This window comes from Calliphora vicina, chromosome 1 (assembly GCF_958450345.1).
Source record: "Calliphora vicina chromosome 1, idCalVici1.1, whole genome shotgun sequence".
NCBI classification, from domain to species: domain Eukaryota; kingdom Metazoa; phylum Arthropoda; class Insecta; order Diptera; family Calliphoridae; genus Calliphora; species Calliphora vicina.
This window is the reverse complement of record NC_088780.1, coordinates 88,288,516-88,360,604: the sequence shown is the minus strand read 5'-3', so window position 1 is coordinate 88,360,604 and position 72,089 is coordinate 88,288,516. Positions and strand designations below refer to the sequence as shown.

Below are 72,089 nucleotides of genomic sequence, written 5' to 3'. Positions count from 1 at the left end.
TTGTAGTTCTTCTAACCTGAAGGCATCTTGCTACAAACATACATTTACGATTATAATAATGAATTACGAATATCAAAAGTTTAAAGTTCAATCAAAAAATAAAAAACTTTGAAAAATTGATTTATTGCCACCTATTTTGGTAGATTTGTTTGTAAGTAAGCAAAACAAAAAAAAAACTGTATTAAATAATAGTATGTAATTGAAAGGAAACAATTCATTTTATTGTAGATTTTTTGGGGGTATATTTTTTGTTACTTTATTTTGTCTAACATAATTTTTCGTTTGTAATGGATTTTCATTTGCATTTTCATTGATTTACGAGTATTATTTGTATTGTTACTTATTTACTACAATTTATATTAAATTAAATCTAAACTAAATCAAATCAAATCGAGCAAAATAAAATAAATGGTATCAACTTAATTATTGACTTTATTAGGTAAACAAATAAATTTAAACAATTTGATATAATTTGTTTGTTTTTATTATTATTTATGTAGTTATGTAAATTATTACTATTTTATGTCTATTTAAATATTTGTGTCAGCATGAGTGTTTGCATTTGTTTAAATATAGATTTCATACAATATTTACAATTTGTTTGTTTAATAAAAGGAATTACAATTAAATGTTAACTAAATGCTTTCATAATAAACAAATTCAATTAAACTAAATTAAAATATATACTAGACTATAAAGTGTGATTAGAATAAATTATTTTTGTTCATTTTATCTTTAATGTTTGCAATGAAGCTGTCGAGTTGAAATACAAAAAATGTTATTTATTTATTTGTTTGGCCGAATGATTTATTTACTTACAATTTAAATTTTTAACACCGCCTTTCATTTGTATTCGAAAAATGTATTGAATTAGTTGGCTCAATTAACTTTAGACTATGAGTCGGTTATGTAAGGAAAGGAACAAACATAATTTATGGGCATTTTTGTTTAAATATTTCTTTTACTAGACTGAAAAGTGTGAGAAAGTGATAGGAAACGAGTGGGAATGGAAATAATATTTAAATGATTTGATAAAATTTCATACAATTGATTACATTACAGCAGGACATTGGTGGTAAATTATCAGTAGTATTGATATTTCAGAAGGTTGTCAATAGTGTCAGTACTATTTTACTACCTTTCAATATCCTGTAACTATGAGTATATATGAGACAGTCAGGACGTGTCGCAGAGTGCTTTGTTTAACCCTCTAATGATTAAGGATGCCTTAATGCACTCTTCGCAAAATGCCAATAAATGCAAAAATAACTGATATTTCATTTCAAAAACTTTGAAAGCTTTTTAAAATAATTTAAGTTCGTTTTTTAACAACTGTTACATGAGTTTTTGAAATGCAAAATCAGTTATATTTGCCTTTATTGGCATTTTTGCGATGAGTGCCTTCGGTATGCTTCAGCATTAGAGGGTTAAAGGCAAAAATAAGAGAATGTCACATATGTTAATGAAATTGATATTTTTTAAATTGCAACTAACTAAATAACACATCCGTGTAACAAAAATATTTTTCCAAATATCTCTTTTAGTCGTCACTAATGAAATTGATGTCACTAATGAAAAATTGTTGTCCAATTTTATTCTGCTCAGCTTTAAATAACATACATTTTTTTATTGCAATCCCGAAATTCCAAAAGTTTGTTGGAATATTACTAAAATATATGTTTAACACTAAAGGAGCCCCAAATATTATCTTGAAGAAAATATAATCATTAGTTGTCCTTTCGGATGAAACTATTAAATTTTAGCTTTTCAATAAATCTGTGGTCGTTTTGCGAAAATTGAAATAACACCAAAAAGAGAAAGTACATTTCATTTACTATCACTCTGTCAGATCGAAATTTTTATATACATATCGAGCCATAACCGCCAAAAAGATGTAAGTGCCATGATTATCAATTTTCGTTTTTTGATAAACATCGATAGTTCTCGATCATTCGCATCATCTCACAAAATACCATTGCTGTATAATGTAACGTTATGATTTTACAGCAAAAACAATTTAGACGTATGTACAATTTGTTGTTTTTTCTACATATTTTGTGAACATGAAGTGGCGCTTACGTCTTTATTAGTTTTAACAAATTAATTAATATTAGTGTTTTAAGGTTAAAAACGTTAATTTGAATTTTCGTACATGAATATAATTTGAACAAAATAAAAAAAATTAAACATTAAGTTGTGTTTTTAATTAAATTGGAAGGGTGTAACTGTCAGCGAAAAGGACGTAAGCAACATAAATACCCGTTATCTTGGAAATATATGAAATAAAATAAATGCAATGTATAGTTAAGAAGTAACAGTGCATGCATATTAAATTTTACGGTAATACTTAGACTTCAACCAAGGATATTTAAAAAAAACCTTCCCCTGTAAAATTTGATTTTTGGCACTTACGTCTTTTTTGCTGTTATGACTCGATATTTTCTCATTTTAAAGTTATTTTTATATAAAAACTTGCTAACTCCATGCATTTTTTCCAAAAAAAAACAAGAAAACTAAGCGAAATAGAACAAATAGAACAAATTCGGGTCACAAGTTATTTGGTTCCAAATTTTTAACCTAAACAAATAAAATAAACTCGGCTTTTTTGATATGTATATAAGAATAAAAGAGAAAAATATTTTTGAAAAAGCTGGGTAAATTAAAAAAAAATTTGTAAACTAACACCTATGAAATATGTTTAAAAATTTAAATGTGTTTTTCTCGTGTTTTCAAAAAATGGAGTTACCTAGTTTATCCAAACGACCACAGAAATATCGAAGTATTTATGAAATTTTCTATTTGATGATGTGGTTTTTTTTAAAATAAGAATATCTTTTATTTCTAAAAACTAAGAAACATTGTATCTTTTTTTTGTATTATGCCATTTCATATTTTTTCTTCTTTGTTATAGCTTTCAATATTTTTTACTGAAAGCCAAAAAATACAAAAGTTTAATTTAAGATTGCAAAAAAAGCATTTGCATTGATTTTGATTTTGATTTTGCTTTCTTTTTTTCTAAGCCACATCTTTTATTTATTATGATAACAAATCCGTCCGTTTTGTTCAGAACTTAAAAAAAAATCTGGCACCATTTAACGAAATAAATGAAAATCTGGGCTTACAAAAAAACACGAGTGCTTTTAAGGGTTAATTTCCATTTTTGTGCTGTTATTATAAATACTAGACTTCATGTTTCATCAAAATCGGCCCAAAAATATGTAACATTTCGCATTCCATTAGAAATTCCAAATATTAAAAAATTTTACCTTTGACCTTCACGATTGAAGGTTAAACGTTTTCCACTTTTAGTAAAACTATCAGAGTACATTTAGAATTATCTGGACTATAATATTCTGAATATTGAGCACATTCGCCAAAATATTTTTTAAATCGCATGTACGGGAAAACTATACGAGATATTTTCATAATTTTTTCATATTGTTACGAAATTGTACTTGAATTCAAATATAACGATTTTAAGGGCTGATTTAAAAGTAGCATAATGCTTTCAAATAACAGTGCTGTAATAGCAAACTGTAACATATCTGTGGGCATTATTAAATAAAAGCTTTCAGTTGATTTGATCATAAGTTGGCAACGCTGCATTCGAATTCGAATATTCAGTTAAAGAACATTGTAGAAAGTACACCACAGATGGCGTATGTATTAGTAAGATCTAGAATATTCGAATTTTGAGAGTTAGGGTACAATCTAGAGTGCAGATGGCAGTATTATAAATAGTGGCAAAGGTTGCAGTCGTGAGTCAGTTTATCAGAGACGCTATTTGAATAAACATCAACTGAGTGCCTTAAAGTGTGCTGTATTTTTCAAGTGAATTCGTGTACATTATAAATTGTGTCTGTATTTTTGAGAATTTATAAACGTGTATAAAAAAAAAAATTGAGTGACTATTTAACTCTGTTGTTGTACATTTTAAATAAATAAAGAGTTGTTACAATTTTCAAACTACTAAATGGCTTTTATTTGCAATCAAAAGTATCCGGTTTATTTAAAGGAATTAAACCAAACGTTTTTAAAAGGTTAAAACGTAACAATATTTTTAATCCCTATAATAATTCTCAATAAATCCCAATGTGATGATCAAAAAATTCTGAAATTTGTTTAACAAAATTTGTAAATGGATATATTTTAAGTAAAAATGAGCTTTTATTTTAATATTTTTCAAAATATGCTAATATTGTTCCTACATTTCTTGTTCTATTTGCAATGGCAAAATTTAAAAAAAAAAACTGAAAAAAAATTGCATTTTTTCCCCTTGTAAATGCATCTCAAATGCCGTACCGCAAGCCCTCTGATTTGCCTAAAATTTTTTCAGGATGATTGTTTTTACCAATGTTCACCAAAATGGGGGGGGCGGTGTTGAGACTGTCCAAAATCCAACTTTTGTTTGTTAAGAGCCATCCTAATATACATACATATTATAAACTCTTTGGCCCAACCGGACAATATAAGTGTTATACCCTCTTTACATATGTCATAGTAGTGTGGCCCCGTTTGTGTGAATGAAAAATAAGGTGCCGATGATCCCAACTAAAATGAAAGTTAATTTTGTCAAAATTGCACAAAATGTTTGTCCTTGATTGAGTATTTGATGAGCTGGATCAAAATAAGGTTTTTACGATTTATTTCATTTTTCACAACGGAAGCATATGAAATATTGGTGTTTGGAACACCAGATACGGAAGAAAATAGGTTTCGAAAAATTAAAATAAAATTCGAACTAGATTGAATTTCGAAAAACGGAAAAACCTGCTTCGGTGATAATATATAAGGGTTAATACTAATAACTTTGAATAATTATATGTAAAAAATTTTTTCAGAAATTTACAAAAATTCTAATATTTTTGGACTTGCACGATAATATTACATTAAAAGCACGTTTCAAAAACCTATCACATGATTCCAATATTTCATATGTTTCCTTTGCGAGAAATATGAAAAGAATCTCACAATGCTTAAAAAAGGGCCTTTTTATCGTTGGATCCAGCTCGCCAAATAAATATTGACAGTAGGACAACAATTTTGAGAAACGATATCTTTGTATGAGTTAAACTTTTATTTTAGTTGGGATCATAAGCAATTTTTTTCGAGGCCACCCTTATGTCACGGACCTATTGCTTTTACAACAATTGACACAAATTTCGCTCAAGGTTGTTCTTTAACAGCTATTTTCAATATTTTTGATGTGGGTGTTTGTTGTTTATATTTGCAAATTCCTTCAGACATAAATTTCGTATTATCTTTCAGATAAAATATTAATTTATTACAATTTGCACTTTTAGTCTTGTGTGTGCAGTCGATTAAATTTGACAAGTGTTAAATTTATATTAAAAAATGTATATTCATTAAATTGAATACAAACAAATGTTTTTTAAACAACATGATTTTTTTTTATAATTTTGTTATATTTCTGATGATTTTATATCAAACAACAAATTGATTAATTATACAAATTAATTATTCATAAAAGAATTGAATTTATGTTGATTTCATGTTTATCTTATTTAATCACTCAATCATATATTCATTCATTATGCATTTTGTAAATATGAAGTCAAACATATGTATTTTTTTCATACAGTGGGTAAACAAAGTATGTATTTCAATAAGCATTCATTGCAAAAATACTTAAATTATTTACCAAGGTTTGTCATCGATTTTAAACGGTTCAAAAGAATAGGTAAAATTTACAACAATGTATAAAATATCGTTTACAAATTGTCACGATGACAATGTGACAAAACGAAAGGAACATTCTATATATTTGTATCAATTATAACAGTTAGGTGCAATAGCCCATTATTTTAATAAGCGATGTCTTTACATTAGGAGAAATCTTGATAATTGTTTTAAATGCTCTAATTCCGTGACATGTGAATGTAAAAAAGACATATTACTTAATTCGTCCAATTGTGCTTAAAAATTTACAGTTTATCAAAGAATTTGAAGCTAATTTTGTAAAAATATAAAATTAAAAGATAAATAAATTGATCCAATTATAAATCTGTAATATAATATTCAAGACAACAAATTTTGTTTTATAAAACTTTTATAAATTTAAAAATTGATAATGGGTTAGAATGAGATCAATTATAAATGTGTTTCTAACAAATGAGTAAAGAAATAAAACTAAAAAACTTCAGTACCAGTTCACGTGTTTAAAGGAAGAATCTATTTGGACATACATATTATTAAAACACATATAGTATTGAATGAAAAGTTTAATGTTTTCGGAAATACCACTATTGAAGCTTTTAATATAGTATCGGGAAAAATTTACCGCAAATGCCATGACATATTTTCGTATAAAATATCCGGAAAAAATTGGAAATTTTTGTATAGGTTTCATTATAAAGTGGCAGTATATTTTCTGAAAATAACATAGAAATGCTTAGTTTGAATAAGAACAATTTAATAAGCTAGAGACTCGGCTTAATAAATATTAAAATTGTATATCCTTGAAGGATTATTAACGAGCCTTATATTAAAATTTATAGAAAGTTCTCGACCGATCTTGGACTTACATTGGTGCAAATTTCATCGCGATCGGAAGACATTGATTTCAAAAGCTGGTTTACTTGTCATGAAATCCCCCATATAAATATTCACATGATCCTTTCTGATATCTTCGGAATCAGAATATATTGACAATTGAATAGAATGAGGCTCTCAAATAGGTATGTTTCATATATGTATATTAGAGTTCGTTTGTGACCAGGTCACTTCATTTGTTTTTCGGGTATCATAATTTTTCTGAAAGTTTTTGCATAAATAAATTTTTTTTTTTTAAATTGTCAGTCCCTGTGGTGGTTCAACGCACCTAAAGACTCCGATGTTGAGCACATTTTCCTGTAGAGCAAAAACGGTTGAATATATTGCAAATACGATTTCACCAGTCGATTCTGCGTCAATGTGTCGATTTGCTTGCGATTCTGTGACAGGATTGACACTAAATCTATTTTCTAGATTCTCACGTATTCAAAATTTATTTAATTTCCACAGTTATTACCATGGAGGCTTTAGATTATCAGATACTTTGCAAAACAATATTTTTTTTAAGTTTGAAACTAATTTTGATGTTAACTTTAAAAAATATTTTCTGATGAGCTAAATTTAATTTAAAAGTGTTAATGGAAATATCGGTTATTGGAAAGAAATACCAAAAATAAATATTGTTGTTTATTGATAGAGTCAGTGGCATTTTCAGTATCAGTGATCACAAGAAACCATCAAAATGATCAGAATAACTTGAAACTCTAGTCATATTGCAGTAACGGAATCCAACATTTACCTATATATTTCATAAATAAATGGCAAAATCCACAAAGGAACAATCCAAGGTTCTTATATTTTTTGTCCAGCATGCTCTCCAGATGAAAAGCCAATAAATCTTTGTGATATATTCGCAAGTATTTGAATCAAAATTCATTAAAAAGTTTATTTTCTTAATTAATTTTAATTAAACACTAATTACACTCTGCTACAAAATGACACTTTTTGTCAGAACTTGAAAAGCGACCTAATGGAGGTTGTAGGCCTAAACCCGTTTTCAAAGATTTTGAAACACCCTAAAAATTTTGATTTATTTTGAACAAAACAATTTTAGTTTTTTAATTTTAGTCATAGTACTATAGTACTCACACATTTTTAGACCGATTTGAATATTTTAAACAATTATGAATTAAACTGCGATAGAATGTATATTCCAAAAAATGTGTTTTTATAAAAAGGTTCGTTTTTTAATAGTAATTTTTTTTTAAAATTTAACAATAGTTATTTTATTTTCTTTCTATGTAAACCTATTTTTTTGCACAGTGTTTAAAAACAATTTTATATTGATAAAAACGAGACATTACTTGCAAAATTTGTTAAACTCGAAAAAGTTTCAAAAAATTACCTTGTAAATTAAAAATTGTACAAAAATTTGTTTTATGGTAGAAAATACTAAAAAAAAAGGTGTTAATGAAAATTTGAATAACTTTTACAATTTTCAACCAATTTGAAAAAGTTAAACCATGTTTTTGTTAAGAACTAAATTTTCTTTATAAATTGTTCTAAATTTTTTTAAGTTTTCACATCAAAATAAACAATGAAAAGGGACTAAAATCAAAAAAGTTAATGAATTTAGTTTTTTTAGATATTCTTAACAAATATACTTACAAATGTATTAAAAAATGCACGTCGCACAGTGGTATGAGAAAAAAAAGATGGAAATAAATCTGTAACTCTAAAGCCTTAGTCCAATTTGAATGAAATTTCACATGCACAAAGAGGAAGTGTTGTAGAGTTTAAGTTTTGAATTTGGACTTCATGACCCCACCACGAGCGTTATATACATCTGTTGTTAATCCTATAAAAAAAAGTAGAGAAAATCGGGAAATATTTGGAACCGCGGTCATCAAAAAACTGGAGTAGAGTGGGTAAAAATGTTGAAAATTTAATTTTCAAATGCGAATATATCCTAAGCTATAAAAGATAATTGATAGCTACGAGGTTTTATGTAGTGCTCGATGAGAAGATTCTATATATGTGTGAAAGTTTTTTGAAATTGGAACACAAACGAAGAAATATGATCATTTTTAAAATTGAACATACCCGAGGTGTCCTACTTTAGGGACCCCTGGTCGTTTTCCAAGTTTTTTCTCACTGTAGCACCGTGTTATTATCGAGTATTTTATTAAATTAAAATATAAGGTAAGTGAAAAATGCATTAAAAGTGAGTTTTTTATATTATACAATTTTGACACAAATATCGATGAAGAGTGAATGCAATGCTGAATGAGTCTACCAAAGATACTTTCAAGATTACATCAAAGATTATTGAGTAATTGTTCCTATAATGATGAAACCAATGTAGTTAAATAAAAGATTTTAAAACTATATTTCGAAAATACAACACGTGTAAGCTAAGTCAAAAAGTCACAAAATATGCATATAAATCTTATAGTCCATAAAACAGCAATCAACATTTTTAAAATAAATTTTAAAAATCACAATAAATTTTAATTTTGGTTTGAAACATTTTAGGTAGTGTATGTATGATTTGCTATCCATAAATTTTTTCTTTACTGACAAAAGCTTCATATGTAGTACTTTCCTAATTACTCTTCTACATAATAGATGGAGATTGTTAGCTCATTAGTGGCAATTTATCATCATGATCATCGCTTTGTAATAAATTTTCAATATTTTGATGTACCTATATATAACTTGATAATAAGATCAAGCATCACAATTGTTTGAACAATACTTGCAACACCTAAAACTAATAGAGAACTTTAGATACTCCGAACATTATTTTAAATCGCAAAGAATTCAGCAATTTGTTAATTTTTGTAAAGAAAGGATTTGTTTATTTCTCAAAACAGACTCTTGACCTACTGTTTGTAATAATTGTATATGGTGTAATTATTTTGTTTTTCTCTCTATCTCTCTCTCTTTAGTTTATAAATAAACTTAACTAAGTAAACTTTAAGCATTGTTTTATTTATTGTTGTTTTTTTAATATTTGCTTTGTTGTTGTTTTAAAATTATAGTTACAATGGTTTTAGTTAAGTTTACTAAAGTTACATAAATACTACACACTTAAATACATACATACAGTTACTACTTATACATAGATACATACATACATATATATACTTATTATATACATTCATTGATACCTACATAGATACATACAGCTAACATATAATAAGCTACAATTACGAGTATTGTTTTTTTTCTTTTTTTTTGCTTTAAAACAGAGATTTTTTAATTTTGTTGTTGATTCTCTTATTAAATTAGTTTTTTTTTTGAGTTTGCTGCTATTTACTTCTACTATTTCTACAACTACTCTTGTGTATTTATGTAGATTAAATTTAGTTTATTGTAGAAATACTCTTAAATATTTATGGCAAGTAGTTTTCATGCGCAAGAATCTCTGCGGTATTTTTTGTTTGAAACAACAAAAATTCAAGAAACCAAAAAAAATATAATAAAATAATAATAGACGCTGCATACAACAGTAGTGCTCAAAATTACAGAACATTTCGTAATTGTGGAATTTGATTTTAAAAAAAAAAATAATTGTAACATCCCAGCAGTTCTAGAGACAGTGATTTTACCCATCATTTAGGGTGAGAAACCAGTTACTTCAATAGCTACGTGACCCTTTTTGCTAACAATGAGACTGTCTAATAGCTGGTCCAAAGTAGTCAACGCATTGGATTCACATACTGGTTAAATAGCGGCAGTTACCTTACTAGTAGCCAAACTGGTTACTTGATCAGCTACATAACTAATTATTTTAACTTGTACGGGTGCTAATTGACCTTAAATAGTCAGCTAAAAAGACATACCATAGACAGTCTAATATAGGATTGCTTGTAAACAAACCTTCCTCCGACAACTCTCCAATGGATTGTTTTCTAAAGTGCTGTACAAAATAAACGTTTAAAGTGACTTCACTATAGGTTACTAAGAGACACTAAAGTGACTAATGACTTCATGCTAAGTTACATGGGATATCAGTATACTTAAGAAAAAATGAAAATAACCTGTATGAGTATTACATCAAAACTATTTTTATGAAACCAGTTTGTACGAATTACTCCCAAAACCTTTAAAGTGACTACACTCCAGATTACTTAGAGACACTTGGTGGCAATTGTATTCACGCTAGATTACTTGGGATGTATAAAGTAACCAATTGCCTTCTTTCTGCACTACAAAGAGCACATACGTGGCAAATGACCAAAATATATAAATTGGAGTCAGCCAAGTGATAAGAAATTTGTGACAATTACTGTCTTAAAGGGATACATTGACTACTTCCTTAACTGCTGGAATTGTATTAAATTAACAGTCATGATTCTTGTTAGCTAAAGTGAATTTGCTGAATACCCTATATGTTTAGTCTTTTATAATCTAAAATATTTAAATATAATAGACTAAATTGTGATCTGTTAAATAAATAAATAAGAATTTGTTTTCATCTGTTGTAAGAGACTATTTGACAAATATAGATTTGATCATCATCATAGAGATTTATAATCACTCTAATTTAAACACAATTGAAACTGAAACTTGAATGTGATTTTCAGGGCATAAATCAATTGATGAACAACTACACGCAGCGTTTAACTCATATGAGAACTCAGTTAAAGTAAGATAAAGTCTTGATCCAATGATAATGAATGACTATAAATAAAATGAAATTGTAATTGATTTAATTTAATTTTACACTTCCTGTTTGACCCAGGTAAAAACTCAAATAGTGATTCACAGACTATTTTCCATATGAAGTCTTGATTCTAACAATAACTTATAATGACTATAAGTTAAACAAAGTTGTAATTCGTTTTATGAAATTGAAAGCTGGAACTTGATTATAGATCTTCTGTAGTGTTCTCTACTGTAGACCAGTACGAGAAAGCCATTTACATAAACTTATACACGATCGTTTGCCATAACTTCAAAATCAGATATATTTAGGAATATATTTATAATTGTACATACGATGAATATTGTGTAGTAAAGAAACTTAGAGTAAAAATAATTGCAAATCCCTTACATTTCAAAAGAGTTCCACATTACCTAAATATTCCATAATTTTGACCACAACTGCATGGTATTTTTTTCACATACGAGTAGAAATATTATACACTAATGTAAATAAATTAAAAATAACGACAAAAAAAATAAACATTTTACAACAATAACTATAACTATTATAATAAATTAAATTACATATACTTACTACGAACAGAAAACATTAAGACTAAAACTGCATTTAGGCTAAAAGGAATGAATGGATACTAACTAACGAACTAACTATTACATCGAACGATTAATAGTATGTACTTATAGATACCTAAGTATTTATAAACTCAAAAACACACATAAATACGAGTACAATAATAACGTCTTGTCCAAACTTTGCGACCACCCAAAAGCCAACATTTAAGTTGAGAAGAAATGTTTTAGTTTGTCTAATTTTAATTCAGATTATGAATCGCTTTAAGTATTCTTTACTTTCCTGCATCATTGTTTATGTCCTCCAAAAATAAGATATTGTGAATGCATTCTTTAATCCCAAGTAAAACTGAATAATTTCGGTATCTGTAAATCTTGTTCTAATTTTAGTCATCTTCAAAGTAAACACAATATTTACATTTTTTTACTGGAGGTATTTCAATATCCATAAAATTTTTCATTCACATACTCTATGGAACGATTTGTTGAATTCAGTTTTCAGCTGTACAAAATTATAAAAACTCACGATTTTTTTTTACGTTTTTGAAAACCCTCAAAAAAACAAAAAAGTATATAATTTGAAATGACACTATATCGCATAATGGATTTGAATTATGTTATTGTAGACTTACGACGATTTCAAAAATAAATCATATTGATTAAAAGTGCATCTTAAAGCAATTGCATTTCTTAATTGCAGTTTTCGGTCAATATGCCTCCTCAAATTTTTGATATATCCTGGAATTGACGATATATAATAAAACATATCCGGATCTATTTTTTAAATTGAGTTGTTTATTAACGAACTAGTTCAATTGATAAATTCAGGCAAATTAACAGTGCGAAGTTTACTGTATATAAAAATAAAGATTAAAAGTATTAAAAATCGCTTTAAATTAGTATTCCAGTTGTTTGGATTTTTAATAAATAACCTCAAGCCAATAACACTACTCGACAACCAAAGAAGGATCCCTCTTGCAAAACATATTTTTTTTATATAAATCGTACGAATAATTTTCGGGACTTTTTCCACTTTTAAAATCAACGAAAGTTGAGCTCCTTATTTAGTACCACTTTTTAGTTTAATATCACTCTGCTACAAAATAACACTTTTTGTCAGAACTTGAAAAGCAACCTAATGGAGCATGTAGGCCTAGGTGAGGACATACTAAAACCGTCATCAAAAATTTTGAAACACCCTCAGAATTTTGAATTATTTTTGAAAAACTTCATACATTTTTTAATGGACTAAATTAAGAAAAACATGAAATTTTATCAAAATAGACCACGCCCAACGCTCACTGCCCATACAATGCAAATATATTTTATCGCATAAACGTCCACCGCCCATGAAACTCATACATAGATAAGAATTTTTTGGATATTTCGTTTATTATTCGACAAAAAATTTTAAGTTTTCATCCTGTTCCGAAAACTTCCGAGTAGTAATTTTATTTTAATCGAAGCAAGACGAGCCCACCTTTCAATTTATTAAAACAGCTTGGGGGAAAAAGGGCTACATTATTTTTTTCCATGGAAAATCCAAAATATAATAATTTATAGAGGCTTATAGATTTGGGCATAACGGTTAACGGTTTATGATATCCCCATAATTTTGATACTTTTCAAATATTTCAAATATGTTAAAGATGAATAGTATTGTCAGAAAAATTATACATATGGGGCATTTCATGTCAAGTGAACCAACTTTTGAAATCGATGTCTTCCGATCGGGATGAAATTTGCACCAAGGTTAGCTCTATTGGATAGTAACTCAGACACAATTTTTCAACAACATCGGTCGAGAACTCTCTGAGTTATAGGGGGTAAAATTTTGACAATTTGGTCAAACAGGGGTTTTTTCTTATCCATGTAACTTATTACCTATTGTTCTTAGCAAAATGTGTCCCAAATAGTATAGATAGCTATTTCTTCGATCTTTCGAAAAAAAATATTTAAAAAAAAAAATACAAAATTTTTAATATTTTTTTTCCGAAATCAAAAACTTTTTTGACTTTTTTTTAAAATACGTCATTTTTTTTTTTTTTTCTTAAAATAAAGTTTAGATATTTTCCTTGAACACCTACTTGGTCGCTTAGTGGGATGCGAGTGGGATATCTATCAAAATAAATATTTTGTAACTCAAAACATAAAATTTTTGACTTTTTTTGCAAAATCAAAAACTTTGTTGACTTTTTTTTTTCAAAATGGACCCTTTTTTAATCTGCGAGTGGGATATCTATGCGAGTGGGATATCTATCAAAATAAATATTTTGTAACAATTTTTTAATTTTTTTTTGCAAAATCGAAATTTTTTTCCAATATGGGACTTTTTTTTAAAAATTTTTTTTTGCTCAAAAGAAAGCTTAGGTCTTTTCCTTTAAGACCTATTTTGTCACTTAGGAAGATGTGAGTAGGATATCTATTAAAATAAAAATGTTGTAACTCAAGACATTCAATTATTGACTTTTTTTTTGCAAATTCGAATTTTTTTTCAAAAAGGGCCCTTTTTTAAAAATTTTTTTTTAGTCAAAAGAAAGCTTAGGTCCATTCCTTTAAGATATTTTAGGTCCCTTAGTGGGATACGAGTGGGATATCTATCAAAATAAATATTTTGTAACTCAAGATATACAATTTTTGATTTTTTGGCAAAATCAAAAACTTTTTTGACTTTTTTTTAAAATGGGCCCCTTTTGTAATTTTTTTTTTTGCTATAAAGAAAGCTTAGGCCTATTCCTTTAAGATGGTTTTGATCGCTTAGTGGGATGCGAGTGGGATATATATCAAAATAAATGTTTTGTAACTCAAGACATACAATTTTTGTGTTAAAACATTTATTTTGATAGATATCCCACTCGCATCCCACTAAGGGACTAAAAATATCTTAAAGGAATGGACCTAGGCTTTCTTTTGAGCAAAAAAAAAAATTAAAAAAGGGCCCATATTGGAAAAAAATTTTGATTTTGCAAAAAAAAATTAAAAAATTTTATGTCTTGCGTTACAAAATATTTATTTTGATAGATATCCCACTCCCATCCCACTAAGGGACTAAAAATATCTTAAAGGAATGGACCTAAGCTTTCTTTTGACTACAAAAAAAATTTTAAAAAAAGGGCCCATTTGGAAAAAAAATCGTATTTGCAAAAAAAAAAGTCAAAAATTTTAAGTCTTGAGTTAAAAAATATTTATTTTGATAGATATCCCACTCGCATCCCACTAAGCGACCAAAAGGGTCTTCAAGGATAATATCTAAGCTTTTGTTTGACCTAAAAAAAAAGATTAAAAAAGGGTCCATTTTGAAAAAAAAAAGTCAACAAAGTTTTTGATTTTACAAAAAAAGTCAAAAATTTTATGTTTTGAGTTACAAAATATTTATTTTGATAGATATCCCACTCGCATCCCACTAAGCGACCAAGTAGGTGTTCAAGGAAAATATCTAAACTTTATTTTAAGAAAAAAAAAAAAAAAAAAAAAAAAAATTACGTATTTTAAAAAAAAGTCAAAAAAGTTTTTGATTTCGGAAAAAAAATATTAAAAATTTTTTATTTTTTTTTTTTAATATTTTTTTTCGAAAGATCGAAGAAATAGCTATCTATACTATTTGGGACACATTTTGCTAAGAACAATAGGTAATAAGTTACATGGATAAGAAAAAACCCCTGTTTGACCAAATTGTCAAAATTTTACCCCCTATAACTCAGAGAGTTCTCGACCGATGTTGTTGAAAAATTGTGTCTGAGTTACTATCCAATAGAGCTAACCTTGGTGCAAATTTCATCCCGATCAGAAGACATCGATTTCAAAAGTTGGTTCACTTGACATGAAATGCCCCATATATAAACCACTGAATTTCTTGAAAATATAAGTAAATTTTTGCTTAACACCCTTGCATGGACTTTACTTAAATTTTTGAAAAAAAAAATAAAAATTTTCTTAAAACTATAAGCGCGCATTTCATCTTTGAACATTTCTCTATAGAACTGAATCATTTGATTTTTGATATTGAATTGTCGAAAAATAGGGTTTTTGATACCAAAATCCCTCTGAGCGAACGGTTTCTATTTTCGCGACTTTTATCTATTTTTTGTAATTTGATTACAACAACATATTTTAAAGCCAAAAATTTCTCAAAGATGAGAAATTTAAAAAAAATTTAAAACTGGAGATTCCATAAATTCAATTTGCGTGAATTACAAGTTGCATAAGTCTTCGGTTTACCGAATTATAAAGCCAGAAAATTTATTAAAAAAGTTGGCTCGTACAACAGAAAGTGGCCCTCGCAACATTGCACCTTAAATAAAACAGAGTACCTAAGAATAGAAAAAATGCTTAGTGGTTTGTATAACAAAGGGTAAAAAATGTTCCAATATCATTTTACGATCAAAAGCCAGTCATTTGTATTCCAAAATTTATCAACCCAATTCAGATTTCAATTCCAGTGAAGGATGGTTGAAGAAATTTAAACGTCGACATTGAATTAGATTGATTGATTAGATATTATTGATCCATTTGTGGAAAAGTTTAAGGATTACGTTGATGAGCATGGGTTGGCTATTCACCAAATCTAAAATTCCGACGAATCCGGTTTATATTATAGTATGCTTCTAAATCACACTCTTCACATGTAATGAGAAAACGGCTCCCGGAAGAAAAATATGTTAAAAGCGAATGCTGACAAAAACAAACTGGATTCAAGAAGAATTTCATGTGTAAAGTAATGAAGAGCAAATGGAATTATCAGATATGGAATCGGAAGATTTTACGACAGTGGTAATAAAGAAAATAAAATCAAAGTGAATTACGTGTTTGGGCTGTTATTTAAAAAAAAAATAATGTGCCAAAAGAGCAACTCAAAATCTCCAATTTCTTTAAAAATGTTTAAAATGTAAAATCAACTCTAATTTTAAAAATTTCATAAAATTTTGGTTTATAGCGAAAATTCAGTTTAATTAGTAGCGAAAATCGAGATTTAACCTGACCTCCAAACCGATATGATATTTAAGATTTGTGTTGAGCGTAGCAACATCATAGAATGAACAACAGAAAGAAGTAGTTCATTTATGGGTTCTGAACAAAAATTACTCTTAGTAAAAATAAATATTATGATTAACTATGATAAGGTCCTTATTGGGAAGCACAGACCAAAATCCGTAATTTTAGTATTAGACTTGCATCAAGTAACCAAATTGTTCAGAAACAATTATTATTCTACATTAAATTAGGCTTGGTAAAGCTGAGTAAAATCCTACACCATCGCGTGATGTCACTCATGCCGAGTCCTCAACATAAGTAGAACGAAAACGGCAATTTAGGAGCAAACAATAAAATTTTCCCTTTGGGGCCACGTATTGCACAAGACATTTATATTATATATGTATGTGTGTATAAAGGTAAAATAAAAATAAAATTACTACATAAATTAAAAACTACTTTTTCTTTTAAAATAGTAAGACTTGAATCACATACGTTTTATTGATTGGTTTTGTTGGTTGTTTGTTGCATTTCGTTTCTTTTTTTTCATTTCAAACAAATTGAACTTTTTTTCTAAAAACTATACTCTTAAATCTAAACAAAGTAACTATTAAACTAACTGATCTTTTAAAATATCAAAACTATATTTTATCTTGTTTACTACTTTAAAGTGTTTTTTGTTTGTTTGTTTTTGTATTAGGAATCATCACAAATAGTTAATACCATCATCTTAAACATCTACTGACCATACCATACAATTGCTTGTAAACTCTACCTTCCTCCAACTTATTTCAGTTTTAAAAATGTCAACAACGCCTTTTGTATAAGGCTACGATTGATGGTCGAATCGGCTGTGTAACGCACACCTCGCAAGTTGCCATCGTTGTGATCTACAACACCATATTCGCCTACAATGAATCCATCATCGGTTTCTTCTTCGACGCGATATTTGCGATAGTTGTGACCCTCAACAATATAGGCCACTTTGGAGTCATCACCATCACCACCACCTCCACCATTGTTGCCATCGTCATCATTTTCATTGGCTGGGGAACCAGTATCATCATAATCATTATTCTTAGCGGCATCATCATCTGTACTGTCGTCTTCACCACCACCACCATCGCCATTGTGACTTGCTTCGTCATACTGACTGTAGTCTGGAGCAGTGTGATGTCTGTTTTTGTTAGTATTTGCATTGGCATTTGCGTTGGTGTTGTACGACGTCTGACTCAATTGATGTCCACCATCGTGAACCTCTGGATTGTTGACGTTCGTGCCAAAGTGTATGCGAGTTCGTTGTCTGTTCGGCTTGAAACCATGATGCTGCTGTGTATGTATGGGTGATGTTGTTGGCTGTGCCAAGCTGTTTCTACCACCGCTATGGGCTCGCCCATTTGTCATTACACTTACAGACTCTTCTATTTCGTAATTTTGCTCTGGGGTCGGCGTGAAAAGCTCTTCAATGTGACTGCGTTCAGTGGTAAATGCCTCAACACCGCCACTCGTATCATCATTATCATCATCATGAGAAGCTGCAGCAGCAGCTGATGATGTATGGGAAATTTCAGCCACACATTTGACTAGATCTGCAGAAAAGAAATAAATAACAAACGAAATATAAATTAGAAAACAGGAAAATGTTGGCAAAATTAAAAATATATATATGTACAGTGTATATCTATCTACTGTAAATGAAACGTGATAAAAGTGCTGAAAAAGACTGTCAGCGAAATGCAATGAAAAGTTTGTAAGTTTAATTAAATGTGACAGCCCAATAATGTCATCATTGTTAATGTGTTGATGAACACAAAAATATAGTGGAATAGAGGAAACATCTCAAAAAATATTTTGTGATATGAACACCGTACATAGTTATTAGTTGATGCACCTGCAGCGAAATCTATTTATATGAACTTTTAAGAGGATAATTGCAAAGGGTATTCCAACAGAACAACAAATGATTTATGATATTCGTATGATGCAAAGTACTCGATCTTTTTTTACTTAATGCTCTAAAGAGAACAATTTTTTAACTTTTATTTATAGAACTATTTACGTATAGAATCTGCTTTTACTTTCTAGGACTTGCAATAAATTATTAAATCACATAACTAATGCATGGAACACATTGAAGACAGCAGGCTATCAACTGCAATCTGTCAAAATTAGAATACACACGTTTATATGAAGACGATTCTTTTGACGACAGCACAGCTACACGACCACACGATTGCTTTTGCCGCTGTAGCCGAATTAAACTAATTTCTGTTTCTGTCAACTACAAAGCAGAAATAGTGTTGCTAATATAATAAAAAATGTAAATCAAATGAGTGCTTAAAAAAAATATTTTTTTTTTACTTAATTAAGAGAAGTTTTTGATAACCATATTGATGTAAATTAATAACAGGTACATAATTAATTATAACCATATATATATGTTTACTCAAAATAATTGTTTAAATCTTAATTACTTTGGAATTTTGTACGGTTATTTTTTATTAAAGTGGCACCACTGAATTATAAATCAGCTGTTTACTTTGTAGCTGTCGTCTTTAAAATAATTCAGTAGCTGCCACACGACTACAACTCCAGCCAGCAGAATTTGTGTTCGTGCAGTCGTGTAGCCTGCTGTCTTCAATGTGTTCAATGCATAAGACCAAAGTATACCAAGTAGACCGACTCTCTATTTTTTAATATTACTCTCTCACATATACGGCATCCGTGTAAATTCAACACCCTTGTGAGAGAATTAAACACATCAAAAGTCTCGAAATTTTAACTATAAATTGTCGAATAAATATAGTTTAATGCACTTAAATTCATTAACACACATTATTTTATATTTTTTTTCAATACATTTATCTCTTTAGGGTATAAAAACTGTTTGCCCTCAAATAAGATGGATCAAAATAGCAAGGAAAATCAGCTCTACGAAGCCTTGCGGATTTTGGGTTTTTGTAAATAATCTTGCAAGCGGATTTGGGTAGTATTTTAAAAATGGTACATTTAGTCCCAAAGGATTTTATCATTTCTTATATACCATGGTACTCCTTTAATGGTCCTAAGATTTTTAGAATGGTATCACTGTATAAGATCACTAATGGTATTGTTCATCGTTAGTCACAATTGGATTCCATATGTCCAAATTGCTTTTAATGCTGGATGACTTTGCAGTCAAAGCTAAATTCAGATTGCTCGTTGATTAGATTAAGTCTGATATGAAGCATTTTGACTTCTATAGGGCGACGTCAAGTAAGGAGTCAATTCAAGTGTATGTCAAGATATGTGGCCTTATAAGACTGTGTGATGTTCACGTTGATAAGTGGGACATGAGGACAGTGTAAATGTAACGTGTTGACTTTTGGTTGGACTTTGGTTTCAGAAGCAGAATGCGACAAATAAGTTTCTCTCGGTGGATACACCACTTCATGACCAAACTACAAAAACGTATTATAGCCACATCAAGCCCGAAGCAATTAAAACATCTCCACCAATTCTGGTAGAGATAAAAAAGTACTCTCTCAAATACTAATTCAGCTGTCATTGAAGCTATTGCTTCAATTGCCTATTCTAGATCTTGATGCACTTGAAGTGGGCGTAGTAGCATGTTTCATTCTAGGAGCGGAAGATTAAAACAGTGACTAAGTTATTCAGCGAACTTCTCAAGCTGCCGTATAAAGCTACGAGACACTATGTACAATACTTAAAATTGATCCGTTGTTTATATACATCAACGAATATCTTCTTAGGACTCAATTTAGATTATCCCAGAATGATAAATTGACAGATGATAAATTCAATATTAGTAGATTCGGACACTCAACTGATACATAACGGCTCAAGCATTCTGTCAAGAGATTATTTGGTTCACGATTTAATGAATAAAACTACGTAGTATGGTATTTCAAGCAGTAATTATAAACATTCTCACAAATAGGGTGTCACCTATATTCGCTGATTACACTAGTTTACAAATCAAACATTTTTGTTTGCTCATGGAATGAAACTTATATTTTTGAGAAGAGCTAGGGACGCTAGCTAATTGACCATTTTTTTGCAGATAAACGTTAATAAATCGCTATTAAATACAAAAATCTAAAGTAAACCCTATTTTAAAATGTCTTCCAGAAAGTGTAAAATAAACGCAGACCATTTTTGTTTTATTTGCGGAAAAATTATTCAGTTAAATCGAGGTTTTCCTATAACACAAACACTGCAAAATGTTTATTTACATTATTTTGGATTCCCCGTGTCAAATCAGGATAAAAAACGTGGGTCCCTCATTCGATTTGCACAATTGTAGTGAATATATTCCAAGAAGGGATAAAAGAAGGGATATTTGTGGGTCCTCAAATAAGAAAAATTTTGGGTGATACCAAATTTGAGTGTCTATTAACCGATGTTGAAAAAGCAGCATTGAATTTTATTACACTTATTGTTAAAGAATTTTTGGTGAATCAGAAATGTACATTTTTATATCTTTTGTTTTTAATAAATATCTCAAAAGTTTGACGTCCTGGATTTTTTTTAATATTTTTTCCGAAGTTAGAAGACCTAAATACACAAATCTCCATATGTTTCAATTCATGAGCAAAAATCTTGTAAACCAGTGTTATAAAATTTAAGCAGTTCTCCCTACCACAAATTTGTGGTTATCCAAATAGCAACAAAAATTAACAAGTACTAGTGTACCGGATCAGTATTTTTCCATTTATACAAACTCAGTTCAAGTGGAATCCCACCAAAATAATGCAACTAGCAACAAGAATTATCAAAGAGAAGAAAAAACAAGTAAGAAAGTATGGTCGGTCAAGCCCGACCATATAATACCCTACACCAAGTAAATGAGTAAAAATGTTTTTCTTTTAAAATATCAATAATTTATATTTTTGAGTGATTTTTGGAAGTGGGCCTTATATGGGAGCTATGACCAATTATGGACCGATCACCATAAAATTAGGTCGTGTGATTTATGTCTATATTAAAGTTAACTATGTTGAATTTTATGAGCTTACCAACATTTTTAAGCGATTTATGCACGTTAAAGTGATTTTCGGAAGCGGGTCTATATGGGAGCTATGACTAATTATGGACCGATCGTAACAAAATTTGGTGACATGAATTTTGTATATATAAAACTTATTTGGAGCGAAATTTGTGTAGATACATAGATAAATTCAACATTTATGACCGATAAAGTCCAATTTCGAGGGGGCATTTGTATGGGGGCTAGGTGAAATAATGGACCGATTTCAGCCAGTTTCAATAGGCTTGGTCCTTGGGCCGAAAAAGTAATATGTACCAAATTTGATCGAAATATCTTCAAAATTGCGACCTGTACTCTGCGCACAAGGTTTACATGGACAGCCAGCCAGCCAGCCAGCCAACCAGACGGACGGACGGACGGACGGACGGACATCGTTTAATCGACTCAGAAAGTGATTCTAAGTCGATCGGTATACTTTAAGGTGGGTGTTAGACTAATATTTTTGGGCGTTACAAACATCTGCACAAACGCATAATACCCTCCCCACTATGGTGGTGTAGGGTATAAAAACACTATTCGTAAGAGCAAAAATGCATACGTACAACAAACCAAGTGCAATTGAAAATAAATACAAAGTAACAATGTAAAATGAAACTTACCTCCGTTGGGCAATCCTTTGGCATTTTGATTAGAATGTTGTTGTTGATCTGACAATGATGAATGTTGTTGTCGTTGTTTCAGTAATGCTGGATGAACAGATAAAGAAGATGATGAAAAAAGTGAAGAAACTGCCGACTCTAAACATGGATTGATATTATGACGTTGCTGCTGCTGTTGTGGTTGCTGATGTTGCTGCTGCTGCTTTGACTGTGGGTATGTTAATGTCTGTTGCGGCCTCTTGGTTTTTTGCAGTTCCAAAAGCTGTTGCTGTTGTATCGATGGTTCAGGTGCATTTAAAAGATCATACGGTAAACGGTCTAGATTAAAAAGTATACGACGTGAAGGTGTTGATGAAGATGATGATGAGGATGAATTTTCATTGTTCAATGAAGTGGAAGATGGATTACGATGACTGCTATATGTGCGAGAATATTGATGCTGACTGTGAGAGCCATATGTTCTGGATGTTGTGGTCAATGGGGCAGGTGTGGTCGTGGTAGTAGTTGTAGTACTAGTGGTGCTAGTACTTGTACTTGAAGTCAAATGAGCTTCACCAAAAGCAATGCGTGATACAATGGCGGGCTTTCTCGATGATTGATGTATATTTACCGAATGTGGTGTTGGTGGTATGGTAGTGATTGTGGGAGCATTTGTTGGAGGTATTATGGTACTGCCAGTATTTGTCGATGTGGTAGTGGTTGCAGTTAAAATGGGCCAGTAAGTTTTGGCTGGTTCGCTGTACACTTTTGCTGGTTGGGAATATACCTTGGAGGGTTCTGAGTAAAATTTCGATGGTTGCCCATAGACTTTAGCTGGCTCAGAGTAAAATTTTTCCGGTTCTCCATAGACTTTTGCTGGTTCCGAATAGACCTTGGAAGGTTCTGAATAAAATTTCGCTGGTTCACTGTACATTTTGGAAGGTTGTGAATAGAACTTGGCTGGCTCTTGTTGATGATTCGATGAAGAAACATTGGATCTTGGAATGGGTTTTAAGCTCTCGCTGACATTACGTCTAGCTTCGGCTAAAATACCCGACTGTTGCCATTTCTTTAAGTCCTCCACATTTTGTGAAATTGACGAATAGGAAATAGAACGAGATTGTGGACCATGACCTGCTTTAGTGTCGTGATAAATGACTGTTTGAAATGGTAACAATTGATCATCAACAGCGCCGCCGCCACCACTACCGCTTGTCATATGCTGCTGTAAATCACCAGCTTTTGGCTTGTCATCGTCGGTGTTTGTTGTCGTTGTGGTTGCGGTTTTATGACGAGCCTGAGCCACATGCAAATTAGAATCGTGATTAATGGTCATATTACGTTGACCACTGTGATACGTAGTTGTCACCATTGATGTGGAACGTGCCGACGCGGACGGTTGTAGAGGTGCTACCAGAACATTGTGTATGTTGGTAGAAGCACTATTTTCTGAATCTAAAGCTTCCAATGTGTCTGATACACTTGTTACTACTGGGTATGTTCTGTGACGTGAATGTATTTTACGTGATTTCTGTTGTTGTGTCATTGTTAGCGGCTCAACTTCCTCTATGGAAAACTCACTTTTATGTGAGCGATTGATAAAGTTGTCTCCAGCTGTGGCATCGATTTTAGTTGATGATGCCGGTGCCGATGCAGGTGATGTTTGTGATCTGACAGTTGTCGCTGCTGGTGGTTTAGGTGTCATTGTCACGAACGCTTTGCTAGTAGTAGTTGTTGTTGTGCTGGTTGTTTTTACTGTTGTTGTCGGTCTTTTCTCATATTTGGCTGATGTTGCTTTATGGGCAAAGCGATTTCTGGCCGTTGTTGTGCCTCGTTGACTAGAAGAGGAAACACTTACGGCCACCACTTTGTAATCATCCAAATTGGGATGAGTTTTTTGCTTAAATATCTCTCTTTTCAAATCAATATCTCTGGCTTCAGCATCTAAGATGGCATCGTTTTCATCATAATCTTCTAAAAATACAATTTTACTACCTGAGGTAACTAATTTAACTACTTGTTTACTATCCTCCAACTGACCCTCGGCCTGATTGAGCTTTGGTCCTTTGTCCTTTAAACTTCTTCCACTACTGGACCTTCTCCCCGTTTCGGCAGACTTCTTATCGTATGACTCTTCTTTTTTCGTAGCTGCAGCTACACTCTTTCTTCTTTCTGCACCCGCATTACCACCTCCACTGCCTCCGCCAACATACTCACTACTATAGAAATCTTTGTCTAACTGATCATGTTCCATAAATAGTTTGAGAAACTCATTGCCCGCAATGAGATCACTGTTGGCTTGTGAATTTCCTTTGAGTGGCCTTGTCTCGTTGGACGGTATTCGCGCCAACATCTACAATAGAATAGAAAAATTAAAGCAATTGTTGGTTAAACAATTTATATAGTTTAAAGGTTAAATACTTGTTAATTAATTGCCAGCAATAAATACTGAATGTTTCATAGTTAGAGAAGAAATTTATTTCATTGTGTGTCAATAATTGCTAAACTCTGTGGGACATGTTTGCTTTAGTGTTAAATACCCTATTCACAAATATGTGGTATATTTAGGTGGAGTACAAATATTGGTTACCATTATTTAAATTATAATTTATTTAAAATGTTTTATGATAAAAGAAATAATTTACGAAATTGAAAAAAAAAGAATTCCTTGTGCCTTGTTATATTTTGTTTTATATACACGCAGAGAAAAAACATGGTTGTGGTAACCATAAACTAAGAGCAACATATTATGATCAGATTTTTGCTTGTAGTCCAAAACATATTATGATCATTATTAGTATCATAATATGTTCTGAAATAATCAAATTATGATAAAAATCAATCATAATATGTTTTGAAATAATCATATTATGATATAAATCAATCATAATATGACCCAAAGTCATCATATTTATGGCCCAATTAAATCATATTATGATACAATTAAATCATATTATGATCCAAAATAATCATATTATTATTAAAATTTATTTTTGGAAATACAAAATTTTAATAGGTTTTAGTTTTAAAGTACTAAATTCACAATTAAAATATTATTGATTAAATGAAATTTATTGTTATTCGCTCTAGGAAAGTTAAAGATAATATACAAATAAAACTATAGAGCGAATGGGAATTACAAACACTCAAAATTTACTTGTAAAAATAACATAGCTTAGACAAACACCAACACTCACAAATGGTGGGAAAACAGACAATTAAAAGTAAACATATTTTGTTTGCATGTTAAACATATTATGACTACATTTTTTATTATTTAGTTGTTGTAAACATATTCTGTTAACATCTTAAACATACTATGACTACGCGTATATAAACTTAACATTTAATGGTTGTACATAAACATAATATGTTTACCTAATTATCATTATTTAGTTGTTCGAAAACCATATTCATATTTATAATTGCGATGAAAATATAAACGTTTACAGTAACTATAATATTGTTGAAATTAAATTAAAACAATAATTATATGTTTACAACAACAATATATTGTTACAGAGAACATAGTATAGTTGTCGTAACCATGTGAAACCATGTTTTTTCTCTGCGTGTAGTTTTATCTAGAATTTTTACCGGCATTAGGATGAATTTTTTAGTAATCAATAGAACATATTTGTAAATGCGAATCATACAAAAAAAATATATTGTAAAAAATGTGTATATTCAATTTTTATTTAATATGAAAAAGCTCTCCTTAAATTTATTTTTATTTCTGAACGCTAATAGGAAATGTGTTAAGAATTGTGTACTAAATCATCAGAAATTTGTCATTTTTGAGTTTTTAAAGCTCTATCTTTATGCAATTATTTTATATATTTTACGAAATGTTGTCAAATGCTACAATTTTCTATAAAATAAATCAATATTTTTAAAAATGGTATCACAGTTTTTCATAAATATGTTTGAATGAGCTTTTGAAAATATATTTCATTAAAACCGGTTAGAGTTTACAAAGATGAAAAAACCGGTTGACGGATTTTCGATTTCGGCTTAGGATACTCTAGTTCTAAACTAATGATCCGATTTCTTTGAAAATTGTAACGTCATAGTACAGGAGTTGGAAGTAATTTTTCTTTATCCTAGATCTTTGTAAAGCTCTGCAAAGGTTAAATAATTCATCATTTAAATCCTAAAAGATTTTTAAATCAGGAAATGAAGATAGCATCTTATATTGTCTCATGTACTAAAAATCAGCTTTCTTAAATATTTTGCTTTACTCTTCAGAGCCTGTACAAAATTTTATGTTCTCCAGAATTTCGAAATTCGCTTTAAATTGGTTCAAATCTATATATATAAAAATGGTATAAAAAAATTTATAGTAATTCATAAAATGGGACGACTGGGCCGCTTTCTGTAAATTTTTTTGTCAGTTGTTCGTGTTTTACGGAAGAAAATTTTGGAATATCCCTCCGGAAAAATCGAAAATCGAGTTTTTGTATGAAATTTTGAAGTTATTAATTATTATTCCTTAATGGCTTTCCAAATCAAACAATAGAAAGTTCTTATTTTAAATCATGGAAAATTGCGGAAAATGCGAAATGTTGTATTATTACTCTAAAGTTTGTTTGAAGGCTTTTCGTCGAATATTTGTCATGTGTGACCCTACCTTAAGTATTACACTGTGTGTAATTTTTTAAGTCATGGAAATATAACCATATACGGACACCTGTACGTGATAAAAGAGCAAAAAAAAGAACCGTGTCTCCCAGTTTTGCCCAAAGTCTTGCACTTTCTTATGGGCCCCAAGATGTGGGGCCTCGGTGTAATTTTTGCAATAAAGTGATAATTTTCTCAGGCTCTTATCTTGCAAGCAGTTCCCTAATCATAAAGAAAGATGTAGCCCTTATCATAAGAACAAAAATTGTGAACATATAAAATCAAAAAAATTTTAAAAATTCAAAATACATTTTTTTAAATCTGCCTAAAAATATGCTTTAGTTTATAATAATTTAATAGTTTATGGCCAAAAATACTTAATTCCTTTAGTTTTTTCTTACTAACTTATATTGTCCTACCTAAACGGTGTTAAAAATCATTCCTAGGAAGTTCATATGTTCTAGAAAGTTGTTTATTGAGATCTTAGGTATATTTTTGTAGTTGATTGTTTCCTTGAATTTTGAACGTTTTGCTGCCTATGGACCTGAACAGGGGAAAAAGGTAAAAAAAACGAATTTTTTTAAGTTTTTTGGATTTTGATCTTGAAGATAAAGTTTTTTTTGATTTTATATGTTCACAAAAATTTATCATTTTTATTCTTTTAAATATTTTGCAATGTGTACTAAATGTTTATTATCTCGAGATCCCCTAATGGGGATGTGTTGTTAACCACACAATGGCTTATGATTGAGGAAAATTATTAGAAAATGGAAGATTTTTGGTTCAATATCGTGTGTTCCAAAGAAAAAGATTTTTAGGAAAAAATATTGAAACCAAGTTACAAAAGCATTAATATGATGATAGTTTTATTGAAATTCTTATATAAAATTTTAACTTTTAACCTCGATAAAAGACAAACAAACCAAACTGAATTTAAACTTTTTGCCGTTCCAAATTTAACACATTTAGAACGGGTAAGTTCCGGTGTCTTTAAGAATATTTATATATCCTACCCAATATATGACGAGATGTTTGTCGTCAACTAATTTATTTTGGGCTTTATCCTTCATAATTTTTCGTCTTTAGCTTATAAACTTTATAGCTGAGAGCTTCAAAGAGATTTATAAAGTGTAATTCCATCAGGTTCAATGTTTAGATGTCATGTGTTACTTGCAAAAAATATTGTCTATTATCTCATTGGAAGCAGGAGAATTATAAGAAATATTAGCTTGACAAATCATTGCATTTTATTGAAATTTCATAATATTCACAAAAAAAGGATAGATAGCGGGCTTCTAAGCTACAGCAGCTAAAAACATGAAAATTTAAAAAAATAAATTGCATGGAATTGTTGTAATCTGAAAACTTATTTTTATTGAAAAATAAATAAATTAAGATCTCAAATTAATGCCTTTTATGAAAATTAAAAAAATATTACAATAAAAGGATATATGGCTGGCTTCTAAATTATATTAGATAAAAGCATGATATTTGGTGAGTGTATAAAAAACTTGGAACTACGAGTTATGATGAATAATTTTTCAATATTTTCTCATAGGCAGCAGAGAAATTATAAGAAATAAATTTTAAAAATATTATTATATTACGAAAACATGTTTTTATTGATCTATAAATTAATTTGCTTGCCAAATCATTGCATTTTATTAAATTTAATAATATTTACAAAAAAGGATATATGGCGGGCTTCTAAACTACGGTAACTAGAAGCATGAAATACAGAGGATTTTAAATTGTGAGTTGTGTGAAACTTTTTTTCAATGTTATTTCATTATAAATAAGAAAATTAAAAAAAAATAATTTTCAAAAAAAAGTTGTAAACTGGAAACATATTTTTCCGAAAGAAAAATGTATCTGTATACCAAACCATTATTTTTTATGTAATTTTAATAATATTACAAAAAAAGGATATGTTGAGGTAGAGAGAAAACACTTGGTTTATGTATAAAAGAATATAACTCTATGGGCTATGGACATGGCCAGCAAATGAGGACATATAACTTATCCAAGAAATTGGGTCTTGTCTATTGAAGTTTATTAATTATATGTCTACAGTAATAAAAGCGATTGAAGAAATACATTTTACAATTTTATTTACGTAAACTTTTGAAATAATAAAAAACTTTCTAATTTAAAAAAAAATGTTTCTTGAACTGTGCGAAATATTTGTTGCAAACTCAATGCAGGGATAAAACTATGCAGAGTGTTTTGTAGTCTGCTAGTTGAAACAATCATTAGCTACAGTCATACTAGTTTTCTTTAATGAAGTCTCGATTTCAGTTATAATGACATTGATTTATTACAACTTTATGCTAATTTGTAATGATTTAATGGGAATAGAGTAAAAAAATAGAACAAAACTACCTTTTTATTTATTGTGTGGAAAAATTCTTGATTCATAGAAAAATACACTTCATCGGAAATGCATCATCTATGGCATCAATTGAATGACAGATGGCTGATTTAATAAGCTATTGGAACTAGCAATCAATGGTAGGAATGTTGAATAAAAATAATAAGAAATATTTCTCACAGTGGTCACTCTATTTAAAATAATATTTGAAAGTTTAATATAAAAAAAGTTCCTTGTGTTTTTGACATTTACAATTTGATATATTAAACATTTTGACAGTTTGATTGCCAAAAATCATTATAAGCACTTCAACAAATTTTAAATATTTGGCAATCTATTTTTATAATATCCAAAAAAAATCTTTATTGAAAATCTTTAATTACAAAAATAATAATGAAAAAAAAATCAATAATTTTGTTCATGCCAAATATTTATTAAGAATTTCACGTCGACAAAGACATTCTTATAAATGTCAAATAGTTTTGTTATTTAAATAACCTCAGGCAAACAGGCATGTCGAATTTGTTTTAACGTACATACAACTCAAGTCGCTAAAGAAAACAACAATCACACACAAATAATTTGATAAACTCTTAATTTAATAACAACTTAAGAGAAATATAAACAAACAGACACACATAAGTAGACGCAAACATTCATTCATTCACCAACATTTTTATCCGCAAATCTTGCATACAATATCTACTTCAGTCAATAACAGCCGTCACAGAGACGCAACAACAACAACAACAACAGTAACAAACTTTTAAACATTTTATCAATCAAATTAAAACGAAAGACTTAATACACAAACTCTATAAACAAAAAATACATACGAGCAAAAAACAAAAACACAGAAATGCCAGCAAAAATTGACTTAACGACAAAATTAACATTTTTTCTACCAAAGATACTCAAAATACTGACGCATGCACAACACACAAAAAAGCCAGCTACAATAACAAGTCTGATAAAATCTGCACAACTAATTGCATGCCGCGATACTGCTGATGATGTATCGAATGTTGGATGAAGTACAAAAACGGAATCTATTTATATCCATATACTGCTCGTACAAGCGGAATATAACACTTACATGCCATTGAAATTGATTTGAAATACTTCCAATTAATTAACAAACTAAATTTGTATGTTATATAGCTATTAATATGAGTGTGAGAACATAAATATAAATTCGTTTATACAAATTACTAAATTTCAAAATTTTGATATTTTAAAAATTTCCATGAATATTTAACTTGCAAAGACGATCAAATATTAGAAATAAACTATCATATATGTATATCCATTAGCACCGAATCTAATCTGGTAAGTCAAAGTGAACCACTTAGAGTGTGAAAAAAGGAGTTTATAGCATGAAACTTTTACAAATGTTACGATCTCTATTATTTAATATTGTAAAGTATGGAGATGCAGAAAACTTAACTATGCATACATATTTTATTGTGTTGCAATTTAAAAAAAAAAAACTTAAGAAAATATTAACGAATTCAATTTTCTCAAAATCTTGAATTTAACCAGTATTTGGAAACGTAAACATTTATAAAATTTAAAATAAATTGTGGCAGGTGTACTTAAAAAAAGTATGTAAATTTAAATCACATATCACTTTCTAGTGGTCATTTTCCGAATTTATGGAAGTCATTATTCCTTTGTTCAAATACTGTTGCTGATCCCACATTAATTTTATATTTTTTATTCGAATAAAAGGCATTTTTCAATTTAGAATAAAAAAATCATTCGATCAATAACTTTCGATTAATCGAATAAATTTATTTTCAAGTTTAATATAAACAAGTAAGAGAGGTATTTTCGGCTGTGCCGAATCTTATACACAATTGACCATATTATACTTTATCATAAATTTGTTTAAATATTTTTAGGTAAACAAAATACAATTTTTTTTGGAAATTGTTTTTTTATTTTTTTTTTTTTAAAAAAGTTATTAAAAATTTTTTTTTAATTTTTTTTTCGAAAAAGAATTTATTTATGTTTTTGCTGAAAAAAAATACGGTTTAAAAAATATTTTACCCGATTTTGACCCATTGTAGGTCCAACATAGTATAGCCTTATATACATCGTTGCAATTGAAAAATCTTTCATTAGATATCCATATTGTCTGTATAAATGATTTAGTAGATCAAAAATAGGCCAAAAATCGAGGTTGTACCGGTTTTTTCCTTATATCTCAGCCATTTGTGGGCCGATTTTGTCGATTTTAAATAGCAGCCGGAATAATTTCCGACATATTGATGTTTGAATCATGTACATATGTAAGTTATTTGGGGGCTACGGAAACTTGATTTCAACATACACACAGACATATCGACTTCGCTATGACCAATAATCGGTCGGTGACTTTGGCACAACGTGGATTTCGTCGCAGATGAGTGATGAGGCCCATTTCCATCTTAGCGGGTACGTAAATAAGCAAAATGTACGCTTCTGGGGCACTGAAAATCCGCGTGTAACCCACGAAGAGCCATTACACTCGCTCAAAGTCACTGTATGGTGTGCTGTTTTCGCTGGAGGAGTCATCGGACCTTTTTTCTTCGAAGACGTCGCGGGCCAAACGGTTACTGTGAATGGTGAGCGCTACAGAGCAATGATCAACGAGTTCTTTTTGCCGCAACTTGATGAATTGGGATTGGAAAACATGTGGTTCCAACAGAACGGTGCAACGGCACACACTGCACGTGCCACAACCGATATGCTGAAGTATGCATTTCCCGGGCGCCTAATCTCCCGTTTTGGCGATTTGCACTGGCCAGCAAGATTGACTGATTTGACCGCTCCAGACTTCTTTTTGTGGGGCTTTTTCAAGTCGCGGGTTTATGTCAACGAGCCTCAGACACCTGCAGCTCTTAAAGACAATATCCGTCAAGAATGTGAGGACCTATCGCCGGAAGTTTTGGCCAAAGTGATGGAGAATGCCATAAAAAGGGCTCAAATGACAATCAACTGTGGCGGCGGCCATTTACATGACATCATATTCTCGACTTGATGTAAAAAAAATTAAAAGACCAAATAAAAATAATCCACAAGAAGAATCAAAGTTTTTAATTTTTTTTTTAATTACAGCCAAAAAACATCGGAAGTTTACTTTTGCGCCACCTTGTACTTTATGGGGTTGCAAATGAAAAATGTAGAAATTACAAACGGAATGACAAAAAAATATATGAAATTCATTTTATTTTTATTTATTTATTATAAAGTAAATTTACAAGAAATACAATTTTTTTAGAATTAAGACTGGCTGCTAAGGCCTTCATCTTGAAATTCATTTTCAAACTGCATGAATACGCTGACTGTACCGTTATGTTTTTATTCAAATATTATAATGAACTCTTAAACAGGATTTAGGTGTTATTTAGAAAAGATATTGCATTTGAGAATTGCTGGGATGTATTATCCCAGTAGTCGTCCCGAAAGGGTTAAATTAGGTCGCATAGGGTAACATAGAGACGAGACGGAATTGTCAAAAACCTAAGTCTGTTGTCAAAAACCTATCTCTTGCAACAACAAAATACATGCTAGACAATGTATTTTGTTGTTGTATCAGAAATTATATTTGTTGTATTTTTGTTTGACAAATCAGAGTGTCTCGTCTCTATGTATAATTCTCTATGTTAGGTCGTGTTATTTATGTCTATATGAAAGTTATTTATGTTGAATATTGTGTGTATACCAATATTTTTAAGAGATTTATGCACGTTAAAGTGATTTTCGAAAGCGGGTCTTATACGGAAACTATGACTACACACAGAAAATAGATTGGTTGGAAAACGGTTCCCATTATAAAAATTTAATAATCTTAGACGAAATTTTATTGTGGTTATCAAAAAACTCTGAACTTAATAGATTTTCAGTAATAAGAATTATCTAAACATTATTGAAATTGAATTGAGGTTCCAACTACTGTTTCATAAGTTGGTATTACCAATTTGTGTCTGTAGACATTTATTTAGTCAATTCGGTAGGTACAACCTACATTAATTCAGTTTGAATTTGGTTCATATTCCAAATATTGGTGTTTGTAATTGAAAAATTCGGTTGTGATGTAAAAAACTTGAATTCGATGTTCCCAACTGATATAAAAATTGAATTGATAAATTGTTTGCTTGACATTCTTGAAAATAAATTAAAAAATTGCCTATGATAAAATCAATTGCATACATATGTAAAAAATACAATTAAAGGAAACTTTTAAAATTCTTAAGATTAGCCGTTGGATATGCTAGAGTAAGTTCAATATCTCAATGAGTCTGTACTATGTATGTAAATTGCATGGAGTAAATGCTCTATTGCAATTTATGTACTTATGTACATATTTATATTTACATATACATACATACATATATATGTATGTAACAATCATATTTCATAATTATATTTCTTATTTATTTATATTATCTTGTGACCAATATTACATAATGACTTTCCTCAAAAGCGTTGTAGAAGTTCTCCCGTCTTCTTTCATTACTGGTGGATCCATTTTGTATGTCTTGTAATCCAAAAAATGACCCGTAGAGTATCGATGTGGCCAACTGTTTACCTTTTTGTACATAAATAAAGATGGGGACGAAGCCGCGCAACAAATCTCAACATTTTGAATGTATTTTTAATAATTTGTATTTGTTTTCTATATTATTGTTTTACGATTTTCTTTTTGGTTAAATATTCATTGTATTTTCAATAAAAATAATAAAAAAAAATGTCAAACAATTTTGAAAATAATTCACAATAGTCATATATATTTTTACCGAATCATTTTTAAAAACAGTGATGTCTACCGTATTTATTCAGTTATTGCAATCGAATTTGTCGATAGTACTTGCAACTGACAAAATTCGATTGGCGCCAAATTCGGTTGTGAACACGAATCAGTTTTCTCTGTGTAGGACCGATCGTAACAAAATTTGGTGGCATGAATTTCGAATATATAAAAGTCATTTGGAGCGAAATTTGTGTAGATACATATATAAATTAAACATTTATGATCGATAAAGTCCAATTTCGGGAGGACATTTGTATGGGGCTAGGTGAAGTAGTGGTTCGATTTCAGCCACTTTCAATAGGCTTGGTCCTTGTGCCGAAAAAATTATATGTACCAAATTTGATCGAAATATCTTCAAAATTGCGACCTGTACTTTGCATGGTTTACATGGTCAAGTCGATCGGTATAATTTAAGGTGGGTGTTAGACCAATATTTTTGGGCGTTACAAACATCTGCACAAACGCATTATACCCTCCCCACTATGGTGGTGTTGGGCATAAATAAGGACTTGTATAATTACCATCTTGAACATACCTGATGGAGATCTTTTAAAATCGTACGTCATTTCAGACGATTCAATATGCAACACATTTCCCAAGGTTATTGTTGTCATGAAGCGCTACTTAGTTGCCAGTTGATCTTATGGCCAAACGAATTGCTCTCAAAACAGACATTAGATGTGCATCAATGTTCGTATGAAATCAGATAACCAGTGGACATGTGGCGTATCTTAACCATTGGCTACTGTATGTTAAGCTGTAGACATTCGAAAATTCGCTATGCTGGGAACGTACTCTTTCTATAATCGGACGAATTGTTCGATTAAGGAATCATTGGATTGTAATCCATTATTCCTTACATCCGGGCCTGTATTTCCTGGTTCCACGATAGTGAACCAGGAAATGAACCGATAATGAAAGTGTGTCACTCGACGAGATTGTAAGCGTGTTTAGCCTAATCTGACCTCACCGCGGTGCCATTGAAAGATAGATAGATTACTTATAGTTAAGTATACAAATAAATCTAAATCTAAAAATAGTAATCTAATTCTTTTCTAAATAAAAATCGATTCTATTATTCGTATTAAAATGTATGTTTCGCTCTACATATGATTCACATCGCTACTGATGCGAGAAAGTTTTATAATAAAATCTAAAGTTCCAAGAAATATTTAATGTCATATATGTACTAATTTCTCCGTTTCTAACCACAATATTTCTAGTTAATTCCATTGGACTTTTCTGGCCAACACCGACCTATAGCACTAAACAATTCCAACTCGTTGAATATGCACAAATATACAAATGTGTGTTACTCTATTTATGATGTAAGATAAATTTACATACATGTTTTACTTTAAATTACTACTTTTTCATTATTTTATAATATAATTATAACAAAATAGAAAAAAAAAACTACAACTAAACCACATCCGGCAGAATTTAAAGAAACGAAAAAAAACTAAATGACAACAAAACAAAAGCTGCTCCCCTTTTGAAGTTGTTATTTTTTCTTCATTAAACAGAATTGAAACACAAGAAGTGTTTTGTTTTGTTTTGTTTTCATTTTACTGGTGGTGTTTGGTGTTGCACCTAAATGGAAGCGATCTATCACCACAGATCATACTCACAGTTAGAAACTATACACGAGACACATGTAAAATAAATGTTCTCGAACTCATACTAAACACATGCTTACAACTCATTTGCTTAAATCGAACCACCGCGGTCTAACGCGGTCCGTCCGTCCGTCCATCCAAGCCACCAACTTGCAGATAGACAGACGTATTTAAATTGTTTAGTTTCGATTTAATGCAATTAAATCAACAGTTTCACTTTTTAAACTTTGTATTTCAATTTTGGTTTAGTACAAAGTTGTTGTCACCTTTGTTGTTGTTATTTCTTAACAATTTGCAATAAATTGTTGTTGCAGCTTTTGCAGAAAAAAATAACTTTAAGTGGGCGTGTTTTGTAGATCATATTTAAAAGATTAATATGAATATGCCAACAATTATAATATTGAATTGTATATTTAAGTCGAATTTCGAATATACTCTATGATGACATTTTATTTAAAGTTATGTTTTGCATACATACATAAATAAAATATTTCGCCTTGGCAACCGAATTTGTTGTGAGTAAAATGATTCAGTCTCCATAACAAAATTTTCCTGTTGTAGTTGAACATTTTTTATGGTGATTATTTCGATTGCAATTCATTTTAACGAATCATTCGTTGCCACCGAGAATCAGTTATCTCTTACAAGTTCCCTTTATATGATTCTTATCTTACCCAGGTTCTCATCATGCAAGATTATTTAATTTAAAAACACATCAACATCCATCGAAATAATAAGAATGACTTTAATGCCCCACTTTTCCGGATTTTCAACTCACCGAAGAATAAATTTTAACCTTCTATTTTGGTCGGGGATTCATTAAAATAGAGCAATTTAATATAACAATCATTATTTGTAATTTTTTTCTATAACATGATTTTGACAATTTTCAATTCAATAATCTTAATTTGCATATTTCCGCTCATTAATTAAAAAAATGCAAAGGTTTCTATAACAAAAAAAAAATATCAAAAAGTACCTTTTTGCCGTTTTCCAATTTTATGGGTATCAGTCAGAATCAAAAAGCCAAAATTTTATTTTTTTATTTTCATTAATTTAGAAAGTTCAATTCAATGTTTCTAGATTTATTAATTCAGAACATTTAGAAAGTATCACTAAAAAGCAAAAGTATCATACCCTCTTGTGGATTCTCACTCAATACAGGCCATATATCATTATCGTTAATATAGAAAGGCCCTAACTCGTGTATTTTTAAGTCCAGATTTTATGATATATGAGATCTGGTTATGATATATGAGAGGACCATTTATCGAAATAAACGAATATCTGGGCTTACAAAAAACAAGAGTTAGGGCCTTTCTATATGCTTAATTTAAAAAAAAGTACTATTATAAAAGTTCTATAATCGATAATTATGTACCAAATAGAAGATAATTTTATATTTTCATGTTTAAAGTATAATTACATTTGCATTCAAGTCAAATTCCAACAAAACGTTCAAGTGCTTGAATTTTTGGGGCTTTGGTGCTTACTGGGTATGTTTAAACTAAACTATATGTTTAAACTGGGGCCAAATTACCGCATTCGATATCGAGTAAAATTATTCGTAATTTTCATATTTGAGATTTCGGTATTCGATATTTAGCAATATTTAGAAATATGGTACATTTTATAATAATTACGATATCGAAATCATTTTTCATTCGATCACGAGTGCGGTAATTTGGCTCCAGCCATTGATGTCTAAACTAGACTAAGGATTGAAGTTTAAATTATACAAACGATTGAACCTTGAACTAAAGTTACGATTTAAGTTTAAACGTTCCGATCTATTGGTTTCAGCTTTCTTCATTACTTCAGTGTCGCTTATGGATTTGCTTACACTTGACAGTAATTTATATAGTTATTATATTTATCTAAAGGTATGATAATGACTCTAAGGCCCTTCGAATGTAATTGCATATTTGTGAGGTACCTATTTGACGTTATTTTAGAACGTTCCTGAAGGTAATCATTTTCACCAGTTTTCAATATCAAAGAATATTTCTCACTTATAATGGTTGTGATGACCAAAATTAAATATATCTTACGAAAATGGTTGATTATAGCCATTACTTGAATTCATCAATATTAATGGTTTCAACTTTTAACAACTAAAATAAAAAAAAAAAAAAAGAAAATGCTTTCATTTAGTAAAATAACTTAATAGATAGTTATTTAATCTTCATTGTATAAATGAAATTTTTCTATCGTTACAATGTAAATTTGTTTTAATTTTTATTTTATAAATAATTTGCAATTCTGCAACATCTGTCTAAATGTTATGATTCTAGTAGGCTACAAACAAAAAAAAAACAACATTGTATAAATCGCCTCATAACAAGAACAACAAAGTAATGAATTAAAAAAAAAACACCACAACCGACAAAATATAAATATAATTATTGTTGGCAGCATTCGCATGTAATAACTATCTTAGTCAGTCAAATACGAAGTATGTGGATGTATCTATCTAAATATGTATTTGCATAAGTATATGCTATTAAATAAGTATAAAAATATGTATTGGTCAGCGTGTCGTACATGTAACCAACCACCTTCACATCAGTGCTTAAATTACCACTAGGGCTATTGAATTTTGCCTTTTTAAGCGTAAAATTATTACATTACTGCAACAAAAAAAAAACTCTAAATTGTTTATAAACAAATTAAAACAACATATACTTATATATGCACATTAGACAGGCCCTTAAAAATAGATTTACTTTGGATGGATCTTATTTTAATCATTAATAGCTAAAACTAACTATTGCAAGAATCCATGTGAAAGCGGAAAGCAGTCGGATTTACAATATCCAATTTAAATAAAATTTACCACATATAATATATTCAATATGTTCCTCACATCAGTGACTTTTTCAATGAAAACTCATTCCGATGTAAAAATATCGCGATTTGAAAACTGAAACATTATTGCTCATAACTTTGATACTACTCAAAGACCAGCATAATTTTTGATTCCATTTTAAAGGCAAAGATATTGACTTTAAAATAGTATGAATAAAATTGTTTACATCCAAAAGGTTAAAGGTCAATTTTCGAAGTATATATTTCAGTGTAAAAAAATATCAATGATCGCGGTGTTAAAAATTATAAAAGGACATGGACAACTGTGAGCAGTCTATTAAAAGTTATAAAATTGGGTAATCAATGGTAATTTTTTAAGTAAAAGTCCAATTTAGATAATATTTTTTAAAGCATTAAAATAAAACTTATATCCTAAAGAAAATTATCTTTCTAACAATGAATATCGAGTAAAAATAACCAATTTGTGTGTAAACAACAATTTCTTATATAAAAATGCGAGTCAAATATGCGTAAACTAGTATATTTTGCTTAATATATGGTCAGATAAAACCTGTATAATTTTACTAATTTTCATTGGCAATTATTGTTTTGTAGCTTGCTAGAAAGGTAATTTTCTCTAGAAGATAAGATTATTTCAAACATTTAAAAATACCATTTAAATAAGAAATTTGTTTAAAAATAAAAATAATTAAACAAGTAAGAGTGTTATATTTGGCTGTTCCGAATCTTATATAGCCACCATCAATATTGTTACGAAATTGTACTTGAATTCAAATATAACGATTTTAACGGCTGATTTAAAGTTGCATAATGCTTTCAAATAGCAGTGCCCAAACTTTAACATATCTGTGGGCATTATTAACATTGAATAAAAGCTTTCAGTTGTTTGCTGCGAACGTATATTCGATTTCGAATATTCAGTTAAAGAACATTGTAGAAAGTACACCACAGATGGCGTATGTATTAGAAATCTCTAGACAGTTAAAGAGAAATCTAGAGTGCAGATGGTAGTGTTATAAATAGTGGCAGAGGTTGCAGTCGTTAGTCAGTTTATCAGAGACGCTATTCGAATAAACATCAACTGAGTGCCTTAAAGTGTGCTGTATTTCTGTATTTCTGAGAATTCATAAACGTGTATAAAAAAACATTGAGTGACTATCAAAAGTAAAATAAACCAACGTTTTGGAAAGGTTAAAATGTAACAATATGTAGTTATTTTTATTTGAAAATTCACATACAGGAACTCCGACAATTGACACCAATGTTTTGCCACATTTAAACATGGAATATTTTATATGTATTTTGTATATAAGTATTTATTCCTATTGTATTTAAAAATAAATATAAAGGAATTATTATTTATTTTAATTACCGTTGCCAATTTGACAACGTATGGTGTCAAATTGGCAACGACAACGACAAAATGACAACGGTCTGGTGCCAAAATTCGATATTCCCTTAAGCTGATCAAATGTCAAAAAATGTTTTTATGAGTATCATCGTAGAAAGTAAAACTTATTTTCTTACTTTTTGTATCTTTTTCATTAGTTGTTCAATAAAATCGTATCATAATTTATTATACACTACACAACCATAGTATGGAGGGTATAATGCGTTTGTGCAGATGTGTGTAACTCCCAAAATATTGGTCGAACACCTTAAAATACAGATCGACTTAGAATCACTTTCTGAGTCTATTAAACCGGTCCATTATTTCACCTAGCCCCCATACAAATGTCCTCTCGAAATTGGACTTTATCGGTCATAAATGTTTAATTTATATATGTATCTACACAAATTTCTCTCCAAATAGGTTTTATATATACAAAATTCATGTCACCAAATTTTGTTACGATCGGTCCATAATTAGTCATAGCTCCCATATAGACCCGCTTCCGAAAATCACTTTACCATGCATAAATCTCTTAAAAATGTCGGTATATACACCAAATTCAACATAAATAATTTTCATATAGACATAAATCACACGACCTAATATCATTGTGATCGGTCCATAATTGGTCATAGCTCCCATATAAGGCCCATTTCGAAAATCACTCACGAATATAAATTATTGATATTTTAAAAGAAAGATCTTTTTGCTCATTTACTTGGTGTAGGGTATTATATAGTCGGGCTTGGCCGACCATACTTTCTTAGTTGTTTTTCTTATTGATTCAACATGAAGGGCCGGGATATATATATTTCGATATGTTTAAAAAATGGTAAAATCATTATACCGTCCATCGTTTTTGAGGGTAGGTTTAATTATACAACTTTCAATCTGCACGGGTTCTAGTTCTCCGATAGCATATAAATTTTGCAATTTAGCTACTAATAAACAAAATAAGACCCATCCAAACCAAATCTATTTTTTTAAGGGTCGGTCTAATGAATATGAATGAAACGGATGTATGTGTGAGTGTTTAGTTTGTAGTATTTACTACATACATTGATAAAGAAAAAATTGTAATAAAGACAAGACAATGGGGAAACCTAAATGCATTATGACGGTTTATTACAATTAGTTGTGACAATTATGCCATGTCCACTTTGACAAATTAACATTGACACAAAATCACTGAATGAGTTGCATGGTGCAAAAAGACAAATAACAAGAACAAAAATCAAAATCATAAGAGAACACAAACTACAAAAGCTTGTGAACTATTAGAACAATACAAAATATACATATATTTATTTTTTTGTTTCAACTAGAACTTTTGTTTAGTAAAAAATAATAAAATATAAAAAACAATATTTAAATGTTAAATAAAAACACACATCGTTTTTGTTTGCAATTTAACAATGGATTTCAATACATAGTTTAATTTGCTTAAGACACTGGCTTCACATTTTATTAAACTCTTGCATCATTAATCGAATGAAAAATTTTATTTATTATATAAAAATAAAACTACTAATGGAATTTTGAATATTTTAAGGATTGAGACAATGGACAGTGAGGCTTATTGCATAAATGGTAATAAATATTTAACTTCTAACCAATTTAAAAATTGGAAAAAATATTTTTCAAATACGAACATCTCGTAAACTGTAATCTACTCAACAAGAAAAATTGGAATTATTTTCATTTTGCATAGCCAATCCATATTAAAATCGATCTATCGTAAAAAACAGAAGTTTTTAAAAAATTTTTTTTTTTTGTAATATTGTGAATTTTTGTAGACGAATCGTCTACAAAAATTTATGTTGAGTTATCATAAATTATGTGGAGAAAGGATTAGTCCGATATTATTAAAATAAACTTATAATAGTTTTGATTTACAGAGCATTTAATCCGTTTATATATTGCGTTTTCATCGGCTCAGTAGTTTCTGAGTTATAATAACAAATTTAAGCAAAAAATATATTTCTTACTTGAAAATAGCAAATTTTTGTGTTTTAAAAACTCATGAAAAATTGAAAATCGCAATCCCACATATAATAGCAACAATATGAGAAAAATTGATTGATTCCTTTCGAATTTATTTACAATTAAGTGAATTCGCCCATTTTCACAAAATTTTTCCTTTTTGTTTGATATACATAAAAATTTTATGATAAAATTGAGTAGTTAATGTTCTCCTTTCGATTGATTGAATTTTGAAAACATTTTCCCCATGCTATGTTAAAATTTGTATATTGCGTTTTAATCGGCTCAGTAGTTTCGAAATTATAATAACAAATTTAAGCAAAAAAATATATTTTTTACGTGAGCATTTTTATGTTTTAAACAAATCGTGAAAAATCGAACTCGGCAGAAATTTTTCAGATTTATTCCATTGTCGCAAAGCCACATGTAATAGGAACGAAATGAGATATCCACTATAAAAATCGATGGATTATTTTCGAATTTATTCACAATTAAGTGAATTCGCTCATTTTCAGAAAATTTATTTAAATATATTTGTTTCATACCAAAAAAAAATATTTAAACATTGATAAGCTTAAAAATGTTTAAAATTTTGATAAGTTACCCGGGCTAAATTAGTTAGCTTATATACATTAAAGTTGGCTAATATGCTTCTCAGTAAAGAAATAATCTGGAATAGGGGACTCAAACCCAAACTAAGGAGTACTATTTCGTTCTTCAAATGGTACTTTTTGAATTTTCTATAATATTGAAACTAGAATGAGGAAATTACTTTGAAATTTTAAATTTGACGGGTCTTCAAGTGTGGAAAATTGGTGTTTTTTCATTCTTCAAATGTTATTTTTTGAAATTTCTATAATAATGAACCTATAAGCTGGAAATTAAACACACATGATCCTGACTGAGTTAGAATCTAAAAAAGGGGACCCACAGGTACTTTTTTCCAACTAATAGTACTATTTGAATATTTTACGTCGATTGACCAAGAAACACGAAATTAAGCATTTATGTTTTAGTTAATGCGAACTTAAAAGGGATAATTAATGGTACTATTTCTATATTGTAATGGTACTTTTTGAATATCTTATAATAATAAACCTAAACATGAAAAATTAGGCACAGGTGATACAGAATTAGTTAGTATTCACAAAAGTTGACTATTGTGGTACATTTATTTTGTATTTTCTAAAATATTGGACCAATAAATAAGAAATTCTTTAAGCTGAGTGGGAATACAAAATGAGGTTATTTATGGTACTTTTTTATTCTAATAATTCATTTCGAATGAGCTAGAATTCACACTACAATGAACGAATAAACATGAAGCTAGAGTCATGCTATCCTGAATGTGTAAGAATTTACAAAGGGAGAACCGGGTCAGCTAGTACTCCATACTTTTATCGGATATTTCAAAATAGCTAAGACTTTGGTATCCAAATTTTGCATTCGTTTTTTTTTAAATTAAATAAATAAACAGTCATTTGAAGTTTAATTGCCAGGAAATACTCGTATGAGCAATATTTTCAAATGAGTTTGTGTTTCTCTTTATTAAAAGGTTTCATTCATATGAATCAATTATTGTAATACAATTTAAAAAATTTAAAGAAATCTAAAGATATTTTTACATCGATTTGTTGATTTTCATTTCCAAATTTTGAATTTTTTTACAGAAAATAGAAAATAGTCGGTTTCAGTTTTAGGCCTTGAAAACCCGCGGTTTCGATTATAACCGAATACGAAACTCTAAGCTATCCGTTTAGAAATTAGATTTTTTGCTGTGTAAAAAGGACAAAAAAAATATATTTTTCAACGCAGACCAGATCTATTTAAAACCGGTTGTTATTGCTAAACTGTTTTCATATACATACATACATTATAATCACAAAATTAATAACAAAATATATTAGTTGTATGCATTTGGATTTGTTTGTAAGGGTAGTGGGTGTAATATTGACACTAAGCCATAAACATCATCTATGCAAATTTTCATAACGTCATCCCTACAAAATTGAGAATAATAAGTTTAAATCCTATCAATATTAAATATTATTTCCAAAATTTCGATGTATGGCTGAATATTTATCAATACTCTTACGTATATATGTATTTACTTTGTTATCCCCTTGAAGGCAGTTCAATATTTCACGCTGGGGTCTTAAGCTTTTAGTTTTGTTTTTTAATCCAAAAAAAAAATAAAAACAAAATTAAGCAATTAGCAATTATTTTAAAGTGTTAATAGAATTTTTTATTTTCATTTCATTAAAATTAAATTTGCTACCATGAATCAAACGCTTCAATCCAGCCATTCACATTTATTAATATTTTTATTATTTATAGATTTCAATTGCTACAACCACATATGTATGGTATTGCAGTCTTAATAATAAACTGGTTTTAATTAATTCATATTTATTTTTAATAACACATTTAATGCTCTTAACTATCATAAATTTAAGAATTTCAACTAAAACTAAGTTTCCTTTATTGGCCAAACATTTATTTGCAACAAAATTGCATCATAATTATGATTGGAGCCAGCCAACATACAACAATGACAATTTTACGCTATTTATGTGTGAAATTTAAAGCAAATTGTTACAAAATACACAAGCAACAGACAAGTAAAAATCACAAGAACTTTCTTAAAATCTCGAAACCAGATTATTACTTTATTTTTTTGTTAATTTTTTCTTATAATCTCATAATTGATTAAACTGTTTTGTTCGAAATTATCAATAAATAGATTGATGTTGATATTTTGTGTTCGGTATTAAGTAGTTTTTGTCTTGCTGATTTGTTAGTGTGTATGAAAACAAACAATTACTCCATATGACATGTTGACAATCTAGTTTCTTTTTTTCTTGTTCCAAAATAATAAATTGAAAGTTAATTAATACAAGATCAAGCGATAAATATTTTAAGCACGTCCTAAATGTTTTTTAAAAAAAAAATTACCAATAACAACTACCCTGACAACAAACATCTCATAAACACTTTAAACAAGATCATGAATAGTAATATTGTTGTTATATATTTTTTAATTTTATTTTTATTTTACTTGCTAGCAATTGTAAACAACAATAATAATAAAATAATTGACAACAAAAGAATTTTAGCGGTGAAATAATAAAATTAATTAATTCAATCAAATTATTTCATAGAGCGGGTTTTAAATAATTTTTAATACCCTACGGTATAATTGAATTAAATTCGATTTAACAGAAAACAATTCAATTGCTGTTAATGGAAATGTATGAATGGTCTTGCATATTTATAAATAGGAACTAAAACAGTCTTAAAATAAAAAAACAATTTCCTATTTTAATTAAACTTTGCATGGCTTTAGAAACGGTATAACAGAAATTAGGAAAATTATGGTAAAAATTAAAGCGATGCTAGATTTCTGATTTAAATCTGATTGGAATGATTTTACTACAAGAAATGAACAATGAAATGAAGCTGCACCAGATTTAAATATGTCAACACGAAAGTCACCTTATCGAATAACGATGAACCAAATCCATAATGTCGAGATTAGAGTGTCCGGCAAATTTAAAAAACCGGTTTCCGGTTTAACCGAAAAAGTGTGTTTTTGAAAAAACGGTTTTGATTATTGTCTTTTAAAAAAATCGATTAAACGGTTTCGGTTTTTGTCTTCAAAAAACCGATTAACCGGTTAATATTAAATTTTTGTTTAATATAAAAAAGATCTCCTTAAATTTATTTTTATATCTGGACGCTAATAGGAAATGTGTTAAGAATTGTGTACTAAATCTTCGGAAATTTATCATTTTCGAATTCTTAAGGCTCTATCTTTATGCAATTATTTTATATCTTTTACAAAATATTGTCAAATGCTATAGTTTTTTATAAAATAAATCAATAATTTTAAAAATCTTATCAAAGTTTTTCATAAATATTTTTGAATGAGCTTTAGAAGATATATTTCATTAAAACCGGTTTGTCAAAAAACCGAAACCGGTGGAGTTTACGAAGATGAAAAAACCTGTTGACCGGTTTTCGGTTTTGGATACTCTAGTCGTGATTAATGGAAGGCATCCATTCTGTTTTAGTGCCAGTATCTACTCGAACCCTTGAATAGTTCCAGCTTAGAAACATACAAGATTTAGTTCTTCAACGATTGGTGCGCATCAAATGACTCTCCATCTTATGGCGACAAGATCTGTAGTGGATCGATACGGGAGAACAGAGGAAAAACGCTTAATCCGAACAAAATCATGAAATGGAGAAGCACCAGTTGAAGCAGATCGAAATGTATGAGAACAGAAGTGATTCCAGAAAGTTCTAACAGGAAATCAAGCAACAAACCAGAGACTATAGCAGCGACACAATTTCATGCCAAAATATATATATGGAGGCTACATCCATTCTTGTTGCTGATGGATCAAAAATAATGAAATCAACCCCTAATCAACATTAAAATGAAGTGCAGATTGTCCAACCCCATATTTAGATGAGGTCAAAACACCATTTGGCAGGTTTAAAAACAATAAAGCTGCATGCGCAAATGGAATACTGACTGAGCTGTATAAGACCGGAATAAGATTCGGAACATCGGGTAATGCTGAGCATTGTTCAGTTGTAGAACGTATTGCAGGCATCTTGTGTACGTGAAAATTAGATTACGTCGGGGTCACCAATTGAAACAAATGTAAACTATTATTCGAATTGGCTACGAGAAAACTTGAAGTTTCGTATTTGAGTAAACAATAATTTTGCTTGTTTCTTTATAAAATCATCCATCATGTCGTAATTGATGGAAGTCATCCATGAAGTTTTAGGCGTGCGATTGATCCGAATTGTCAGTATCGACTCGGACCATTGCATAGTTCCAGCTTAGAAACATACAATATTTAGTTCTGCAAAGAATGTACGCAGCTACACTCATAGGAAGCTGGACATCGAAAAACTGCATAAGAGACAGACAGAAAACGACTACTCTACCAAGCAATCTCGATTACTCGATAAGCAGCAAGATGAGTGTAAAGCTGCAACAAAAGCGAAGATGTGCACCAAACAACTCTCCATCTTATTTGTAGCCATAAGATGGAGAGTTTCTTTTGGATCTGTAGTAGAACAATGCGCTTAATCCGAAATAAAGAATGAAACGGAGAACCTCCCTTTAGAGCATCAAAATCTACGAGAACAGAACTGATGCCAGAAAATGCTAACAAGAAGTCAAGTAACAAACCGGAGAATATAGCAGCTACATAACTTCATGATAAACTCAAAATGGAAATATGTACATGGAGGCAACATTTCTTCAACTTTCTAGTTGCAGATGGATGAATCTGGAAAATAGCTATGCACAAAAAAAGAGTTCCACGAACAAAATGTTCCAAAATACTGAGGAATTAGTCTTTATTCCATCGCGTACAAAATTCTCTCTAACATTCGGTGTTAAAAGTAAATGAAAATTTATACATATTGATAACAAAGCCGCCTTCCACAGCCCGATAAAAGTTTAAGTATTCCTGCTAACTTTGCCGAATGATACTGAGAGACAAAACATCTATCACCGCCATTGTGTGAAGTTGGAATGATCACACTCTTCGTACAATGATTGCTTGAATACAAGAACCTTGCTGAATAGCTCGGGCTACCTAATCCCTGCCATACATAGCTAGTTAATCAGTCCGATATATGATCTGCGACTTCAAAGTCCCCCAGCGGATATAATTCAACGCAATTGTCCAAGAGCCAAGCCCAACAATCATCATGCAACGAACACACCACTCCAATACATTTCTCAAGCACTGAGCCAATTGCAAGCACTATTACTAGCCTTCAAATAAAACGAAAGATAATTCTTGCGAACAGAACCTACTAGCAAACTCAAATCATGTTTTACAACACATTTCCGGTTTTTAGACGTATTCGAGAGGAAAATCCTTAAAAAAAGAGGAAAATCCTTAAAAAAAATCGATGTTGACCGAGAGTATTTGTAACATATGAAGCTCTAGCTTTAGTTCTACTCCGACTTTAAAATGTGGGAAGTATTAAATTACAAGGTGGTTGGGACACGTTGAAAGAATAACGAAAAAAGGGGTTCGATGAAGAAAAAATTCAAACGGGAAAGACCGAGAGTAGCCTAATGAAAGTTCATGAAGAATGTTTCTTAAACAGGCCAAGACCAACAATAGTTTGAATAGCCATCTATAAATAGCACTCATGGCAAAGGATATCCTTCGTGAACTATCTACTACCATGTTCACGGTAATAGATAGTTCGATTTATAATTTTTAGAAGGCTTTATACATGTAATGGCTATCAGAAAACCAAACAGAGAAAACAGTTACTTAGTAACTAACAACCGAATTTGTTGTCAAACAAATGTATCGGTTGCATACATAGAATTATTCGGTTCTATCAACAAAAAGTCAGACTTTCGGTTGAAGCAAACAAACTTTCTAATATTTTGTAGCCACAGCTGTAAAATTCGGTCACTAATGGTTGGTCTGTGTAGTTTTGACTATAAATTTTAACAAAATTAATTAAGGCCAATTGAAATGAAATATAGTGCAACACTTAGTCGTCTCATATGATCCACTTAAAAGTATTTAACATGTTCCATTCAAGCAAAACGTTTTTTTGAATTTAATCAAGATGACGGAATACTAAATATTTCTTGACTTTTGACACTTTCAAATATTTAACATTGGCCAAGACACTTAATCATTTGCCTGTCAGTTAAATTATTATATTTTGACAATGTTAATTTGACAACGTGAACAAACATTTTAATCAAAAATAAAGTTATTTATTTACAGACAAAAATCTATTCGAATATACTTACTAAACAATTCGAAAAAAGAATCCGTATTTATTGTCTGCCTCACTTCCGCCAAGTTGACAAGCATGAAGAATGACCATTAACTTGTTTCTTTTACTAAATTTAATGATTTATTTCTATAACTTTTTTCTTTGTTTTTTCTTAATCTAATTATTTTGTGAAAGGTTAATTCCCCCCATGTACCTTAATTTGTTAATTAAATGATAAATGATTTTATGTTTCTTCATGCTTATTTTTTTCTCATAGAACAGTAGTCGTTTAGACAATTCCTCCGGCTGAGATTGTGAAACAAAAATCTAAATTTATTTGTCAAATCATTCATTATTTAATTGTCATTTATGTCTAGCCAACGGTGGTAACCAGAAAATAATGGGCCACACCAAAAATTCTGTTTTTTACTTTAATGATTAAGAGGCTGTTTTGTTAAAACAACAGGTATAGGATTCCAGAAATGTATTTAATAATAAAATATGAATGCTAATAACCTGTGCTGTTAGGAATTGAACAGGAATTAGTAAGAAACAATGGTTTTAATGAAAGAAATAAGTTTTTGCTTTTTATGATTAATAAAAGTTATGTTAGTGAATGCTTAAAGAATGTCAACTCAAAATTGTTTTTAATACAAAAGAAACTTTAATAATTGATAATTTTGTTAATTGATTGATCATTAAATAAAATTAGATTATTTTTAAAAATAACATTAGTAAAACGGACATAAATATATCAACTAATCAGTTGAGAATATTTAGAAATATATCTATGTATATATATAAAAATTAAATGGTCCATGTATGTAATGTCATCACGTGAGAACGGCTGGAGCGATTTGGCTGATTTATTTTTATTTGATTCGAAATTTTCAGGAGATGGTTTGTAAAGAAAAAAAAATTTAAAAATTCCGGGTAAAACTCGGAAATTCTTTTTTTTTGTGAGTCCAGTCAACTGTAATAAAAAAAGCTCCCTAAAGTATGCAGCACAAATTTAGATATTTTATTTGCAAATAAATATGAACAGGCTAGTGTGCGTGGGTTGGAGAAACTTGCAGAACTAACATTAGTAAATAGCTACCGGACGAAGCCGGGGCGATCAACTAGTATTAATATAAAATACACAACAAATATTAAGTAGTTTAGGCATAATTGTGCCACAATTTTGATTTGTATATATTAACAAAAAGTGGGCATGATTAGGGGCGTATAATCCACAAAAAATCGTTCATAATCAATAGTTTCTACTGAACGATGTGTGTGCCAAATTTGATATGAACCGCCTAAATATTTTTTAAAAAAAAACAGCTGTTTTAAAAAAAGCTTATTTTGTAAAAAGGGCGTGAAATCAAATATGGCTTATCATTCCTTCAGGAGGATGCCTTATATGAACACCATGTAAATTTAAATCTGGTCAGCAGTTTTGCCATGGAAGTGTAAAAAACAAATTTACCGTCAGCAGTCAAAGTGCTGACAGTTTAGGGTTAATAAAAGTAAGTTTTAAATTGACAAATTATTTCATAGAGCGGGTTTTAATAATTTTTAATACCCTACGGTATAATTGAATTAAAGTCGATTTAACAGAAAATTGCTGTTAATGGAAATGTATGAGTGGTCTTGCATATTTATAAATAGGAACTAAAACCGCCTTAAAATAGAAAAAACAATGTTGGGCATTTTATGTCCAACATTTTCTATTATAATGAAACTTTGCATGGCTTTAGAAAAGGTATAATAGAAATTAGGATCTGAGTATCGGGGGTCACATGGCCCCTAAGTATGGTAATAATTAAAGCGATGCTAGATTTCAGATTTAAATCTGATTGGACTGATTTTACTATAGAAGCCACTTTTTGAGGATTTTTCAGACTCCACAAGAAATAGCTGTTTTAAAAAAATCTGTTCAGCGGAAGTGTAAAAAACTAATTTACAGCCATTTGTCAGCAGTTTGACAGTTTGGGTTAATAAAAATAAGGAACTTCACGAGAAACACTATTTCAAAAAGAATAAAAGTGTGGAGACCAAAGTTTTAAATTGACAAATATGGCGTTCAAAGAATAAAAAACTTGACACTGTTTGATGCAGATTCTGGGCTTGAGGCATCATTGTCCATACTTCTAAATCGGGCGGGTCAAACTGTGATTATTACTTTTACTCCATATAGGGACATTATAACAGAGTTCTTTCTGATAAAATTGGATGATGTGATTTCAACAACTTTCATATATAAGGGGGATTTCATGTCAAGTGAACCAATTTTTGAAACCGATGTTTTCCGATCGGAATGAAATTTGCATTTTGAAAAATAAGTCATTTTGAAAAATAAGTCAACAAAATTTTTGATTTCGGAAAATAAATTTAAAAAATTTTTAATTTTTTTTTTCGAAAAATTGAAGAAAAAAATGTCAAATTTTGACCCCTATCTATCTCAGAGAGTTCTACACCGATCTTGTTGAAAAATTGTGTCTGAATTACTGTTCAATAGAACTAATTTCATTCCGATCGGAAGATATCGATTTTAAAAGTTGGTTCACTTGACATGAAATCCCCCATATATAAAATACACAACAATCGGTGCCCGTATTATTATTGGTGGTGGGTATATAAGGACCGGCACACTCTTATTTGATATTATTGGAATATGATCTGAAAAAGATACATCGTAATACAATATCTAAACTACACAAATATGTTTCAGGTTTGCATGTCACCATGTCACCATGTCATTCATATTGATTTTATCAAAAGCTTCATAAATTATCTCATTCAATTTTTACTTTTGCCGTAATTTAATTGATTTTTAAACGTTAATAATTCGGTTAATATTGGAATTCACATTACTAAAACAAAGAAACATGAAACATGAAACCCTACCAAATCGTATTTTTTTCCAAATAATCAAACATTTCGTAATTAAACGTGTAGACATAAAATGTGCATCTGTTTTTCTTTATCTCCCTCTCCTACACATGCATCTTGTCTTGGCCACAATAACTGCCAACTAAAGTATCTAAGGTTTGTGTTTCCAATGAAAGTTAAAGTCTTAAAACAAAAACTTAACCATAACTAAACATTTAAGGCATAAACAACAGTATTGCATAAAATACGAGTAAAAAGGAAAAACACAAGCACAAAAATTACCCCCTTTTGATCGGTTTTCATTATTTAAATGAAAATGCAAGCGGTTTTTGTTTAAAGAAAATAAATAAGAAAAAATAAAATGCAAAATTATTGCAAACATGAAATAAAAGCTTTTTTCAGCAACAATAGGGAACAAAATTGTTTATATATTTAATTTTTTTAAATTTTTATTTCATACATTTATCACAACTTGTAAACACGTAAGTAAACAACAATGAATGAGTGAGTGAATGAATGAATAAATGTGGAGATAGAGCACATGCTCGTGCGGTTTAACTATGTGGGAGCAGTTCCATGAAAGGTGCATTTACTTGTACTTAAATACGTTGAAGCAAAACCATGTGCATTCACTAACACTCATTCGCAGTCGTTAGTGTCATGTGTCAGTGTGTTAATGCGGCGGTTGGGCTGCAATTTGTGTGTTTGTAGGTAAATGGTGCAGGAAAATGTTTGGGTTTGAAAACAAAACAAATTAAATTTATTTATTTTGAAAACAAAAACAATTAATTTGTGTGCATTTCCATAGAAATGCTCTCAAAGCATTTATTTTATTGTTAGGATTTTGTTATTAATTGTGAAAAAAGTAAACAAAGTTGCTGCTGTCATAAATTATGACATTAAACTGCTTATTTATTTTGCATATATGGGGGATTTCATGTCAAGTGAACCAACTTTTCGATGTCTTCCGATCGGAATGAAATTTGCACCAATGTTAGTCCTATTGGATATTAATTCAGACACAAGATCGGTCAAGAACGCTCTGTGTTAGAGGGGGTCAAAATTTGACATTTTGGCCAAACATGTGTTTTTTCTCATCCATGTAACTTATTACCTATTGTTCCTAGCAAAATATATCCCAAATAGTTTAGATAGCTATTTCTTCAATCTTTTGAAAAAAAATTTTAAAAAATTAAATCAAAAACTTGTTTGAATTTTTTTTCAAAATGTTCCTTTTTTTCTCAAAAGAAAGCTTATATATTTTCCTTCAAGACCTATTTGGTCATTTAGTGGGATGCGAGTTGGATATCTATAAAAATAAATATTTTTTAACTCAAAACATAAAATCTTTTTGCAAAATCAAAAACTTTGTTTACTTTTTTTAAAAAATGTTTCAAAAGAAATGTATTTTCTTTGAAAACCTGTTTGGTCGCTTTCTTTTGCTCAAAAGAAAGCTTAGTTCCATTCAATTGAGATATTTTTGATCGCTTTGTGGGATGCGAGAGGGATATATATCAAAATAAATGTTTTGTAACTCAAGACATACAATTTTTGTAAAAAAAGTCGAACAAATCTAAAAAAATATCAAAAAAATTTTATTTTTTTTCGAAAGATTGAAGAAATAGCTACCTAAACTATTTGGGACACATTTTGGTAAGAACAATAGGTAATAAGTTACATGGATGAGAAAAAACACCCGCTCATCCAAAATGTCAAATTTTGATCCCCTCTATCTCAGAGAGTTCTCCACCGATCTTATTGAAAAATTGTGCCTGAATTCGCAAGACATCGATTTCAACAGTTGATTCCCTTGACATGAAATCCCCCATATATGTATGTAGCTTATCACAGATTCTAACAGATATGCAAGAAATGACAGATATCAAAAAAGTAATATCGAACCTTATTGTTATTTTGACATAACCACAACCATTTTTATATTTCTTTTGTTGGTTTTCTATTTTCATATTATTGAATTCTGCTGAAAATTGTAAGAAATATTATAAAATCTGAGTATATTTGATCGGACCAGTAATTCAGAATTTCTAATTAGTTAAATTTATATGCAAAACACACTGACATTGACAAACGACATAATCGAACTATTATATGCCATGGGAATATAAATATGTACATATTTATTTAATTATCCACACAACTAAGTATTAAGTAATAAAATCTAAATTTACTCTATTTAAAATAGGTGGCGCTCTATTATCTATTTACAATCTAATTTGACTATTAAGAAACAAAATTGTATTAGGTTGTTTGTAATAAAATATAATAAATTTTAAATGATTTACATATAAATTTATTTATATGGACCATAAACATGGACAAACACTTGTAATTATTTTAAATAAATTAGTTATGATTAAGAAACAGAAACAAATTGCCGTTTAACTAAATACTTTTTTGCATTAGAAATTGGAAATTTTAATAGAATATGTATATGTATGGATGCCAGAAGTGTCATTAAAGCCACAAAAAAGGTATGATATTGATTGTAAAGTCATAGCAACGACAGTAATTACTTACCTACTATGAACTAACAAATTTACATGAGTTTAAATTAAGAAATAAATCAATTATTTCATATGTACAATATATTATAATACATACTTTTCAATTATAAAAATGACCCCGGGTATAGTTGAAAAGACAATTAAAAATTATAATAAAATAAATAACTATAGATCGCTTAATGGCCAAAAATTACACAACAGAGTTCCCAGCAGATGGAATCATTAAATTTTACTAACACTTAAATAGTTTTTCTGAAAAAACGATGGATATATTAATTCTAATATCTTGGGATTAACACTAGTTTAACGTCAAAATCTTTAGAGACTTCATCATGAGAGTTGCCTTTTAAAATCATCAAAATGTTGATCGTACTTTATAGTAGCATCCAAACTTAATGTCCATTTCCCAATAAATGACTGTGAAGTGCGATAACTGTGTTTGTGAAGTTACAAAATATTTTGGCTAACAAAATCTCCTATTAATCGATATTACAATGAAAAAAAAATATGAATGTTTTTAATACACACAGAAAACAGATTGGTTGGAAAACAGTTACAATTATTAAATTTTAATAATAATAACTAAAATTTTATTTCAATTATCAACAATTTAGAAATGCAACTAATAATCTGTATTGTTAATATATAAAACATAATTGGGATGGAATAATAAATTCTACAATAGAAAATTTAGTTTCATAAACCAATTCATGTATTTTTGAAATTTATTTGAAAATGTTGAAAGTGACTACCGAATTAAATTTTGTATATAAAGACTCAGTACTAAATATTGGTTGTTGAAATAATTAATTTTGTATAACAATTGAACAATTCATTTATAATTATAGTTTTTCTATTAATTCGGGGTTCTCAACCGAAAATTGGGTATTGAAATGTTTGACATTTTCTAGATAAATAAAAAATATTAAATAATATTCGTAAAATTTTAAATAAATTTACTACAAAAAGAAACAAATATTATATCAGTCTATAATTGAAACTGAGGGTTCCAAAAGTTCGCTGAAAATAGAGTCTTTTGCTCAATTATATTTCCCAAATTAAGTTCAGTTGCTGATAGTTATTAAATTGTATATGGAAATGACCTTCAAAGCCGTTTTTTGTATAAAAATAAGTACAAATCTACATACATATTTCCATTAAGGAGATGCTAGGTTCTGAAATGCAATTGTCTATCTTGTTGACAAGCGTCACGACGGTAAGAAAATCGTTACTTAAAGATATTTGCAATAATACTTTTTTTACTGTTAAAAATTCTGTGCAGATGAACTGCAGTCATCTTTTCCAATTCTGGACCTCTGAGGTACTTCGCTAGCAGAGTTAAATTATACAATGATATATTGAAATTGAGAAGAATATAAGAAAGTGGTCTGTTTTCAAAAAACAAAAGAAATTTTTCGCAAAGGTCTGTCGTGTCTTCTGGGCTATAATATGTATTGAAACTGCTGCAAATGGTTCCTCCAACAATCGCCAGAAGAAGGATAACATCCAGTTATTAACATATGTACATATACCACAATACACTAATTATGTTTCGAAACTATTTATTGTATTTTTACTATTTCCTTTGAAATAAATTACATACATATGTATGTATGTAGAAATAACAAAAAATGTCAAATTATTTTAAATGTATGAATTCACAATAGTTACTGACTAAATGCTATCGAATTGTTTTGGAATTTAGTTACGATTACCATATAAATTCAGTAATTTCAACCGAATTATACGATAGTACATGCAACCGACAAAATTCGATTGGCGACAAATTCGGTTGTGAGTACGAATCTGTTTTCTCTGTGTACGATTAATGAAGTTTTGATACTTTAAACAAATATCTAAACTTTATTGAAGCAAAATATGTTGAAATGATTATTTTCAATTGCTGATAGAGTAATTAAGAAAAATATAATCCAAGTGATTAATTAATAGTTTAAGAGTGAACAAAGATTTTTTGTGCGTAAATACCAAACTATATTACAATACATTTACATGTTCCGTTTGTGCCGACCACTTACCTATATCAATATATACATATAAAAATGAATTGGTGCATGTATGTAATGGCAACACGTGAGAACGGCTGGACTTTTTTTTTTGTATTCGATTCGAAATTTTCAGGAAATGGTTTGTAATGAAAAAAGTAAAAAAATCGGAAATTTTAATTTTTATTATATTGCCTCCTTTTCACTTCTCGTTTTTCTTAATAATAGCAATTTTTTGAAGAAACTTAAAGAACTAACATTAGTAAATAGGTACCGAGAGAAGCCGGCGGTCAGCTAGTTAACTATAACAATTTGTTTAGTGAAAATATGTCACTTTTCAAACAATTATTAAATTTACAAATGTTTAATGCATTTTGTTAATTAAACGATTTAATTGTTATTTCTTACTGCAATTTTAGTCGTTCTACTGCAATCGGTTTATTAAAGAAACCATCAAGATTTTGAAATTGAAAATAATTAAACCGATTAACAACTAATTGCAAATAAATACATACATATGTAAGTACCAAACTAAATTATGTTTCAGTTGAACATAAATAACGATGAAATATACACTAAAGTTAGTAATAGCATGTAATTTAAATATTGTCCCAGTAAAAATTTTGTGAATTTTTGTAATGACAACTAGTTATTTCATGCATTCTTTTGTAAGAAGTGGTGGTTACCCAGCACATTATTTTATTTACTAGAATAAGTACTTATTTTTATACAGGCTGGTAATGAACTTTTGCATTTAGCACAGCTATCTAGTGTGTTTGACTGGAAAACGGGAGGTTAGTGGTTCGCCACCTGTCAAAGCCATTAATGTTCATATCATATTCATTTATATGTTGATGTTAAAACTATTGTTAACTTCCAATGAAATAACTCGTACATGGAGCAGTGAGTTAGCAGCTTGACTATCAAACACAAGCAACTAATGTGACTGTTCGATTCCCACACAAGGCAATATTTTTTGTGTTTTTTTTTAGCTACATATTCTTGTTGTGAATTTACTACTTATTTCTCAACTGATTGTAAGTACATTTGTAAGCTTGACCCCTGAATTTTTTAAAAATCTCGAACAACGGTAAGTAGTGTTTCAGTCAAATAATAAGTAGTTATCGCTTTGCTCCAATTATACTTGCTGGCTTACTAGGTAAGTAAAGTTTTTGCTGGGGTTAACTTATGAAAATTTAGATTTTAAAACCAAACGACAAAATGCATGGGTTGAAATTTTTCAACAGTAGGTTCTAAGTTAGAACTTCTAACATCTCCCCCTAAATAGATCTTTTTAAAAATGTTTATTTTTAAACTCAATTTTAATTCAATCAACTTACAAATAAAATGTATATCATAAATATGTAATATGTAATAAAATCTTTACTTATTAACAAAACTCAATGAAATTTTCAACGTTTTTTTAAATTTTTCATTCTAAATAAGAATTGTGGAATAAAGGGTATTCCGCAATTCCTAAAATCCCAAAAATTGTCGAAAATCCCAAAAATGGTATTTTTTAAAATTTTGCTCACAGGGTTCAAATTTCCCGAAGGGCTGGGAAAATACTTTGGGATAAATACGGAACACACCAGGGTTTCCAAAGCTGCTTTCTGTTTTCTGATCCCAGCTTTGGAATTTTAGAATATGTGGGTCAAAATTTAAATTTTGATAAAAAAAATGGGTCAAATTTCGTAGGTCGTAGAATGGGTCATGTTTTTTATACCCAAAAGTTCTCCGTAAAGTTGCCTTATAGAAAAACATGAAACTGTTATATGGTCTTGAAGAAAGTTTTTTTTTTAATAAAAAAAGAATTAACTCACCTTTTCGCCCAACAGCAAAAATCTACTATTTTTTTAATTTTTATACCCTACACCACCATAGTGGGGAGGGTATTATGCAGATGTTTGTAACGCCCAAAAATATTAGTCTAACACCCACCTTAAAGTATACCGATCGACTTAGAATCACTTTATGAATCGATTAAGCGATGTCCGTCCGTCTGGTCGGCTGGCTGGCTGGCTGTCCATGTACACCTTGTGCGCAGAATACAGGTCGCAATTTTGAAGATATTTCGATGAAATTTGATACATATTATTTTTTCGGCTCAAGGACCAAGCCTATTGAAACTGGCTGAAATCGGTCCATTATTTCACGTAGCCCCCATACAAATGTCCTCCCGAAATTGGACTTTATCGGTCATAAATGTTTAATTTATATATGTATCTCCACAAATTCCGCTCCAAATAAGTTTTATATACACAAAATTCATGTCACCAAATTTTGTTACGATCGGTCCATAATTAGTCATAGCTCCCATATAGACCCGCTTCCGAAAATCACTTTAACGTGCATAAATCGCTTAAAAATGTTGGTATACACACAGAATTCAACATAGTTAACTTTAATATAGACATAAATCACACGACCTAATTTCATGGTGATCGGTCCATAATTGGTCATAGCCCCCATATAAGGCCCACTTCCAAAAATCACTCAAAAATATAAATTATTGAAATTTTAAAAGAAAAATTGTTTTTGCTCTTTTACTTAGTGTAGGGTATTATATGGTCGGGCTTGACCGACCATACTTTCTTACTTGTTAAATTGAAAATCGTTTATTTTTGGAACCATAATTGATATTACTCTGAAATCTTCTGTATATTATTGGTAATTTAGTTGTCTAACTAAATTCGGTCCGAAAGTATGGGCTATATTTTAAAAAAACCGGATCAAGGTATGGCAAAATTTTAAAATTTAAATTATAAGAGAAAAATAGCACAAGCAGGCATGTTTTTTCAAGACCTAGATTGGTCCTGCCATCAAAGGAAAACGCTATGATATCAGAGGCATTGAATTGTTGTGGACGTAAAAAAAGTTCTGCACTTCTTTTTTTCACGAGCGACTTTGGCTGTATAACAACGAATTCCCCCACTTTGTCCATAAACTCAATGTCTTTAAAAACTGCCGTTGCCAGGGTTTAATTCCCGGTTCGGCCAATATTTTTTTTTAATAAATTTTTAAGTGCTATTTGATTTAATTTCTTTTTTTATAAAATCTTTAGGTTTTTTACCAATTTCACTATAATTTTTTTTAAAAAAATCTTCAAAACCATTATTTATGTACAGAATTTTCTTAAAATGAGCACTGACATGAAAAGCTGAGAATATTTCCTTCCAGTGATACACATCAACAATTCACCAATAGCATTGAAAATATATGAATATTTCCAAAAAATTAGCATTATTTTCAGTGGTCATGAGCACCAAATTTTCTCGTAAAAAACCGGAAGCTCGATTTTGATTTTAGAACCATGGTTTCTTCGTGAAAAGTTCTTAGAATTTTCCGTAGATTACGAATTTGCTATACGCTTAGTAGGCAAACAAATTTACCTTGTCTGCTTGTCTGCACATACACCCAGGTATGGCCGCTGCCCTAAGATTAATAGTCCAATAGTTGCTTATTTATAGTTATTAAAAAATTAAAAAAAATACCATTCCTGACTACTAAAAAGCTATGTTTTCTACATATAAAATTGTATTGTTTAAGTAAACCGACAAACCGGTTTTTTAAAAACACTATTTGTATGACTGAGATCACTGTCCTACTAATTGGGATTCCGAGGGTTATGAAAACAACAAATTTCCTTTACTATGATCAGTGAGTGACCAAGCGAAATGGGTTATATAATGAACCATGGTAGCTTGATATAATAAAACCTTTCCTTTTAAATATCAAATAATATATTTATTAACACCCACTGTCTATCGTATATAGTTACAATTTTAATAAATTGAACCAATTTATTTAAAAATTTCAAACAGCAATTACTTTAATTAATTGAATGAATATGAAATTAAATTACAAATCTATTTAGCAAATGAATTAATGGAGGTTGCACCAGTATTTTTAAATTTTCATCATATAGAATGGCAACTCTAATTCGATTTAAACTATGTAATTTAATAATAATAAAACAAGGCAACAAGTTGTTTGTAAAAACTTTTTAATTGAAACACAAAAACGTTATAATTTGATTTGAATTTATTTCTGAACAAAAGAATACGAAAAAAACTGAATATTTGTAACAATTACACTGAAACAGAAAAACAAAAAAACAAAAAACTGAACTAAAATCATGTTAAGAATGTTGTACACATTGGGTGAACAAATTGAACAGTGTGCATGATGTGGCTGGCTGTGGCTTCATTTCATTGGTCATGTTGCCATAAATACGAACAACAATGAATTTGTTTGTTAAATTCACTTGCACAATTTATAATAACGAAGTAAGTATTTGGAGTAGCGAGTGTAAGAAATCAAGTAATTTGCAAATTATTTTAAAACCGCAACAAGTACTGAAACAAATTAAACAGCATGAAAAATATCGGTATTCACCGAATGTAGGGACTACTACCTGCCAAAGAATTAAATAATTTTTAATATAATATTTAATCAAAATATATATGTACATTCAGCTGATCAGTTAAATTGTTTTGTGTTAGTAGTAGAACAGTTTAACAAAATCCTTTAGATTTTCAGCATATGCCCTGATCAATAGTGGCTGCATATCCTGTACACGATCTCTTCAAATGGAAAATTTTACTTGCCGTTGTATTTATTATTTACTACTATATATTTAAGTATTTATTGAAGTCAAACTGTTTTTTCTTGTTTACAATCGCGTGCAATTATTTAATTTGTTTGTTGGTTATTACAAGTTCTGTTGTTGCCGCTGCTGCTGCCTTAATCGAAGGCTCTCAAATGAAATATGACGATTTCATTTGTGCTTCAACCAATTAAATTATCAAATCCACTTGTAATTGCATACAATTGTACTCGAACTCGTATTGCAACGAATTGTGAAGTGAATTATTTAACTAAATAACGTATTCAATTCAATCTACTTACAAGACTACAGTTAACAATGGAAATATGTGTTACGTACTACTTAGACATAGCTAATCGTTTAATTAGTATGAAATAAACTAGTCGACTAAATGTAATAACTAGCTGAAATTAAAAGAATGTATGTTTGTCATTATAAAGCTGGATGCGCTTTTTAACAATTCATCACCTGGTATTAACTACAAGAAGGGAGGAATTTAATTTATGTAAAATACGAAAGACTTGCAAACAAACTTGCATAGTATTTTAACAGAAGTTGTAAGAATTTAAATTGCATACCAATTCGTGATTAAATTAGAAAAAAATATTTTAAGACTAGACTTGTCAGCCGTCCAAAAAAAACCTAACTATTTCATTAATTTCCACAAAAAATATAAAAAAAATCAAAAATTAGAAATACCAATAGACAAGGATGCTTTATTTTCTGAAGTATATTATTTTAAAAACTGGAAGATATTCGAAATTAACTATTTACTTAACTATTTATGGGAGGTGCCACACCCACTAATCCAATCCCGACCGATTTCAGCCAAACTATGTAAAATGATAAGAGAGCTATTCGGACAAAGTTTGAGGAATCTCGCAATTATAGTTCTGAAGATATTTATTTTCCTTTGTGTGGTAGGTGACTTACCCCCTGTTCCGGATCTTTCCATTTTAGGTAAAACTTCATGTCGTGATATAATTGATTCATATAAAGTTTGAAGAATTTCACAATTATAGTACTCCAGATATTTGAAAATAACTATTTAAATTCAAAAAATCCAATTTCGCCCATTTTTAGCCAAACTTCGTATAGTGATAAGAATTTGATTTAAATATATTACAATTATAGTACTCCAGTTATTCGAAATTAACTATTTACTTTGTATGAGAGGTGCCACGCCCTTTAACACAATAACATTTTCACCCAAACTATGTAGAATAGTATGGGTGATATTAGTGCAAAATTTTAAGACTGCCACAATTATAGATATTCGAAAATAACTATTTACAGGGTGTGCCACACCCCCTATTCCGATCAGTCCCATTTTTATTTAGACTTCATACTAGGGTTGCCAAATGTCCCGATTTTCGCGGGATTGTTCCGCTATTTGATATGAAATCCCGCGTCCCGCTCGGGATTCGTAATTCGCGCTTTTTTTGATTTTCCACATCTAATAACTCCTAACATCAAAGCTAGTTTTAAAGAACAGTTAATTTTGAATGAAATGTTTATTAAATGGAAAAAAATCATTTATGTTGAAAATTTATAAAAAAAATCAACAAAACATTTAAGTGGAACTGATATGTATGTATGTATTTCCCGTGTGTAAATATTTATTCAGAAAAGTGTTCATTATGTCCATCTTCTGGACGTTTGCAGGCAGTAGAATTCATCCAAAAGCAGAGGAATTGGGTACCATACGAATTGAAGCTGATAAACCTTGAAAGACGATTTTTATGTCTGAAACGCTATCAAAGAAAATCATTTTTGCACCGAATCATACTTGCGATGAAAAATGGATCCATTGCGATAACCCGAAGCGTAAGGGATCATATGTGAAGCCCGGATAACCATCCGAATAGAAACCAAAGCCAAATATCAATGGCGCTAAGGTAATGCTCTGTATTTGGTGGAAACAAAAAGGTCCTTTCTATTATGAGCTGCTGAAATCTGGCCAGACCATCACAGGCATCCTGTACCCAACGCAACTTATTTTTTTTGAAGCGAGCATTGGCCAAAAACACCCAGTATATGCAGCCCGAAATGAAACCGTAATATTCCATCATAGCAATGCTAGGCCACATGTAGCAATACCTGTTAAAAGCTACTTAAAATAAGGTGGTTGGGAAGTTTTGCCTCACCCGCTTTATAGTCCGGACCTTGCCCCGACCGACTACTATTTGTTTCGATCGAAGCAGAACGCTCTCACTGGAATACGCTTCACTTTGGAAAAGAGTATCTGATATTGGCTTGATCGTTCTTGGCCTCAAAAGATGAGTAGTTCTTTTGGTTCGGAATTCATATGTTGCCAGAAAGATGAGAAAATGTCAAGGCTAATAATGGCCAATACTTCAAATAAATTTATATTGTACAAATGTTTCAAAATAAAAGCTAAAAATTCCGCATTTTTTAGTCATACACCCAATATTTTCCAATGTATTTTTTTTATTTATTTATTTGGTATTAAAAGTATATAAATATAAGTTTAATATATAATAACAGCACTGGCTGATAAGGCCATCGGCTAAATTTTTTTTTTTAAATTTCCTAATCTAGTTAAAGTAGCAAACAAACGAACAAATTACGAAATTTTCTTTAATTTAACTCTATACATTTATTGCATAAATTTACAATTTGGGAAAAATACAGTGTTAAGATAGTTGAGGTATAATTTCTTATCTTTTGTCCCGCGTAAGTTTCGAAAATTCCGCCATTTTTCACCTATTTTTAAAATTGTCGCGCTTTTTGCAAAAATAAAACTGGCAAGCCTACTTCATGCACAGATAAGAAATTGGCTCGTATAAAGTTCGAAGAATTCACAGTGATAGTTCTCCAGATTTTACACAATTAAAATTAATGTGTTATTGTTGATTTTAATAAATAAAATTGGAAAATAACACTATGCCACAAATAGTAGGGTCAGTGATCGGCGGGGTTCTGCCCAATGGGATATCTTAGATCGGTAAAAAAAAAGTTATACGTGTCCCGGCGTTTCGCTAGGTCAGGTCTAGGAATCGAGATATATCGATTTGAAATTAGTATATATCGTATAGGAAAAATTGTAATTCTTTTGCCTTTTTCATGCATTTTGACCATCTAAATGTCCGAATATTGCAAAGTTATGTTCAGTAAAGTTGTTAAGCTCAACGCTGGCTACAACATAGTCAATAAAGAAAAGTGGCATTTTTTCAATTAAAACCATTTAAAACTATACTCGTAGAAGAAATATAGTTGTACATGTTTACCATAACCATTTCAAAATTTTACAAGTTTTTTTAAGAATATTATGGTTACTGTAATTATATATGTATATGATTGCGGTAATCATAATATGTTCAAGTTACCACTCATATAATTGTAGCAATCATATATTTGATTGTAGTAATTAAGTATATGTTTGTGGCAATATAGTCTATATTAATGACAAAAAACTATACAAAAAAAAAATTTGTTCAATTTTTTAATTTACAAGTAAATTTGTTCGAATTTTTTCGAAAAGGTTTGTTTAATAACTCTTGCAAATACATTTAAACCGATTTTAACAAGTAATGTCTCAATTATTTTTTAAATTGTATTTAAAACTCTGTGTAAAAGAAGATAGGTTTTCATAGAAAAATATTAAAATAACTATTGTTGAATTTGAAAAATTACAAAAAAAAAAATAATGCAAAACTTTTTATAAAAACTTACAAAATTTTGGAATATACATTTTATGAAAGCTTAATTCTTTGTCTATCGATAATTGTTTAAAATTTTGAAATCGGTATAAAAATGTGTGAGTTAGAGGTACTAAAGTACTACGACCTACCCTAAAACTGTTTTTTGAAAATAACTCAAAATTTTTGAAAACGGTTTTAGTATGTCCTCACCTAGCCCTACAACCCCCATTAGGTTGCTTTTCAAGTTCTGACAAAAAGTTTTATTTTGTAGCAGATACGCATATTAGTCGGTTGGTAGAGAAATATATATGTGACTCACTTCGTATGGAGAAATACAATTGTTCAATTCACAACTGACGTTGTACAGTCGTATGAGTTGTAAGTCGTCTGAATGTACAATGGTTGCACAAATGTTGTTGATAATTTCTATATAAATGTTTTGTACAACATCTACAACATTTTTACTTATGTTTTTCGAATGTTGTATGAAAATTTAAGTGTTACCAAAAGTTCAGTTTTATACATAAACAAAAAAATTGAAATATTTTAGTGTAAAATAACAGCCAAACGGTAACACTGAAATCAGTAAATTTATTTAATTTATTAAAAACGATAATTTGTTTTAAATATTTGCCAATTGTTTGCATTTTTTACACAATGCACACATTAGTTCGCTTTCATTATTAATTTTACATATTAATAGATTTTAGAATGTTTTTTTTATCATCTTCGTTTGGAATTGTCAAGGCTTGGCAGGGTAAGCTAACGACTTGGCGAATTTGTGTTCACAACCACAATAGTTGTAACATACAACGTACAACATACAACTAGGTTGTGAATTGGACAAATAATACTTAATAGATGTCTATAATAGTAACAATCATGCCCGAATTACTTCGTACGTGGTGCTTAATAGGTTGCAAGTTCGGCTTACATAAAATGTATTTGTGCTGATTTTGTTTTGGATATCTACATATTTATGAGAGCTTAACTATTTTCAGACAGGGAAATCGTATGGGAGTTAGGAGAAATAATGGACCAATTCTAACCAAATTCAATAGGCTTGGGGCAATAGAAAAGCTCGTACCAAATTTTGTCGAATTATCTTTGAAATGGCGACATGTAGTTAATCGACTCGCGAGCAGATTGGTATACTTTAAGGTGGGTGTTGGGACAATATTTTTGCACGTTACAAACAATATACCCTTTGCAATATACGTTGCTCATCATACTCATATTTTTTATGAACCTCTTCTATAGGTGTGATGTCTTAATAGTTGGGACGCTTACAACTGATCACAATGGCGGCGGTCACTGCTACTTTGACAATCATGCTAGGAGACTTGTACTACCTCACAATGATTTCTATAGTGAATAAGAGAATGAAATCAACTTTCCTTAACTATCTGTGTAAATTTTCTAGGACTATCGTTGGTGTGTATTGATGCCTTTATTAGGAATTGCAACTGGTTATCGGGACCGAACATATAAATTACTCTTCTCGGGTGACCTCAAATCCGTTAAATTACTGCGCATTCATAAATTTTCTCTTTGACCTCTTCTGAAACATTAAACTTGACTGTTTTATACTACATCTCTACCTCTCTCTGTACGGTTGAATGGCCACCAGTTAATCTAACTAACTTAAATACATACTTATAAAAAAAAACCAACCCAGCCAAGCATATGCAAAATAGGGTAATTTTCATGGTAGTATACCACAGGAAATTACGTTTTCAATGTATTATTTCCTTACAAATTATTATAACTCTTACATGTTAATCAATTTTACTTTCTGAAAGAGTTTTTTATTAGACAAAGAAAGATACTGTAAACGATTTAAAATTGTTATTATTTTTTATTTAATTCTTATAGGTCTGTGAAGGTTCATTAATATTTATTAATAACTAAATTATTGACAAGCTTCGTAGGGATTTCAGAATCTCATCACAAAAACTTTCACTGAAATAAATATTAGAAGATGCAAATTTATAACAAATGTTAGAGTTAAAGAAAGAAATATAAAATGTTTAGAAATTTAAATTTTATTTTAATGATGATGCATCTAAATACAATATATATTCTTGTATCTTTGATATTTAACTAAAAAATCGAAGAATAATATCTAAAGCAAAAAAACATTGACCAATCTTTGGCACACATTTAAAACAAACTTATAAAAAAATCAAAAATAAAATTTCAAATTAAATACTCGTATATCATCTTTAACACTTTAAATTAAATTTTCGTTCTTTTTAATTTAAATCAATTTTAATTATGGGTTTTCATTAATTTAAAATTGAATTTTCGTTTTATTTTTGTTATTATTCTTCAACGTCTATGGCTGGCTGTTCAATGAAACACGTCTTGTTATGTTTCATCAAACTTCCACGTCTACGAAATGAAGATGCCTGGCTGACAGACGGACGGACGGACAGACAGACTCTTTATTGAAGTGATCGCGTACTTACCAAAAGTAAAAATATCAATTTTATAAATCCGCAAAAGTGTGCCATGCCTTTAACCTGTGTGCTGAGATGTGATGCGATGCGATATATTGTGTGATGTGATGAGCTGCTTTGCGGAATTGGGTTGTTTCACTATCAAGATGATGATTCCGCTGTTCTGCCGCTGATGATGAAGCCGCTGTCTGTATGTTCTTGACTTTAGTTGGCCTGATCTAAACAGTTTTGTTATGTGGCTGGCTGTTTATTGATGATGATGATGATGTTGTTGGTTGTTGGATGATGAGCCAACAAGAGCGTATCGAATTTGAACACAACAACTCTGTTGGTAATTTTTTCAGTCTAAATATCTCAGTTAAAGTTTGGTTTTTTGCTTTTAATATTCCAATTGTTTTGTTTTTTTTCTGTCTTTAATTCGATTTTTGATTTTTTTTTGTTTTGGAATTTTTCAGGTTTATTTAATACTTTAGTTTATTAAACAAATGTTAATAAAGTTTAATAGTTTGTGATTCATTCATTGATCGTTGGATCGTCTTTAATTCGCTGTGAATCATAATAATGGTGTTGTTGCTCCCATTGTTTTTGTTGTTGTTGTTGCTACCGTTTTTGTTGCTATTGTGGCCGTAAAGTTTTGCTTAAACCTTTGAAACATTATAAATATGAATTGTAGTTTTTTTTGTATCTTATTTTATTAATAGTATAGTATTATTGTCGTTATCGTTATTATTGTTGTTGTTGCTACTAAATATGTATATTTTATCTTTAGCGTATCTATTACTACTCGTGTGAGGGTGGTGTTACACACTTTTGGTATTTTTCAGTTTTTTTTTCGATTATTTTTTTTTTGTTAAAATATCTCTTTGTTGCTGAGCAATTGTTAATGTTGTTTGTTGCAGTAGTTGCTGTTGATGCTGGTACTGATGCCGCTGTTGCTGGTTGATTATTGTATGCCAAATGCTGACAATACCTTTGGCTTGATCGTTAGTTCGTTAATTCGTTCGTACGTTATTTTAACCTGTAAAGTGTTGTATAAGAAAAAAAAGAGAAAAACAAAAGGAAACAAGTTAAATTTTTTGGCAATTTTTGTTTGGTTTTTGTTATTATTGCAATTATTTTCAAATATATAAAATATACAGTGGATTCCTTTCACATAAGAGAGATGCTTAGGATTACTTAAAAAATAGAACGTAATTCTTATAAATATAATCTAAACTATAAATTAACTATAAAGAGATTCAGAACCTTCTTTAGATTTCAGACCAAAAAATCTATCATCATTCTTGCTGAGAGAATCATCGACATCCACATACGAGTGTATTTAAAACAAGGATCACTATCTTCTCCTCAACATGACTACATGAAGGGACTTCACTCCTTAGTGGGTTACATTGAGAAATCCCTAGAATTGTACAATTTCACATTAGGGAGCTTTCAATAATGTAGAATTTACAACTATATGTTCAGCCCTACAAGATCTTGGTCTGGACCAATCATCTGTAAAGTTTATCATGAACCTTCTACACTACAGGATCATTCGTTATGAAAAGGGAACGGACATGATCAAGAGAATGACCATGAGGGATACCACTTCTGTGGAATTTGTCCATAAATTGTCTGCTCCGGAAATTGGATACCATGGTTATAAGACTGTCGCACAGTGGGGGATCTGAAAAAAAAAGTGGAAATAAATCTGTAACTTCTAAACGAATAGCCCGATTTTAATAAAATTTCCCATGGCGCCTACGTGGATGACATTGTAGTGGCAGTATCTGGGATCCGCCAGGGCACGATATCACAACGGTTGGAAAATCCAATCAGTATAGTTACTAAGTCGGTGGAGTACTGAGAGTGGACTGAGTGTAAATCCAAGCTAAACCGAGCTTGTACTGTTCACTCTACCCCGATTAAATGGTGTTGAACTAACACAATCAACCAGCGCATAATACTTATGAGTTATTCTGGATAATAAACTATTTTGGAAACGTAATAACCTACCAAGGACATCCAAAGCCCAGACGGCCATGTATGTATGTCTTCAAGAAGGTCATAGGTACGCATTGGGGTATTAGACCTCAGTATGTAAATTGGCAATTCGATACGGCCACCAAGCCGATATTATTCTATGGAGTCTCTGTATGGTGGAAGTCACACACAGAGAAAAAAAAATCGTAGTAGCAACCGAATTTGTTGCCAATCGAATGATTCGGTTGCACACATAGAATTTTTTGGTTTTATCAACAGAAATTCAGTTGCTAAAGATGAATTTTGGTTGCAGCAACCAAACTTTTGTTATCCCTTCTAAAATTTTGTAGCCACAACTGTAAAATTCGGTCACTAAGGTAGAATCATTTGATTGGCAACAAATTCGGTTGCTATCACGAATCTGTTTTCTCTGTGTAGACAAAAACTCAATTTCTATGCTATTCGAGAGTGTTTTTAGGAGAATGCCAAACCTGATAACAGGAGCTATGAAAAAGACCACAACAAAGTCGCTCTTTACTATATTAAACTGCATCCCTGTGGATCTAAACGCCAGAAAATTGGCATTCACTACGGCCTTCAGGCTAAATGCGATTGGTGCATGGAAACATGATACATATGGCCAGATAATATTGAATATTGCATCTCCAAGCCTTTCCTCAGAGAAAAATGCGATTGGTCCCTTCCTATCTATATTCAGAATTAGGATATCTTTTAGAATTCCAAATGAATGTAGCATTATTCATGCTGAAATGTCGGTCATTAAAAGGGCGGTTAACTGGCTCAGTTATAACAAGATATCGGACAGGGATATTCATATATTCGAACCCACCTGTACGTTAACCAGAATAACAGAAACACCGAGGGCGAAAAACATATCTTCTTGGCCTGACATGTTCAAAATTTAGTAATGTAGTGGCGGTATTAACCGGATACTGCACATTTGGCAACCATGCGAGGAGACTTGGCTTGTCCTATAACAACTTCTGCAGATGTTGCCAAAATGAAGAGAAGGATGAGACCATTTTTCATCTTCTTTGTCATTGTCTGGCATTAGGAAATCTACTTACAAGGTTTCTGGGACATCGTTCCTTAAATAATATTTCTGAGCTTTTGGACATGAAGTTAAAGTGCATCAATGCCTTTATCAGGAATAGCATTTGACTAATCAAGCCAGACATGAGAGTCTCCACGGAGAGTACTAATATCCGTCAATTGACTGATGTATAATATTCTCCTCTCCTTTCTTCTTCTGATCACCTACCTCTTTACTTCTTCTACTTCTTTATTCCATCTGATTGTCTCCTTATCTTTTCATTTCTATCGGTCCCTCTTTTATCTTTATTTTCAGGTAACGGCTGCCTGTTAACCTAACCTATACATTGACTATGTGAAATAAATAAGGTGCTAAAGGTTAACATTAATCAACTTCTGCTACTCGATATTTCCAAAATACTGCATATTTAGACAAAAAGTGTGAAATTGGATAATTCAATAAAAGGATAACATATTGCAATGAAATTGTTTACGTTAACGTTAACAATTGTTACAACTTTTGATACCAAAGGTAAAAGTGGAAACAAATCAACGATTTAGAAAAATCGTGAAAATAATTTTCACATTTTTTCGGAGGCCGTTTTGAAAACCCAGTTAAATTTAAAAATTGAGAAAATGTTGAATTTTCCCGTTTTTTTCCCCGAAAAACTGCTTTTCTGTTTGCTTCCTGGAAAAAAGTTTATACAGGAACTTATGCTTTTATATTTTCATGCAAGTCATCTAAACAAAGATACTTTTTTCTTAAATTTAGGAGCCGCAGAACAAAAGATACTTTTTCGAATTTTTTTTACAAATTGATTTTTTGGTATTTTTGTAATATTTGGGTTGAAACATTCTAGAAAAAATGAATTTCTCTAAATTTTAAAATTTTCAAAATAGTACCTTTTGTTCTGCGGCTCCTAAATTTAAGAAAAATGTATCTTTGTTGAGATGACTTGCATGAAAATATGAAAGCATAAGTTCCTGAATATTTTTTATGAAATTCCTATTTATGCACACTCCACTGTACCTTCTGTAATAACATACCGTATTTATTTACAATAATTTTAATTGTATAACCAAAGTTTGTGTTGGAGCACGAAATTTGCAAATCATGTTCCTAAAAATAATTTCTAAAAACAAAGAAATCCAATAACAAACTTATAACAGGGGGTGGTCCACTTCATTTAAATGTGTACTTTTTTTGGACATAAAGAAATTTTATGAAAGAAAAATGTAAATAACTTTCAATTTTGCCAGTTTATATAATGTAATGAAAGACCATTTGAAATTCATGCATACAAATTTTTAATATTATTCATGCGTAAGTAAAATTTATTATAAATGATCTGTCATAGTCATCAATTAAAAATGTTGAAACATTTTGGTGATTCTTTGTTTTCCAGAAATCATTTTGATAACCAAAGTTATGTTGGATGTTTTTTTATTAATTCTAGTGAAACTGGTATTTAAAGAATCACATTTGCATATTTTAATTTTGATTTTATTATTCTTTCTTTTTTGTTTAAATAAAAAAATTTCTTTAATTTTAGAACCTGGCTTTTTACTTTTATTCAATAAAAAAGGAGAAAACATAAAAGCACAGTGTGACAGCTGGTTAAGTATTCCCATTTTTTATACAATACGGAAAGTTAAATGACTTTTTTATACAAAATAATTAACATAAAGCAATTAAAATGAAGCTACAGCTTCGAGGCTCACAGAAACGATGACGTATAAATTATAAAAACAAAATCAGTTTTCAAATTTTTATTCAATATATTTGAATACAAATAGGTTCTAAATTTAAATTGAATTAATTTCTTTTTTATTTGTGTATGCTTTTGAAAGGTCAAAAAGCGAAATTTTATTTAACTTAAAATTGCAATAGCTCACATAAATTTGTTGGTAAATTTTATGAAAAGAAATCAAACCCTAGACTAATAGACTAGCACTGTAGCAACTAGATAACCGAGGCACCTTGAAAAATATTTTGCGCATAAATTTTGAAAAGATAACTGCAACAAACAGCAATTCCTGTTATTCACACTAAAAAGTTTAAAAAATTCATTACTTAACATTTCAAACGGTATCCCACTGTTTTACTGCAAATTCATTCATAGAAATTCATACAGTTTAAAAACAACAACAAAATACATAAACTGTTAAATACAATTT

At 29.9% G+C, this 72,089-nt stretch overlaps 1 protein-coding gene across 1 annotated transcript; it reads right to left on the bottom strand.

Moving 5' to 3' along the window:
* Window positions 1–17,187: 17,187 nt before the first annotated feature.
* On the bottom strand, window positions 17,188–67,693 carry LOC135963295 (mucin-2). The gene is made up of 3 exons (XM_065515086.1): window positions 66,903–67,693; window positions 22,378–24,709; window positions 17,188–18,317 (listed from the first exon to the last, which is right to left on the bottom strand). Exons 1-3 carry the CDS (start codon window positions 66,945–66,947, stop codon window positions 17,515–17,517), a joined length of 3,180 nt encoding a protein of 1,059 aa, XP_065371158.1. The 5' UTR covers window positions 66,948–67,693; the 3' UTR covers window positions 17,188–17,514.
* Between the last annotated feature and the right edge of the window lie 4,396 nt (window positions 67,694–72,089).

Bases quoted from the DNA above. Each gene is read 5' to 3' on its own strand.
- LOC135963295 (XM_065515086.1), bottom strand. From the start codon at position 66,947: ATGGCACACTTTTGCGGATTTATAAAATTGATATTTTTACTTTTG. The intron at 24,710-66,902 runs GTAAGTACGCGA...ATTCTATTGTAG, and splicing joins AATTGATATTTTTACTTTTG to ATGTTGGCGCGAATACCGTC. The intron at 18,318-22,377 runs GTAAGTTTCATT...TCTTTTCTGCAG, and splicing joins CAAAGGATTGCCCAACGGAG to ATCTAGTCAAATGTGTGGCT.